A 72,089-nucleotide genomic window follows, 5' to 3' on the forward strand; every position below is an offset into this window, starting at 1 on the left:
TTATTAATGGTCGTGACAAAACGGCCAGCAAGGAAGAAGGAGATCGCGTCGCTCTTTTCCTTCTTCCTTTTGGATGATTCCTTTTACTAATTTTAAATGTTTTTTTTGGCTAATAAACAAAATTTTGCTTCCGACAGTATAATATAAATAATCAAATTACTGTAATATTTAAATTAAAATAAATTTTTTCTATATTTTTTTGTAATATTTAATTATATCTATTATTTTATGTAGACATCATTTGTTTATTAAGATCTAAAAAATAATACTTATATTAAGTAGTATTAAGAAATATTAAAATTTTAATATTATGAAAAAAAACAAGAAAGAATTATATAAAAATTAATTTAAATAATTTTTAAAATTTTAAAAATAAAAATAACTTACGTGTATATTTTTAGAGATTAATTTGAGTCTAAATAAATTTATGACATGTTAGATGATGTCACGTGTTTTTTTTTTTTGGTTTCTCACGGTATCCCCCAATCCGGCAGGTCAAGGACTAATCCGTCGCGGTACTGAGCTCTATTTAAGGGTTTACCGCTGGCCAATGGGTTGCTGCATGCACAAGGCGGGATTCGAACCCCCGACACTTGCTTAAGCGGATTAGTGAGCTAACCACTAGACCAACCCAACTTGGTTAGATGATGTCACGTGTTATTGACGTGACATATTAACCAATTTTTTGGGACACGTGACATTAACTTATTAAATTATTATCTATGACCAATTTAATTTATGTTTTATCTTTTAAAAATTAATACGACTAATTTAATTTTTTAAAGGCTAATTTAAAAAATAAATGATTTTTCAAGAAGAAATTGGAGTATTAACCATTAAACGAATGGGCAACAGCTAATTTTTTGTTTCATTGTTAGATTTCGTTTTGGTCCTAAAAACTTAGATTCTGAATGTACATTATGTTAGTTTGGAAAAGCACAAATAAAGAAGCCTAATTATACAAAAAATCGAACCCAAGGCCCAAACACACAGAGTGTGACGAATGCTCTTAGTATTGCACTAAACAAAGCAGGGGGTGAGAAAGGAATAAGGATAAGCAACTGAAGACTACATTCATATCCCTAATTGCTTCTCCAAACTTGAAGCGATGGATTTGGTGGCACCACACGAACAGTTCTTCTCTTTTCACAACTTGCACAGAGAACTCACAAACTTCAAAGGTAGGGTTTTGGACAATAATACCCTTTCTCGCCCTTCTATTAATTTTGCAAAACTCAACTGCATCATTAAGCTTAGAAGAAGAAACCGTTATAGTAATAACCGCATTCTCGCGGTTTCGAACGGTAAACTGCACCATTTTGGTGGTGGAAGATCAGTGGCGCCGCCGAACGGTGAATCGAACGGAACGGTGGAAGCTTGTAGAACATTGGAGGAGTTTGAGAACAACCAGTACCTGAGGAAGCTTGTGAGGAACGGGGAATTAGATGAAGGACTTAGGTTTCTTGAGCGCATGGCTTACCAGGGTGATATCCCTGATGTAATTGCCTGCACCACTTTGATTCGAGGGTTCTGCCGAGCTCGGAGGACCAAGAAGGCGACGAGGATCCTCGAGATACTCGAGGATTCCGGCGCCGTCCCTGATGTTATAACTTACAATGTGTTGATTAGTGGTTACTGTAAGTCAGGGGAGATAGATAAGGCACTCCAGGTGCTCGAGAGAATGAGCGTGGCGCCGGATGTGGTTACTTATAACACCATTTTGCGTAGTTTGTGTGATGGTGGGAAATTGAAGCAGGCAATGGAAGTTCTAGATAGGCAGTTGCAGAGGGAGTGTTATCCGGATGTGATAACTTACACGATTTTGATCGAAGCGACTTGTAAAGAATGTGGCGTTGGCCAGGCGATGAAATTGTTGGATGAGATGAGGAGCAGAGGATGCAAACCGGATGTTGTCACGTTTAATGTTCTTATCAATGGGATTTGTAAGGAAGGCAGGTTGGACGAGGCGATTAAGTTCTTGAATAACATGCCATCATATGGTTGCCAACCGAATGTGATTACTCATAACATTATTTTGCGGAGCATGTGTAGCACCGGCCGATGGATGGATGCGGAGAGGCTGTTATCCGACATGCTTCGCAAGGGTTGCGCCCCTAGTGTTGTTACTTTTAATATTTTGATCAACTTCTTGTGCCGGAAAGGATTGTTGGGTAGGGCGATCGATATCTTGGAGAAGATGCCAAAGCATGGTTGTATTCCGAATTCCTTGAGTTACAATCCATTGCTTCATGGGTTTTGTAAAGAAAAGAAGATGGATAGAGCAATTCAGTACTTGGAACTAATGGTCTCTAGGGGTTGTTATCCTGATATAGTGACATATAATACTTTACTCACAGCATTATGCAAAGATGGGAAGGTGGATGTTGCTGTCGAGATACTGAATCAACTTAGTCACAAAGGGTGCTCTCCTGTTTTGATTACTTACAATACGGTTATTGATGGCCTTTCGAAGGCCGGGAAAACGGAGTTGGCTGTGGAACTCTTGGAAGAGATGTGCAGAAAAGGTCTTAAACCCGATATAATTACTTACTCTTCACTGCTCGGAGGTCTCAGCCGTGAAGGGAAGGTAGAAGAGGCTATCAAAATTTTCCGGGACTTGGAGAGATTAGGTATTAGGCCGAATGCTATTACTTACAATTCGGTCATGTTGGGGCTATGCAAGGTTCAACAAACTAGTCGCGCTATCGATTTTCTGGCTTATATGGTAGAGAGAGGATGCAAACCTACTGAAACTACATATACAATTCTTATAGAGGGCATTGCTTATGAAGGATTAGCTGACGAAGCTTTGGAGTTGTTGAATGAGTTGTGTTCCAGAGGATTGGTTAAGAAAAGTTCGGTTGAAAAGGTAGCAGTTAAGATGTAGCGATTAAATTGCATTTTACCTGTTGTAGTTATATACTTCTAGATAACAACTATTAATGTTTATGCACTTAGATTTTGTTAGCCCCTTCATGTTAGCAAGCTACTTTTGGATCAAGATTTTGAGGAGGGACTGGTTGAGGGCGTAGTGAAATGCATCTCAATTTTGTGTAGAGGTAATTTTAATTATGTAATTCAACCCAAACATAGCTATGTCAGATTATATTTTTATATTTGCTCAGGCATCTTTTTGAATTTCATTATGCATATTTTCCTTTTTTGGATGATTAAATCCAAAGAACATGTTCATACTCGTCTATGCTTTTGTAAGATTTGTTTAGTTAGGGATTTAGTGTTAATGTGAAGTGGTCCATATTGGGTCATTCTGACAAAAGGTTCAAAAAAATAAAAGTAAAAATAAAAATAAAATCACTTGTTTCAAATCAATTCTAGAGACCATAATTGATCTTGCATGGGGGTAACTAAACATTAATTTTGTTGCTGCTTGAAAATGTTTATTTAACTTTAAAATATCTGGGGCAGTCTTGATCTTCTTGCAATTTTTGTTGTCTGCAATTGAAGCATTGCATATTTGGTCATCTGTGAAAATAGCTTTATCCATCTTGTTTTCCGTTTTTCTTTTCTTCCCTCTCTCTGTATCTTCATTTAACTAGGCCATCCGATTTTAATATTGTACTAGTTTATTTGTCAAATGTTATTATATTATGTTATTGTTACTCACTTATTGATGTGCAATTTTTTCCCTTAATCATAAGGAATACTATTGGTTTGTAGTAGACTACTAGGACGTATAGGTTGTACTATAACTATAGGTTGTATGAGATGAATGAAGAACAAGTTAGATGGCTTGGAAAATCAAACTGGAATTTGTATTTCAAGGGTATATATGAGTGAGTATATGTAAAGGTTTAAGATATGGAGGTATAAAATATCTAGGAATTATAGTATACACACAAAAAAAGGTCAGTTTGGTTGGCAATTGGCAATTGATAAGACTTAATGAGAAATAGTAAGACTTGATACCTCAATTTGGGGTTGTAGATACAAGATTCTCTTATATTTTTATTCTTTTGGGAATTGTGGGAAGATGAATGTTGGATAGCCGTGATTGTAATCCTAGACAAGTGTAAGCATCCATGTAAGAAAAAAAAAATTCGATATCATCATTTTATGCCCTCTTTTTTTCCTTTTGGTATTATCATCCTTTTTGTTGTAGTAGGTGAGCACTTGCCATCCAAATCCAAATTATCACAACGTCACATTTTTTGAAATGGTAGGCCGGGTTAGGTTTCGGCTACTACCCATGGCCTAAAACACCACAAGTCCGTAGGACTACGGTTTGAGGGGCCGCCGTTGCTTATCTTTTTTGCCGGCGGCTCCTCTCCCCCATTTTTCTGTTCATCGACATCTCTCAACATCTTTTTTTTTTCCCCCGAGTCATCATATCTAGAGAGCCGAAACACTGCCACCAGCCTGATGCAGTCTAGCTTTATCCTGTGGATCCTTCCATGTCGTCAACTCCTTCCAACTTTATGCACCGGCTTCCTGTTGACGGCAAAGGCAGCTTCAAACTGTCAGAGAGTTACACAGGAGTGGTGATAGGGTAGAAATGTATTTAGTGTGTTCTTTTGGGGTTTTGTTGAAAAACAAAATAAGGGCCAAAGTGATTTATTCAAGTTTGAGAGATGTGTAATTTGTAGTTCACTTGGTAATATGAAAACTTAAAGATACGTGTCATGTAGAATTCTCAAACTTGAAAGACTTCTGTATAGAAACAGATTTGGTGCGGTGAAGCAAGGTTTAGGTTTGTTGTTGCTTGAATCAACTTGGGTTGCCGTTGGTCTAGTGATTAACTTACTAGTCCGCTTAAGCAAGTGTCGAGAGTTCGAATTACGCATTGTACATGCAGTAATTCATTGGCCAGCAGCAAATTCTTAAATGGAGTTTCGATCCATAATAGATTAATTTTGACTTGTCAGGATAAGGGATTAATTTTGACCTGTCAGGATAAGGGATAATGTGAAAAAAAAAAAGTTTGTTTTTGCTCTAATTATCACCTAATACTTTTATAAATATATTTTTTTTTCCTGCCTCAAACATTTAACTCACATTTTCAGATAGGTGAGTAACATGACGGGTTCCACGTAGATGTAGATATCTCACTGTATTTAAAGGGAGAAATGTGTGCATTAATTAATTCTGTATATAAAATAAAAATCAAAGTACAGTCACAATTTCGTAAGCTAAATGAGCTTGGGCACAATTTTTGTCTGCTAGGAATATTCTTTTCTAAAACATCAGAATCATTGCCCCACCCGCCATGATGAAACAAGCAAGTCTCTTTCTTATTTCTTGTGCAAGCGAGACTAGTTTCAACTTCAACCACCATTATCAATTATATTCAATGTTGAAGCATTCACTATCTAAAATCCAGTGACACCAATGGTTAATTTCCACGTAAGAATGTGCCTATAAATTGCAAATAGTAATCAAGTTGGGTTGGTGTACTGATTAACTCACTAATCTGCTTAAATAAGTATTTAAAATTTAAATCTCACTTTATATATGCAATAATCCATTAGTTAGCGACAATCTTCTTTATTTTCATTATTATGAATTCACGATTAGTATATTAATAGGCATTAATATATTTATTATAGGCAATATAAAAAGCAATATTATTATTATTGTTATTATTAGATATTAACGTGTCTATTAATCCATCTTTTATAAGTTAAATGTAGATAATAACAAGGGTAAAATATATTTTTTGTATTTGAAGTTTGTTAAAAATTTTAAAAATATTCATAAATTTTATTTTGCTTCAATTTTGTCTCTGAAGTTTTCAATTTGCATCGAATATATCTCGAACAGCTAAATTTTTAAAAAGTTTAGGGTCAATTTAGTAATAATGCATGACAATTATGTCTGATTTACTTGTGTTGAAGGATGCTCTTATGAAATTGTTGCTAATTTTTTTTAAAAAAATAACCGTCAGCACTATATTTGATGCAAATAAAAAATTTTTAGAACAAAATTGAAATAAAATAAAATTTAAGAATATTTTAAAATTTTTTAACAAACTTCAAAGATAAAAAATATATTTTATCCTAATAACAATAAATTTGATACAAGTCAAGATATTAAGTATGTTTATATAATATAGATTTTGCTATGAAATATGAATCATAAAATCAAAGTTGTTTACTATCTCAATCAACCTAACCATTGGGGGTTGTATTTACTATAATCAAACTAAAGTGATATTATGCATCTATGATGAATTATTTTCTTACTTTCAACTTTTTCTTATTGATCAAGAACAAATGTATATCCTCCGCACGTTTTACCGAAAGCATAAAAATCATACTGTACCCATTTACACTAAGATTCTCTTCATATTACAATATGGACCAATCCATCACGACAAAGTTATATTGTTTGATATATATTCCTTTGCATTATCAATTATTATTTATTAATTTTATTAATAATAAATAAACACGCGGAATGCTATGAGATTTTCTGCTTAAATAATACTTTTTCTACCACACACTAAAGTCCATAGCATAAAATAGAAGTGTTGGAAGCTTGGAACAAGACAAGAGCCAAAAAATAAACTCATTCATGAAGGTAGCAATTATCTCAAGCCATGGAGAGAAATAGTTCATCATCTTCATCTCCAAGAAGCAAAGTAGAAGGAGGGTTGCTTTCATGTTTCGGGCGTCTCAAGTTTAAGCTTCCATGGAGGAAGAGATCGGCTGGCGGCGCTAACAAATCCGTCGGTGGTTTTAGGTATGACCCTTTAGGCTATGCTCAAAACTTCGACGAGGGTTGCGTGGAGGACGACGAAGAATCTTTGCGCCATGGATTTTCTGCTAGATATGCTGCTTCTTCAAATAAGTTTCAATTGTTAAGTCGCTCGAGCAATGATAAATAAGGTTTATTAAGGTTAGGTGACAATATATTTGTTTATATATGTGTAACTTCTTGTTAGAGCGTTTAAATAGTTATATTACTTATTAATCATGTTTCAAGTTTTTCTATATTCAAGTTCAAATAGGAAAGTATGAAAATCTACTTATAGTTAGTTGTAGTTGATTTTCAAGCAGCATTCCCTATTTCCCTTTATTAAGAGTAAGCATTTCAAAAACTATCACACTTCAAAAACATTAATATAATGAGTTAGAAAATTTTAATATATAGAATTTATGGTGAAAAATCTAAATTCTTATTATAAGATTTTTTTTTGAGATATCAATTCTTCCATGTAAAAACTCTTTGATAAAATAGGAATATATATAATCTACACCCAAAAATTCGCGATGGCTGCTAGAATATAATTAGGATCAATTAGAATTATTTAGTACATCTAAATATTTATTATAGAATATTACGTTTTTATTATTATGATTCTCTTAGCCTCTAAAATACCTTTTTATATGGTATCATTCAAGACAATTTGAATAGACAACTTGAATACAATTAATAATACACAAATTTTTGCTCCAATTTAGTCTCTTGTTTCTAATATGGTATCAGAGCCATGGTATTCTCCTTGAAGAGGATAGGTTGTTTTTCTTGCGATGAAATCGTCGTAGTTTTTGCATTTTTTTTTCTGTCATTTTTCTTTCCTTTTGTCACTTCTTTGATGCTTTTTCACTTCACTGACTAGTCTATTTATTCTGTCTTGTTTTTTTCGAGTCTTATGACTTATTCTCATGAAAAAATCATATAGTTTTCGCACTCTTTCGATAGTTCTTTTTGTGTTCTCTCGTTTGTGTAGTTCCGTCTGCGTTTTTTCTGGCAGTTCGGTCTGCACTTCCTTCAGATAGTGGCAGTTCCGTCTGCGCTTCTTTTAGACAAGCGACAGTTCTTTAGACAAGCGGCAGTTCGCTTTCTTCCGCCAGTTTCGTCTGCACCCGTTTTATCAATTTATGCCCTTTTTTTCTCTTTATTTCGTTGTTTGAGGGGGATGTTAAAATATAATTAGGATCAATTAGGATCAATTAGAATTATTTAGTATATCTCAATATTTATTATAAAATATTACGTCTTTATTATTACAATTCTCTTAGTCTTAGCCCCTATAAATACTCTTTTATATTGTATCATTTCAGATAACTTGAGTAGACAACTTGAATACACTCAATAATACACAAATCCTTTCTCCAGTTTAATCTCTTGTTTCTAACAAACAAATAAAAGAAAAATTAATTATATACATTTTTCTTCATTCAAACAAATAAATTTTGACTTTTTTTTTCTTTTTTATTTCTTTTTCACTTACTTTCTTTAACTTTTCTTTTTTATTTCTTTTTCATTTACTTTCTTTAACTTAATTTCTTCCCTCCAAACAAAGTCTTAGTGTTGAGACTGTTTACCGTGGAAGAAACAACCATTCCTGTTTTATGTTGGGTAAATGTTTGGTTCTATAGGGACGTTTCTCTGTTCCAATAAAATACGCAAAGGAGTGTAGAGAAGGACAAAATTGGTTGCTTGACCAAATAATATACACTTTCTGTTAGGGTGTTACTGTTAAATGTAGAACTGTTTAATTAGAGAAGCAGAAATCGAATCGAATCGTTCAATTCGTGAGAGGATAGAAATCGAACCGAGAGATTTCTGTTAAAAAAATTTTTGAGGTACAAAAATTAGACCTTTCGATTTGTATATTTTCCAAGTTTTAAAAAACACCAAAAATTATAATATTAGGTATATCACTATTTTTACTTCCATACAGGCTATATAAGTCTTATACCCTTCCATTATCAAGCTCACAGCCTGACAGTCACAACCTAAAAATTTCTCAATTGACACAATTTTGGCAGAGAGTTTCGCCCTTAGATAAATGCCATACATACTCATAAATCTCCCTTAGCTTATTCAATGTTCCTATATTTCAATTTCTAAAGCATATCCCACTAGCAACAAGGTCTAAACTAGAGAAATGACATTTTGATGTAACGATTGCTACAGAGATGGATGGACATGAACCCAATGTTTGGTCGTTAGCAAGACGTGTGGAATTTGAGTGGTCCAAATAACAGCAATGGCCAAGTCTTTTCTTTGCTATTTTTTTTGGGGGTCTTTTTTTTCTTTGCTAGTTGCTAATACGAGCTTACTATGTTTAAAATTCGGTTTGAACAACTTTTATTTAGCCTTCCACAGATAAAATAGTTGATGAGTAAATATTAAATATTTGAATTATTTTTTACTTATAGTAAATGTATTTAGTAAAATCAACCATATAACTACTTGTAGTACAAGTTTAGCAAATTAGTCCATGCATACAACTTAAAATAAAATAAGTAAGATTTATTTGTTTTAATTACCAGTTTATCATCAAACTGCGATATATTAAAATTTATGTTCATGCAAATATAAGAGGTTGGAAAACCAACGGTGAAGATAGACTTCACTTAACTAACTAAAAATAATGCAAAATACATATATCAAAGTTTAAGTTACACATCTTTTATATGTTTAGTAGTGAAGTTGAAATGAATTGTTCACGAAACATCTCTGGTTATCAATTCCTAAACCGTGGGACACAAGTACGGCTTTTACATCTTAAGTTGCAACCATTTCTCTAACACAATATATATTTGAAGATTACAACAACAGTAATTTAAGACTTGATGTTTACCGTGGAAGCCGAAGCCAAAGCCGGCAGCCAGCGGCATACTGGCCATCCATCCAAGAAGCACAAGAAGAACCCAAATCACAGATGCACCAGAGCCCCTATAATCAGATAGTAATAGATACATTACCCATGTGATTATTTAATTTAGTAGTCGAAAATAAAAGTTTTGGTTTTATAATAGAATAAAAGTCTGCAGTAGGATGTAAAAGTAATCTGATATATGTTGAAATAAAGTATCATGTTCAAATGATCAAAAGGCTTCTCTTTTTCTTTTCTTTCATTCATATTTCAACACAACATGACCGTTTGCTTTCTAGTATCCAACTTACTACTACTACTACTACTACTAAGAAGCTGACGCCAAATTCATTCAAAATGTTTCAGTACTTTTCGGTTCCAAACAAAATCTCAGGTCAATTTAAGCTTGGTAAATGGAGGAAATTAAGTGCCAAGAGAGATCTATCTATAATGTATCAAACCAAACTAATGGCCACAAACATTGCATACACTCTTCTGGGAGATGGGGGTAAAAAAAAAGCTTCCATTCTCGAATTTCTCAAGAGGAAGAATTTTAGAGGTAGGACTAAAAAACCAAACAATAAAGATTTACTAAAAACCAGCGATTCAAGATCGAATGATCGATAAAAAAACATAAAGAATAATTTCTATGCACTGACACACTGTCAACTAATAGAAATTATTCTCTACAAACATATAAACATATAATCTATAACACTATAACTCTCAATTGTGAGAGAAGTTGATGTTCTATAACTATGAATACCCCCCCCCCCCCTTCTCTTCCTTTGTTTACAATCAAAGAGGAAGGTATTACAACCGATGAAACTATCGCCTTTTGCTTTTAGTCTTAGAGATCCTTGATTTGCTTGCTTCATGAGGTGGTTTCCAGATTATATCGTCAAGATTGCCGCAAAAACTCTTGTAAAACTGCAAGACAGAAGAGTGTGAAACTTCCTGTCATGAATTAAATTGAATTAAAGCAATCAACATAATGAGGTTTCGGAAAACTGACATTGAGATATTCGCCAGCATCTCCAGCTGCTTTCTGAATGTCCACCATATAAAATGTGGGAGCCACCTCAAAAACCTTTAACCAAGACAAATGTATTATTATTTTGCTGGTTGAAATGTTTACATTACATTCAAAATTCTGTTAGATGCATCGATACGTACCTCCAGAATAACCGAGAAAAAAGATGTTTTATTTGCTGAGACACCCTCTATTCTCATCTGAAATTTCATAACAATATCACTTCAGTAGCAGAATAACCTCAGTGACGTCTAATTCAAGTTAAAATGACACCAGATGCTAAAAGTTTACAATTGCATTCATACATGATTGAGCAAAATGATGCAAACAAAACCAGAGCAACAAAAGAAGTGGAAACAAGAGGGAGATATAGTTGTTATCCGTTATGCAGATCACAGGTTACCAACCTTAAAGTTGCGAATATGCGTCTTAAATCCCATTGATTGGGCCACAACTTCCATACTTGATAAAACCACCTTTGCTGGCTTTTGAGATATAAAACGTGTGTGATGCTTAAGAGCGCCCTGTGACAATATCAGTCCAACAAAATAAAATAATTGTTCTACCACTACGTATGAAGGGAAAAAAATAAGTGAGTCTTAGATCTTTAAATGATAGAATATCCAAAGTGAGAGAATGTATTTTTCGTCCTAGCATGTCTTAATAAGGTAACGGTTACATCTATTATTATGCAAACTACCCTTGGGAGGGCAATATTATATGGGCTGTTATTTGAGCATGTCGTGATATGATGATTGAGCCTCATAGCACACAGAAAGACATTATTAAGTACCTGTCCCTTGTCAAACATTGATGCAAGGTTTAAGCCTTGAGATAGAATGATCAAGTCAAATGCATTAAGCAATAAGGGACCCATGTCCTCATTATGGCTTTGACGAATATCTCTCTCTTCCTTCAATGACAAAATAAACAGCATGTCAGCAAAGCTGGGAAGATAATCACCATATGAACTCAACTGGGAAAAAATAAGCTAGAAAATAAGCTAGTGTCTGTAACTAAAGAGTAGGGACACAATGTGAAAAACGGCAATACTTGTACTAATACTTGTATTGCATGCAATTTGGATGCCCTAAGCTTTCCTTAACTTAATATTCCTTTCTTCTGACTTATATATTCATGTCGTCTGCAGTAGAGTTTTCATGATTTCATATTGACATGTAATAGAATGGTTTTCCAGGAATAACATAATTCAGTTTTATTTTATTATTATTTGTTAATTGTTAATGTTTTGGGTTCTTTGATATGCCTCTTAGGATTCATACATGATTCTTCACACACAAAATAAGCTGAATGAATGGGTTGGAAATGAAGACAGAATAATTTAAATAAATGAATAAAAATCCTATAAGACAAACTGAAGATAAAGCATAAAGGAATGATAGACCTCGGCATCATCAAAAGCAGCATTTATGTCATCCAGATTTACATCTTCATGCTCCTGAAGGCTGACTGGAACGTAGCCCCTCTGAAACCATTCATCGTTTCTTATTTGTTCTATGGTTATACGCTGCAAACGAGAGAGGTAAACAGAATTATCAGAAACAACCAGGATCTTGAAACAGAGGTGAGACTTAAGCCCATCAGAAAGATGGTATTAGTTGGCTAAGCATTACATGTATAACCCAAGAAGTTTCTGAACTTCAAGAACGAATGAAGCATGTAGCTCCACATATGAGGTGTCAGTACTTGAGAAAAGGATCTTGAAATAAAGGCGAAACATAGCTTCGGAATTATTATATTTGCATTTACTATAAACATCATTCTGTCCATCAGTACTAGTGAAAAATACTAAAATCATCTCATTTTAATATCCAAATGGAGAGAAATAATAAGGTCATAACATGTCATGTCACGCCTACAACTGAAGAATCAATTGCAGGCTATTAGATGCTTTCAAGTTTCAATAAAATTCCGAACTTTTCCACAATTGGATTTACTATTAAAGGAAAAAAGTCCTATAAATCACAATCACACATAGGATTGTGAACTACACATCATCACAATTTGTTCAGATGCTTAGCATCAAAATATCAACCACATCAAAGACTCAATTATTTCTGCTCTGTGGTCATACAACATTCATTTTGTAATAGACAGTCACAACTAATCTTTGCAACCAATACTCACCGTTTCAGGATTTGTGTCCAAAATTCTACATATCAATGATTTTGCCCCTACAGGAAACCAAGAAGGGCATGAAAAGTCTGCTTTATTAATCTGCAAGAGTTAACAAGAAAACCAAGGAAAGTTCATTAGCATTACTAACAATCCGACATCTTATTTGATGAAAAACACTCTTGCTTCTGCTTGAGAAGAGAAGAGGTAGCTACAAAAACTTGTAGCCTGACACTACTGCAGTTAGCACCTATCAAATGATGGAGGAAAGACTACTATAGATGAAAAATATTTGTTTCCAGGCCCCACTAATTGCTGCTCTAGCACTCCTACAATACAAAGTGAATAAACAGATCGACCCAAATTTACATCCAAACAAAATACAAACATGATATTTGCTATGAAGTTCATCCAAATAAAATCAGGCATTACTATGTATTATCATCCGAAATTTCTAGATAATACTAACTGATGAATGCCACTACGAGCAAAATAAATATTTAAGAAAAATATTTTGACTACAGTTCAATCTAGTCAAAATTGAAAAATATATATTTAACAAGTTTGAATTTATACCTTACTGTATAAGGTGGTTAGATCAAGCTCATCAAAGGGAAGGTATCCAGCCAATAGGACATAGAGGATAACCCCACAGGACCAAACATCTGCCACAGCACCATTGTAACCCTTGTGACTGAGTACCTAAGCTCACAAATTCAAAAAACAGAACCCAACATAAGAATAGTTGGTATCTGCACATGACTGAAACTGAAATTTAACCAAACATCAAGCACTGCTGTGTTTTACCTCGGGGGCTACATAGTTTGGAGTGCCACAAGTTGTCCGAAGGAGACTCACACCCTAAGAAGAAATTCACCAAGGTCATTGGTATCAATTCATCTACATGTACGGAAGTCATACATGAAAACTACTAGATAACAATCTCACCTGTTCTGGTAATGCGCTTAAACCAAAATCTGAAATTTTTATATTGCCTTGTGAATCAAGTAAAAGATTCTCTGGCTGCACAAAGTGAAAACAAAAATTTTAGAAGGAATCATGATTAGGATCAGCAAAAAATTTCCTGATCCAACTCAACACCACCAACCTTCAAATCTCTGTGATAGACTCCCTTGCTGTGGCAATAATCTACGCCATCAATAAGCTGTTGGAAATATCTTCTAGCTTCAGTCTCGCTAAGACGTCCATGATGTATCTGCAAAATTATTTATATTCATCATCACCAATATCATATATGGTAATTAAGCAAATATATGGCAAAGAGGGACCCTCTTGCGCTACTCACAATTTTATCGAACAATTCACCACCTGTAATGAACTCCAATATGATATAAATCTTCGTTCTGCTTGCTAGAACCTGAAAAAAAAAATATTTTACAACAGAATGAAGAACATAAGGGTCATGACTCATGACAGATAACAAGAGAAACACCACAATGCCTTATCAAATCACAATATGTTTCCATTTCATTCCTCTCTCCAAAGTCCAAGCAATCAAATAACATATATTAAAAAACAACTGAAAAAACCAAGTTGAATTGGTCTAGTAATTAGCTCACTAGTCCGCTTAAGCAACTGTCGGGGGTTCGAATCCCGCCTTGTGCATGCAGCAACCCATTGGCCAGCAGCAAACCCTTCAATGGAGCTCAGCGACGGATTAGTTCTTGGACCGTCGGGCCGAGGCCCGAGGGATACCGCGGGAAACCAAAAGAAAAAAAAAAACTGAAAAAAAAAACTATAAATGCCTTAAGATACTTCTAAACTGTTATCTATGATAATTAATCATGATACGGAGCATAACTTATATAATTAGATAGAAATCAGATAGAAAGTTGCAGAAATCGTCACATGCCTCATGCAAGCGAACAACATAGGGATGCCTCACTAGCTTCATAATAGAAATCTCCCTCTTGATCTGCACAATTACGGAATGATAACAATAATAATAATAATAATAATAAGTTTCAAAACAAATCTTAATAACAAGGTGAAAAATAGAGTGGATCAGAAGAAAAAAGAGTATACCTGGTCCACCATGCTGTGCTTGATGATTGTGGCGCGGTCAAGAACTTTCATGGCGACGCTCTCACCGGTCTCAGTGTTCTGAGCGAACTTCACCTTCGCGAAGGTTCCTTCCCCAATCGTCCTCCCTATCTCGTACTTCCCTACTTTCCTAACCACCATCGCTCTTCTTCTTCTTCTTCTTCTTCTTTAATTTCTCACTTTTTCACCATTGCTTCGCGCTTCTTTAAGTTCGAACTGATGCGTGGAATAGCGAGATTCTTTTTTTTTTTTGAATAAATAAAACTGATTGATGGGAGAAGAATCAGATGACGGCAAGTAGGTTCGGTAGTAAGTAGGTCATGAAATTGAAACCAAAGGAATATGATATAAACACTTTTTTTAATATTTTTTTAAGAGGAAGTTTAGAGGTTGAAGAAGAGAAAAGCAACAGAAAGAAGAAACAATGAAGTTGGTTTTTGTTTTTTGTTTTTTGTTTTTCTTTATAAGAATAAAAAGTGTGAAAGCTAAGCTGGCAAGTGGAGTGGGAAGTGGGAACATTACATTAATGTTAGAAAATTAATTTGAAGTTTGTTTCTCTTTTTATTTTGTGGGTAAAAGCAAAGGAGAAGCATGATGTTGGTGATGATGATAAGTGATAAGTAGTGTGTGTCTGTGTGAGTGAAGGGTGAATCAGTTGAGAATAGCAAGCTGTGGCTGAACACTGTGTATTGGAGACACATCACATCAGCACATTGATTCAAAACCAGGTTGAGATTTTGGAATTTTAATTGGCACCATTTTTTTTCAAAATGAAATCTTGGGGATTGGAGCTCCTAATTTTAGTTCACTTCTTTTGAGTTTTGAGTGCTTTATATCTAGTATTGGATAATAATTATTTTGCTTTGTATTTTTCTAATGATATTGGTTAAGAATAAAATTAGTTTTTTAATTAATAAACATAAATTTTTAACTTTGGAATAGAATGTAGTAAAAGAATTTGAATAGAAGAGCTAAAGAATTTTAATTTTATATTTTTAAAAAAATATATTTACTATATAAAAAGATAAGAAAATGTCTCTAAAATATTAAAAAAATACTAAAAAGTTAGTAAAATTTATTATTTTTTATCTAGTTAATCAATAATATTTAGAAGTGTACATTAAAAATATATTGTTAAATTGTTAGACTAAATGAATTTAACTGATAATAAACTATTGACAAAAAACAATAAATTTTACTAGTTTTTAAATTTTTTTCAGAAAATACTTATTTATTTACTCTATGTTATATAAATCAATTTATTTTGTTTAACAAGAACCTAATAAAAACGTTCGTTGCTCCCGTTGAAAAAAAAAAACCATTTATTTCTCTTTCATTTTGAAAGAAATTTATTTATCTAATATAGTAATATTTTTAACGTAATTATCTTAAAATAAAATTTATAAAAATTATTTCATTCAACATATTGAAAATTTTATTAAAAACGATAAAAGATTAATGTGAATGTTTATTCTTAATTTTGTTGAAAATTTTAAACTAGAGGTAAAATATTTATAATATTGGTTTATGTTGTTAGTCATATTTTTGTAGAGACTGATCAAAAGAGGTAATAATTATTTATAAAATTCCTGTTAAGATTTATTTCTCTATCTCTCATAATAATTTTTCCCTATTATTACTTATTACTTATTAGCACTGTTTCGAAAGTTACCTAAAATGTTGATTTGGGTCTAGACGTGAGTTTTAGATTCTTTAGTAATTAGTATGGTAGCTCTGACCTCTTTGATGCCGAGGTGTCGTTTGTCCGAATTCCTCGTGAGGGGATGGGAGGTGATACCTATAACGGACTCTGATACTTAAATTAGCAAGAATTTTAGACAAATTTTTAATAGATTAGAACGTAAATTATACCTAGGATGCTAATATATTTATAGTAAAATTGATAATCACTTTTATTAGAATAATTCTATCTTTTTTATCTTTCTAATGGATAACTGTTTCTTATATCTTAAAAATTTATTAGAATCTATCCTTTAGAGAAAATAGAGATAATAAAAGAAATTTTTAAAAATAATTATCTGCCTTGAATAAATAAAACTTAGTCTCTTTATACTATTGTCTGATCACTTTAAAAAGAGTTAAATTTATCATAAAAACTATCTTTTTTTTATAAGCCTTTTATTCTATTGGAGTATTGGACATAACTTTTATTTGTCCAAGGCAAAATATAAATAGATAATATATTATTTTTAAACAATTTTAATAACTTTTTTAACTACTTAAGTATTATTTTTGTCTCCATCATTCTTTATAACAAGTAGCAATATGCGAGGACCTTAAGTATAGTAAATTAGCGAATCTCGTCCAATCATATAGCACCAATGTGTGGGATTTCAAGGTTTCGTATACGAAGCAAAAGTTCATCTGACTTTCAGCGTTATATTATCGAATTCTAACCACAATTTTCTCTCTTTTGTCAAACCTGCGTACTTGTCATTGGCCGCTTTAGAGGCTTAGAGTGCCAGTACATCTTAGTCAGTTAGTTGTGAAATAATCCATTATCAGCCACCACACAATACACATGGTCTTTTTCTCTCCGTTAAATATTAGAATTTATTATTTTTAGTTATTAATTTAATTTTTTTAATTTAATAAAATAATAACATATTTTATCTCATACTTTTAAATATTAATAATTAACTGATAACTAAAAATAATAAATTCTAATAATTTTTTAAACATTCTAAGAAATAAACATAAACACATTTCAATAACAAGCTTGGTTTCTACATCTCAAGGGGGAAAATATAAATGATGAAATCCTTCAACAGATTTGAAAGAAATAAAAGTAAATAGAAATGTCCTTTTAGAGGTTAAACTAGAAGGGCAACTGAAAGTGAATATATACTTGCAAGTTTTTCGGTAATTTATGTAATTTTTTAGTCTTGAATTCATGTTATTCATATTCAAATTTCTTCTTTTCTTTTTTGGTTCCAGCCATTATTAGACTTTCTATTTAGAAATTTCTTTGTATGACGCAATACCAGAGGTCAAGCAATGAGGAGTCAATGCAAAAGAAAACGATAGACGTTTTGTATACAGAAATTTGTGACAAAATGGAGAAATTGTTGCTTAGACAATCTTTTTATCCTAAAATTTTGCACCCAGCTCCGTTTGGTATGTTTTGGGGGGTAAAAATATTAATGCAGAATGAATCTTTACCTATAAATGGCTAAAAAGCCATTCAAGGAAAAAATAATCATATAACCCAAGAATGTATCATCATCATCTAACAGATATTGCTAGAAACCATGCAGAGAAACTGTTAATTCGCTTCCCCATTCCCTGAAAGTTTCTCATCAGCAATGTCACTAGGAAGGTCAAGACCAGCAGGAATTTTGCCAGGATAGTTGGTAGTTGGGTTATCTGAGCCAATCATGCTGCAAAGATAAGACTCATCAGTTTCTGACTTTCTGTTAATCTTGAATGCAATATGTCTTCCAAGAAAAACAAAATGCTCACCCTCTATCAATGATAACAACAGAACGTAGTTCGCAATTTGCATAGCTGTAGAGAGAGAAGGACTGAATATTAGTGATTTGCTATATCACTATATGATGATTCTAAACCATGAAAGGCTGACAAATAAATTGATACATTTTAAAAGTAGGAGTGGTAAATTCAGGGATGGATATGCTAAACATTTTCATATTTCCCATTTAACATTACTTTTTACAAAGCAAGGTTAAGATTATAAAAGTCCATATATATTTGAAATTCAACTAAACTAATAAATGCTGAAGAAAGTGACATATGTGGATGTAAGTTCACGTAAAAATGAAAATATTTGACCGGAATTACATAAAAAAAAAGCCAGGTTTTCTTTTCTTAAACAAGTCACAATGTTTTTCCAGTGTTCATTAAAAAAAAAAAAGAAAAGACAGGGGAGGGGGGGGTGTCTTATTATTATTTATTCTCTCCATCATATATTTGAAAGCCTGAATGTGTTGTTCATAAAAAGACTTGCCATCCTCCCAGATAATACTTACTGTGTGCAGATTTCACTCTTTATAGTTGGATGGCAATCATTTCCAAAAGAACTTAGGGCATGAAACAGAAAACCGCTGTGAGAAACAACAGCTATCTCTTTCTCTTTACGCTTCCACAACCTACACCAAATACAGGGCAAAAATGTCATATATTTAGTTCTAGTCTACCTATAGCTAAAGATCTACTTTTTTTGGTCTAAACTACTAGTATACAGTGCTCACTATAATCAGGATCAAACCAGGTCGACCTACTATGGAAGTAAACCTTCCCAGTGCTAATTTTTCTCTTCCATGTTCCATCTATATACTCAAACTCAATATTTTGCTTAAGGGAACAAGTGCTAGACCACTAGATACAGCCAAGCATTCTAAAGACACAATCTGAATTCTAACTGTCTATATTTTATACAAATGATATCTGAATATAAACGAAAGGTAAATTATGCTCTAAATCTTTTACATAACTATATCAGCTCCTCAAAATCTGAACCCACCAAAACATTATTACCAAATAGGAGGGCCTGTGCGTGAAGCTTCCACCAAATGAGATCTAAGGAGGGTAGAGAATAGAGATATATACAGTCTTATCCCTATAATCAAAAGAGTCTATTGGAATTTGAACCTATAACTTCCAAGTCTATCGAATTGAGGTTCACCCACCACTAAAACATAATTATACGGAAAATAATAGTGCAAAACATGAGCTTCACATGGCATGCAATTTGCAAAAGATCACCAGAATATAAAACTAAAATCGGGCAACAACGTGCATCATCTGAGAGTATTGGCAATTATTACAGTAAGTGCAAAATGGTGAACATATGGTGATCCAACCAATTATAAAACGTTCAGCTTAATCCACAAACATAGTAATATGAAGCTTCTAATATAGTTTTGCGTTCCCTAATTTTGTATATAGAGATTCTTCTTTTGGTCATATATGTTGACATGGAACATTGATTACATAATAGCACTCACCATTCAAAAAACTTCAGTCCCCTGGCAACAACTTCTTCATTCGTCTCTCTAATGTCAGGTTTCCACAAAATGTCCTCATCACTTTCTATCTAAATTACCAAACATGAATTTCAGTCAACTAATCAAATTTCAACCAACTTATTGCAAGAAGTGTCTCCTAACAAAATTTAGTACACGCTAGTCCATAACATCAGACAAACAAAATAAATCACCTACCAGTGAAAAATCAATAGCTGGAAACATATTCCGATACTCAGTGATGCTTCTTCTCTTATCGCAAGGATGAACTCCCTGAGTTACAAGAATGAAGCACAGAAGCGTTACACAAAAACTACATGAAATTAAAGAAGGGGAGGTAAAAGTATATTGCAGGTTCAATGTGTAATAAATGTCCTCTCATTACATACCAAATGCTCTCGGCACTGCTCTACTGCTATAAATGGTGGGCAATTCAAACTAGAAATTGCAGGACGACCACTATCTCCAACATTATCATTCATCAGAGGAGGCGCAGTAATCCCATCAGTGTATGCTTCACCACCAAAAACCCCAACTGCTGTTTGCATGGTCCTGCAAATATCACTTTGTACTTGAGATATACCCTCACTAAGGAAAGAAAGAGAAAAAGACTTTGGTTTGTTTACTAATATGCAAAGCATTTTTCCTGTGGAACAATCAGAACAACTCTAAGAAAATACTTGTCTACAATATATACTGCATGCTAAAAGGACATAATCCAAATTAAAGAACATTACTTAGTATCAATATATAGGTAGGAATTACCTGTTCACAAAATACCATTTGATGGTTTTCTAATGATTCTCCCATTTTCAAACTTATTTATAGAACATTTTCAAATTTTAACAAAAACTTGACAGTTGCAACATTTTTTTTACAGTAGCTAAAATTGTAGATTTGAAAAAAGATCCAGTTGCTGTTTAGTAGTGGACTTTCCATATACTCATATCAAATCACATCTTTGCTCAACTAATATTGGCAGCAGTCAAATTATCTTGTATTGTTCAGTAAATATTTAAGACCTCGGTCACGCATAACATAAAATTTTAATGGGATGAGGTAACAGATCTTGACACAATGAGATTAGTTCAAGCCTGAAGTGAATTCTAAATTAAATGGAAGATATACCTTAACAAGGGGGAAACAATGACTAGTTCGATTCCTTTAGAAACATCGCTTGTCTTAACATGCTTTCGCAGATTGTCAACCTGTCACATAACCAAAAATATTCTGCCATGATATTTAAAGAACAACCAGTTAAACTGGGTAAAGAACTAGCCACTAGCCAGAGAGAGATCTATGCTAATTTACATAGTCAGTGTCACTTTACTTCAATACCACGGTAGAAAACAAAGACTAGTCTCTTATCTCTAGTCAAAGTCCACTCTGATAGATAACTCTAAAAACACAATTACCTGGCTCCAGCCAAGAGGGGTTAGGTTTGCATCAAAAAGATCATAAGACAAGTATGCATCAGGATTCTTGTCTCCTTCTACATTGTGAAAGCCTTGCGCATGTCTAACCTGTATCCAAGATTAGATAAGAACTGAGATCTCCAAAATAATAATATTGAAAATAAGGAAATGATTTTATCAAGAACCAAAACACAATATACTCCAATCGGCAGGCTATGAACCCCTGGCCTGTACTAATCTAATGATCCATTTTACCCTTAAGCATAAAGTTCACGAAATGCAGTTCACATCGCTATTTTCATGCATTTACTCACAGTTCAGTTTAAAATTTAATCGTGCAATTTCAGTCAGACCAAAATAAGTAGATAACAATAGTCAATATAGTAAATCACAAATTCACAGGTGACTAAACTTTGGGATTTGATGTCACATAGGAAAAACAAGTTCTTGCCCCATTACACAAGACAAATATGAATTTTCCTACTACTAAAACATTGCTTCAAGTATAAACCAGCCACAAACCAGGTGAAGAGTTTTACAACGGTGCAATGGATAAAGACCTTGACTTGCAGCAGCATCCATATCTACAGTGACGTGAAAGAAAAGCCAAGAAGAAAGTTTTAAAAGTCAATGGTAAAAGACAGTAAAAGCTCCACAACCATACACAATTTTGCTAAAAATGATAGGAATGTTGAAAGTGAGTTAGTTATACGAGGAAATATGAGTACATGTAAAGCAACTCTAAAAATTATTTGCACCTATACTATACCATAGATGTATAGAACCAACAGATGCAACAACAACGAAGATCTCATTGATTCCTTAAAGGCAAAGACGAGGATATATAGCGATAGGAGAAGGTTCTAAGCATAAGCTTCCAACAAAACATAGATAACAACAACAAATTGAATGGGCCTAACTGTGCCCATAACCTACCTAAATGAGAATCACTCATTCTATTCCAAAGCTTATCTTGATCATCAACTACAAAGCCAATGTGATATTTAACGAAAACCTCATGCAACATAGTTGTTTCTGAACAGAATCACTTCAGGATTTCAAATATATACATTTAAGAGTTTAATTCCTATTATTCTGTTAATAAAAATAAAAAAATAATACAAATTCCTATTATTTTGTATATAGTATCACAGTAGACGAGTTTCACACGTACGTATAGAAATTAAACTTCATATATTATAGTATAGGATTTAATCTGAATGCTCGTCAATAATTACAATAGAACGATAAACGAAACGAAGATTTTACTACGTTCATGTCATTCCAAACAAGCCGGATCAACATTGTGAAAAAAATTCACTAGCGAAAATCACCAATTCCTGAGTAACTGGATATAAACGAAAATTTCCTCGCGAAATCAGTAAGCAAAAATATCAAGTCACTGAATAATCGTAAAACTAAAAAAAAAAAACGAATCCGAAATCAGAGAACTAACCAATCAAACTAGCTCAGAGCTTAGCATAACGCGTCGAGAAAAGCTTCGGTAGAAAACGAACAGAGAGAGAACAAGAAGAAGAAGAAAAAGAAGAACCTGAGCGAGGAGAGAAGCGAAGAATGCGAGGAGGAGAACGTTGCGATGGTGGAAAAATTGCAGGGCGATGCTGTGAAATGGGAGTGGGGACAAAAGCGGAATTCAACAAAATAGGATCATGCGTAATAACAACGGGCATGGCGAATAAGAGAGTAGATTTGATAATAGAATTAAAGGAAAAAGAAATAAAAAAAAAGAAAAAATAATAAAAATAATAATTAATTGAATTGTTAAAGACGTTAAAAAACTGTTAGGGGTGGGTTGGTCTGAATCTGCAAGCAAGTGCAACCACTGAAACATGGAAGTGCTGCATTATACTATTGCTTATTATCCTTTCGCATATGGCTTATGACTCATCACTCATCACTCATCACTCATCACACACATTTTTTAATAAATATAATATAATATAATATAATAATCCTTATTTAGGAAAACCAAATAAAGAGAGAGAGAGTACGGAGGTGATGAAACATAGAAGAAGAAAGAGATAGTAAACATAGAGGAGAGATGGTAAAAATGAAAAACGATAAAAGTTAATTAGTAATTTCACAAAAAATAATGTAAATTATATAAATTAATTATTAATATTTTTGGTGAATCTTTGGTTTATTTTTGCCAAAAAAAAACATATTTTTAGGGTAATTCACGTAAATAAATAGTTTGGAGTTTAAACTTACGCAAATATTTTAAATTAATTTTTGTTACACACCTGTCTTAAACATTTTATGTAAATCGAATCAAGCTATTTAGATATAAATCGAATCAATATTGGAGAAACGTGTAATATATAAATCAAATCAACTTTATTCGATTTATTACTATATATCACATACATAGTAAATCGAATTAGCTTAATTCGATTTACTACTAATACAAATTATTGGCATTTTATTAACTTTATAAAACATAAATCTTAATAAGAGAATAGCTTCTATTTGGATTCAAATAAAATATCAAACAAATTAAAACGAATAAGAATAGGAATTGAAAATTTGTGTTTCAGTTCAAATTTTAGAAAATTTAAATTTTTATAAACTTTTAAATTTAAAACGGAATAATAAACTATTTTTAAAAATTCATTCAAAATTATTCTTTAATTTATTAACATCTAAAGAATTATTACCAGAACTTTTGATGTTAAAAAATTTATTATAAAGTATAGTCCTATAAAATGGCATAAAAATTTATATTTAAATTTTTTTTAGAATCAGAAATAACAGATAATTATATAATATAAAATGATCAATTATATTATACAATATATAATTTAATAAATAATTAAAATATTAAATTGGTTAAATTATCATTTTACAATACAATATGTGACAATACCATAGAAGATTATTAAACTAATTTAATTGATAATTTATATAACATAGTATAAATATTTATAAAATAATAATTTAATTGATATAATATTTTAATTATTTTTAAATTATATATTATATAAATATAATTAGTTTTTTATATTATATAATTATTTATTATTTTTAATTCTGAAAAAATTTAAGTTTTAACTCCTATATGGAGGGCTATATTTTATAATAACTTTTTTAACATAAGAAGTCGTAAATGAAATTTTAGAACTCATTTATTATTCTATTTTAAATTTATAAATTTGTAAAATGTAGATTTTCTAGAATTTAAAATAAAACACAAAATTTAAATTTTTATTTTTATTCATTTTGATTTTTTTGATATTTTATTTGAATTTAAATAAAAAATCTTTTCTTATTAATATTTTTTTAAAGTCAATGAAATGTCAATAATTTGTATTAGCAGTAAATCGAATTAAACTGATTCGATTTACTACTAATACAGCATATACATAGGGATAGATATATTTATTGAATTGATATATCAATACGCACTTTAGAGATCGACATGGATTACTTGTAATCCCTTCATTCATTATTGCCAAATCAATTGAAAAATGAGCAAGAATTTCCAGGAACATTTAGAACTTCTCAGTTCTGAGCAGAATAGCCGTTTTCAAGTAGTGTTCGATCGATTACGTATTAATCAATATTCGCACAACGACGCAATTATCAGGGGCGCGCTCTACCACTGAGCTAATAGCCCGTCGTGTGGGCCTCCCGCTGAGGCCCGCTATGCCAAAAGCGAGAAAAACCCAGACTCCCATGGACTGACTTGTATTTGTTTTTGATAATTCATGACATAGATTCTCCTATTTTATTTCTCCAATTCAATTAGATGCCAAATCCGGGGATGTCAACAGGACAGGGCGGGGGGTAGGGGATGCCTCCTTGCTCCCCATCCCCGCCTCCGTTTCCATTCTCCACAGGTTCCATTTTTCACAGGACCCCATTTTCCATCTCTTTGATAATTCTGACTAATTATTAATTTTCATAGGAATAAAGTTGAAAGTATTCATCATATACAAAACAGTAAAATTTTATACAAAAAGTTTAAAATGACAAAATGATGACTTCTTTCAAAATGATGCAGTAGAGGATGTCATTGTGAGTCAGAGCGCAAAGCAGTGGATGGGTAGAAAGGATAATGGACACGATGACAGAGTTGTGAAAAGGAACGCCACGAATATAGAGAACGACGCGATGAGGGTGATAAAACGGTGAAAGGTGACAATGCGGTGAGACGGAAGAGTGGTGAGGGGGTGGCTGCAGAGAAGATTAGATGAAGTATGGACAACGCTAGACGACGCTAGAGATTTATGAATTAAAGAACGGTTATGCAAATAAAGATTAGGAATTTTGAGTATATATATATATATATATATATATATATATATATATATATATATATATATAGAGAGAGAGAGAGAAATAAACTATTAAGAATAGTTAAGTAAATTTATGATTTCGGAGATTAGTGGGAACGGGGCGGAAATCCCACTTGGGTCCCCGCACTTACTTTGGGAGAATTTTGCTCCCGTCTCTATCCTCGCGGTGAGAGTGATAAAACGGTGAAGGGTGACAATGCGGTGAGACGGAAGAGTGGTGAAGGGGTGGCTGCAGAGAAGATTAGATGCAGTATGGACAATGCTAGACGACGCTAGAGATTTATGAATTGAAGAAGGGTTATACAAATAAAAATTAGGAATTTCGGATATATATATATATATAAAGAAATAAACTATTAAGAATAGTTAAGTAAATTTATGATTTCGGAGATTAGTGGGAATGGGGCGGAAATCTCACTTGGGTCCCCGCATTTGCTTTGGGAGAATTTTGCTTCTGTCTCCATCTTCGCGGAAAAAATGTTTTACAGTCGAATCTTCATTCGGAACAGTCCCCACAAGGATCATCGCATCTTGGGAAGTTTTGTCATCCCTACATATACGTAATAAATCGAATCAAAATATAATTGAATTTATTTGATTTGATTTATATAAAGAGGGAACTAGGGGTGAGCACGGGTAGCGGGTACCCGATTACCCGTCCAAATCCGAACCGAACCAATTAAATTGGTTCTGGAATCAACGGGTAATCGGGTCTAACTCGAACCAAATCGATGGTCTTTGTTAGTGATTGGTTCGGATATTAGTTATAGGGGTGCGGAACCCGAACCAACCCGCGAACCCAATCATATATTAATTAAATAAAAAATATAAATAATATATATATGACTTTTCGATTAGACAAAGATTATTTACTATTAATATGTTTAGATTTTAATGAGTTTAGTTTTTAATGTATTTGATATTTAACATGTTTGGATTATTTCTATTGATGTTACATGTTTATTGTACTTGTTAAATTTTTAAGATAAAAATTTAGTTTTTTTATGAATTTCAAAGTCATCGGGTGCCCAATTACCCAAACCGAACCAATCCGTTCTTAATCGATTTGGTTTGGTTCGAATACATGTACAAAAAAACACAAATCCAAACCAAACCAAACTAATTAAATTTTGATCGATTCGGTTATAATTTTACCATGAATCCAAACCAAACCGACCTGTGCTCACCCTAAGTCTAACTAGACATGAATGTAACCAAATTCAATTTAGGATATGTATGTAACTTTTTATTTAATTATCTATGTAAATTATCCTATTTTTTAAGATCATTTTATTGTTTGTATGTTTTGAAATTTGTTTTATTAAAATTATAATCTTTAAGGTCAAAATGACTATTTTGATTTATTTTATCAAAATTTATAATTAAAATGTTGAACTTTAATCCATATTGTGATTAACTATTGCTGTAAAGATATATATATTAAGATTTTAAGGACTTTCTTGAAAGAGGAAACTGGAAACTCGCAATTAGGGGTGGCAAAACGGGTCGAACTCGTCGGGCCGATCCGCTAAACCCGCTAAAAAGGCAGGTCGGGCTAGGATTTGGAACCCGCAAAATTAAAAAAAATCGTCAAACCCGCACTGCCAAATTGGCGGATTGTGGCTGGGTGGGTCGGGCCGGTCCGTCGGGTCGAAAATTTTTATTTTTCATTTTTTATTAAATAAAAGAGTGATTACTATTATAAAATTAATAATTATAGAATTTTTAAACACTTTTTTTCATTTTTTGTTTTTATTATTCTTTTAGTTATTAACTTTATTTATTTTATTTTACAATTTCGTATATATGCTCAAATTATGCGACTTATTTTTTAAAATAAAGATGATTCTATTGACAAATATTATTTTAAATAATTTTATTGAAGTTAAAAATAAAAAAATAATAAAAAAATTATATTATAATTTGACTATTTTTTATTTGTAATTGATTTTTTTATTATTATTTTTGGTTAATTTTATTGAATTTTAATTTTTTTTTAAAATAGTCAAACGGACTAGTTCGCCGACCCGCCAATCCGTCATAAAACGGGACGGGCTAACATTTTGAACCCATTTTAGTTGGTGGGACAGGTTGATCCGTCCCGTTTATGGGACAGACCTAGGCGGGGCGGGGCGGGACGAATTGGGGCGGACCGGACCGCTTTGCCACCCTTACCCGCAACCCTTTCATTCACTAGGGTTTTATTTCACTCAATCTAGGGTTTCATTCATTCTTCACAATCTCACACGCGCCACCCTTATCCTTCGTTCACGAAATCCATCGCTTCAATAATCTCCTCTCATTGCCGTTTCTGCCTTCACTTTTCGCGCCGGCGGAAACCACGGTGGCTGAATTCCCCTAGACCAAGCATCAAATTAGGTGCTCTCTCTCTCTCTCTCTCTCTCTCTCTCTCTCTAGCTGCCAATAGTGAGTTCCAATATTCTATTATTCGTTTTATTTTTGGTCTGTTATTGGATTCTGTACTCGTCTCTAGTGATTATCTTGTTCTGCTTTTGTGTCCTAATTCTCGTTCCATCTAATTTTTTGACACTTTTTGAGGGATGCATTGAACAATCCAACAGTCTCTCTGAAAAAATAAAATGAATCAGTGTCAGGAAAAAAAAGGATATCACCATTGTTGCTGTTAGGGTGAATCTCGTGGATAATGTTGTTCTTGTTCTTGTTCGGGTTATTAAGTAGGAAGTGGGATGTTTAAAACCGATTCGAACCGAACTAAATCGACAGATCGAACCGAAATAATCGAAAATCGAACAAATAAAAACCGAAAAAAATTTGTTTTGTTGTTTTTTTTTTACGGTTCGGTTTTCGGTTTTGACCATAAAAATCCTAACCCAACCGGTTTGGCAAAAAACCCTAAAATTTACTAACCCCATCCCCCCGGAACACCCCCCCCCCCACCGAATGAAACGAGTGCTGCGCGAGTGTGCGACCAGCTCAGTAGCTCTCTCTTCTCCAAATATCTCCTTCTGCGCGACCCACGTCCTTGAGTCTCCACACCTGCGAGGCTGCGACACCCACGTTCCTCCCAAGTCTCACCACCGTGAAGCCTTCCTTCGAATCCCAACGCCGAAGCCTTCCTCTTCAGGCCAGCACGCCACCCTCTGACCCAGCAGGCCAGCAACACGCCACCACCCACTGACTCAACAGGGCAGAGCACCACGCCAGTGAGACGCCACGAACTGGCAGCGTTTTTGGGTTCTGAGTTAGGGTTTGATTTTGTTAATTATAATCTGAGTTGCTGGATTTGTTTAGGGTTTTGTTAGTTTCTTGTTAATAACTTTGATTCTGTGCTTCTGAGTTGCTGGGTTCAAATTTGCTTGTTTTGCTTAGTTCAAATTCTATGATTCTCTGATTCTCTGATTCTGTGATTCTGAATTGATTTTTGGTTTTCTGCACTTATTTTGCTTGTTTTGAAATTCTGTTAATAATACTGATGAGTTACTATGTAATTTCACTAATTTTTGTTCAATAATCATTGATTCATTGTTGCTGTTTGTTGGTATTGTTTACTTTATTGTTGGTATTCTTGTTTGTTGATTCATTGTTGCTCTTGCTAAGCACTATTTCGGTTTTTTCTTCTTCCTTCCTTGAGTATGTTTCACTTCTATTTCTATTCTGCTGTCTGATTTTGTTGTGCCTCTGCTTTTACTTGGACTTTCCAACACCATTTCTTGTTGCTTTCCATTTGATTCAAATTCGTGGCTTTCTTGTTACTTAGGGTTCACTGCTGCTATTATTCATTATTGATGAGGTAATTCTGAATTGAATAGATGTCTTTATTAATCAAATCAGAAAATTTTGTAGATGTCTTTATTCTTTATCATGTTGAGTGTTTACTCTTAAAATTTATTTTAATCAGATGGTTCTAGATGATGGATTAAGTATGTATGTATTTATGTATCAATGGGTTGATTAGATGGTTGCTGGATTGATGGATCTAATTGCAGTCTTGCTCTTATTGTTGCTTAGAAGGTTCTGATAACTGATATGATTCAAGATTCACCTTTTTAGTTAGCATAAATTATATGCTCTTAAACTTTGAGTTGATTCATTGATTCAGGCACATGTATCATGGTATGAATTGTTCTCTTTGTTATTAGAATGTATAACTTGGCTATCTTTTAATATAAATTTATTTTTATTTTCAGTTGTGTTAACTATTGAACTTTTAAACTTCTTTAATTGTTGTATTTGAATTCCTTTTGTCGTTAAATTTCATTTGACCAATACTTTGTTAGCTATTGTGTATTTGTGTTTGTTGATTTCAATGTTATGATTTTGTGAAATAGTATGGTAGTATCTTTTTTGAATTTGATGTAAATTAAATTTTATTTCTTTAAGGTTTGAGTTTATATCATTTTGTTGTAGTAATTATTCAACAGATGAAGTTAGTAAAGAGCAAATTAGAGATTGTTATGCTTAATTTGTCATTTTAGATTTATATGCATTTGTTTGTGCACTGTACATCAGAGCCAAAACGCTCTATTCCATGCTTTTAGAATTCGAATGACATGAAACAAACTTGGCAGTTGGTGTTATTGAATTCCGAAGCACAATTGATTGAGGTTGTTAGGGAACTCGCATTATTAGCACTTTAGGCAGTGCACTTACCATAGTCCCCCTCCCTTCTCATGTCCGAAAAGCTAATTTTATTGTATGTTGTATGTTTCTTAATTTTCACACTAATCTTATGATTTCATAATCCTATAAGCGCTGACATTGTTATTTGATGATGTATGTGTATTAAGTTGTTTGATTTCAATTCTGTCATTTAGAGTTGTGGTTTGTTGCTCATTATTTTTTGCCATCTTGGAACCTTCATGATCCTTGCATGAAATCGGATGTTTCTTGTGTTATATATCTCTTTGTAACATCTATGAAATTGATTGCATCAACAGTTTTACCTCATTTATGTTGCAGAGTTGCTTGTGAGATATGAGTCTGATATCTCAAAATGCTCGCACTAAAGCTAAGAAGACCCAAAGGGAGGAGGACATCAAAGAACCTCCCAATCATGAAGAGGTTGAGGATGGGAAAGATTCTGATGATGAAGCTCTGAAGGCAAAGAAGAGGAAGCGAGAACAGTCAGAAATGCAACAAGTGAGAGAAATGAAAAAGCTGGAAAGCTTTTTGTTTGGCTCTCTGTATTCCCCTGTTGAATTTGGAAAGGAGGATAATGAAGTAGAAATTGGGGATAAAAAGAGCTCGGATTTGTTTTTTACTGACCGTTCTGCAAATAATGTGCTTTCTGTTTATAAGGAAGATGCTGACATTTCAGAGGAAAGTGATGATGACAGGGCTGCCGTGCAGAGAAAACCTGTGTGGGTGGATGATGAAGAAGAAAAGGCCACTATTAACATAGCAAATGTTAACAGGTTAAGGAAGTTGAGGAAGGAAGAGGATGAGGATTTGATTTCTGGGTCAGAGTATGTGTCAAGATTGAGGGCTCAGCATGTAAAGCTGAACCCAGGAACTGATTGGGCACAGATTGATTCGAGGTCCAAAATAGATAGATCTTCTGATGATGAGTCAGATGAAGAAAATGAAGCTGCATTGAACCAAGGTAACAAGGATATGGATGATATTCTGAGAACAAATGAAGACCTGGTTGTGAAGAGTAGCTCGAAACTACTGCCCGGACATGTTGAATACTCAAAGCTAGTTGATGCTAATATACAGGATCCATCTAATGGCCCAATAAATTCTGTTCAGTTCCATAGAAATGCTCAGCTCCTTCTTGCTACAGGATTGGACAGAAAGCTTAGATTTTTTCAAATTGATGGCAAACGTAACACCAAGATTCAAAGCATCTTCCTTGAAGATTGCCCCATTCGGAAAGCTTCTTTCTTGCCAGATGGGTCTCAGGTTATCTTATCGGGAAGACGAAAGTTTTTCTATAGTTTTGATTTGGTTAAGGCTAAGGTTGATAAAGTAGGTCCTTTAGTTGGTAGGGAAGAGAAAAGTTTGGAAAATTTTGAGGTATCGCCTGATTCTAAATTAGTAGCTTTTGTGGGTAATGAGGGTTACATTTTATTAGTTTCGACAAAAACAAAGCAATTGGTTAGTACCTTAAAGATGAATGGAACAGTCCGATCCTTAGCTTTTGCAGAAGATGGACAGCAGTTGTTGAGCGGTGGCGGTGATGGCCAGGTTTACCACTGGGATCTGAGAACAATGACTTGCATGCATAAAGGCGTAGATGAAGGCTGCATAAACAGCACAGCTCTTAGTACTTCTCCAGGTGGAAAACTTTTCGCAGCTGGTTCAGACAGCGGAATTGTGAATATTTACAATAGAGAAGAATTCCTCGGGGGCAAGAGGAAGCCTATCAAGACCATTGAGAATTTGACCACTAAAGTAGATTTTATGAAATTCAATCACGACTCTCAAATATTAGCAATCTGTTCAGGCATGAAAAAGAGCAGTTTGAAATTGATACATATCCCGTCATATACTGTGTTTTCCAACTGGCCGCCGCCGAATGCAAGCCTGAGTTACCCCCGTTGTCATGATTTTAGTCCAGGTGGTGGTTTCATGGCTGTAGGAAACTCTGCAGGAAAGGTGTTATTGTACAAGTTGCACCATTACCAGCATGCATAAAATCAAATTTGGAAGCTCTCTCAAGGTTTGAGAGTAAATTTTTGTATTGTTATTTGTTGTCCAGGCAGGTTTCTGAACTCAGGTTATTATTGCATTTTTGTCATAAACTAATGAAGCATCATATGTGTTTGTATGCAAGCTATAGAAGGAGAAAACTAGCTTCAAGTCTTTTATTGATTGTTTGACATTAGCTATATTAACTACATTGCTTTATCAATGTTATAGATACCTAGATGAGCTGTTATGTTATATCTGTACACAGTTTGGGTTAAATTGATATTACTAAATGCCACTTCTTGGCACTTCGGGTACTGAAAGCAAGGTAATAGCCAATAACTAATAAATAAAAAGGTGAGTGCTACCAAGGCAGATAGATGAAATATTTTGATTATTTTCATATAGACGTTGTTGCCACTGCTCCTTTATCTTTTCTTTTCTTTTTTTCTTCTTTTTTTTGGGGGGGATCTAGGGTGATGCCACTGCTCTCTTGGAAAATTTTGTAGTGCGTCTCTACAAGTTTTTTGATTTTTGGTACTCATTGTTTTATTTCTTATGAGGAACCAAAATTTGAAATATGGGAACTTTTTCATTTGGAGATGTATTGGACTGGACTATATCTGTGATCTTAGACTGAATTGGACTATGTACTAATTAATTATCCATTGGGCTTGCTAGTTTCAAGATATGCTTCTACTATTAGTAGTGTCCCCATGTAGTGTGTGTGAGTGTGTTATGTGAGTATGTCACATGGGTGTAATGCCTAGGATTGGGGGTTGTCCAATCCACTTGACCAAAAAAAAAAAATTACACTTTTGATCTGAATAAAAAAATGAACATTTTTAACTAAGTTGGATTAGTTTAATGGTTAACTCACTGGTCTATTTAAACAAGTGTCGGAAGTTTGAATTCTTAGTCATTGGCTTGTCGGGTTGGGGGATATCGTGGGAAAAAAAAAACAATTCTAATCAAGTTGGGTTGGTTTAGTGGCTAGTTCACTAGTCTACTTAAGTAAGTGTCGGAGATTCGAATATCGTTTTGTACATACAATAATTCATTGGCCAACGACAAATCCTTAAATGGAATTTCGTTCTAAATAGTCATTGGCCTGTCGAGTTGTTTCTACGATAGAGATGTTTTGTACGAAGAAAATGAAGAATGATGTGCATAATTTATTTTAAAAAATTAATAAAAATAAAATAACATATTCTCTTAAAAATGTCTCGTACTATTTATAAAAGTGAATATTTATCTCTTCATCATTTTTATTCTTCGAAAAAAATAACACTACACTTTTGATGCTCCTAAATCCTAATATCAAACGGCATCAATAATAACAATTTTCAATGATCACATTAAATTACTGAAATGTCCCCAGCCTATTGGAAAACACCTCCACCGTGCTTGTTCCCATAATCCCATCCTCCCATGTAGTGATTGTACTTTTGCAGTACTCGACCACGGATCCAAAATGGCAAATAATTGTTCAAGACTTTGCTAGGGTTTGAGTCTTCAACAATAATTAATTTTCATATTTACATAAATATAATTTCCGATTCCACAAAATCTAAATTTCTAATGGAAAGGTTGGTATATATGTGACATGTAATAATTTTCAATGTATATTCTATATTTCATATTCGTAATTCATATGAGTGATTGGTTTTTAATATATATATGTAGTATGGTTAACTTTATATATATATATATATATATATATATATATATATATATATATATATATATATATATATATATATATATATATATATATATATGTATATATATAATATTTTTTTAAGTCAAATTCTAATTATGTCTTTCAAAAAGTATTTTTTTTAATAGCAGGTATATGAACATAGTTAAAACTTTCCATTTTTTCCTTTTGATTGTAGTCTAATATAATAACGTGAACCATTTATTCCTTTTAATAAAAAAATTAACATTAATAAAAAGTGTTAACTCTTAATATTTGTTTTAACAGAATTCAATAATAAATAAACTCTTGTTTGTTTATGTTACAAATACAAAATAGCCAAGGATTAACAATATTTTTGCTCAGCATTCTAGAATTTCACAAGCAACATAATGAATGATGGATTAGCACAGCTATATATACATAATGTTATTTACTACTATATATTATATCTAGTCTTTCATTCTTACTATATATACAGTCACCAACTTAATTATTTAAAGATGTATTTTTATATAGGTTTAATTATTATTATTCTGTTGGTCTCTATAATTTTGTGAAATTTTTAATTAGATTCCTATATTTTTTTTAATTAAGTTTTTGCACCAAAATTTTCTTTTTTCAATTGAGTTCTTACACTTTTTTTTCTTTTATTTAAGTCCTTATACTAATTCTTTTTTTTTTTAATTAGGTCCCTATAAAATTAAACCAATTACTACTAAAAAGGACTTAATTAAAAAAAATTTAGTGCAAAGACTCAATTAAAAAAAAGTATAAAGACCTAATTAAAAATTTTATAAAATTATAAAAACCATCAAAATACTTAAACCTTTTATATATATGTAAGAAAATCTCACTGATCATTTCCTTTAGAAAATGGATAACGAATTAACAACTCTCACCTTCCACAAACAATGTAAGATTTTAATTATATATTCTAGAGAACAAATCCAAACAAATTCAATATAATGGATTTACAAATAGATTCTGAAGATTTGATTTGCTAGCATCATAATTTAGCTTTGATTTGGTTTTGTCTTTAGTGTTCAAAATTTGAAAAAAAAAATCAGAGCTGGACAACTATATAATACTAATTACTTTAATTTTATAGCAAAAATGAGTTGTACACTTAATTAGTCAACCTAATACTTTTATAGCATCTTTTATTATGGTAGCTTTAATTTAATTTTTTCCATAATGAACAATATATTTCTGAACTTTAAGTCAATAATAATAATAATAATAATAATAATAATAATAATAATAATAATAATAATAATAATATTGCAATAATATAAAACTCTATGTATAACTACATGACAATGCTAAAGTTAACTCGGACAACTAGTTTATAATTACGGTAATTTGATGACAACTGTAACTAATTTAAATCTATTAGCTATAGGGAATAATTTGTCTATAATTTTTAAATATTATATTTGATATAATTATTTATTATTGCCTATAATTAATATTATTATCCACACGCGTTATTAGTTTACGGCCATAGATTTAGTCTACGAAACACACAAGTTGGATTACATAATATATATATATATATATATATATATATATATATATATATATATATATTATGATTTATAATTCATCACGAACCTATAAAATTGGATCCTTTATTTATCTACATAATCTTGTCTGATTTTTCTTAAGTTTGTCTTTTCCCAAGTTCCTCCTCCACATAAATTTGACTTAGAAATATTAGTTAGTTCAAATAATGATGTAGCCCAAAAGGACAAAATTAATGAAAACCTGGATCTAGTACGAAATAATAATAATAATAATAATAATAATAATAATAATAATAATAATAATAATAATAATAATAATAATAATAAAACAGTTTTTTTAACTATAACATTTGTTACAATAGATATAACTATTCATGAGCTTTTTTTTTATCATATTAAAATTAAAAAAATAATTTTATAATATAATATTAAAATTTATACTATTGAAAACTCTAAAGTTTGATTTTTGTTAAACTCAAAAAAAAAAAAAATTTAACGTAAGACAAAAGAAAAGAAAAAAAATTCAAAAAAAGTTTTTCTAAGAACATTTTTAGAAGCATAATAATTTATGTATTTTTTTAATCAATTTAACCTTTTCAATAGAGTGGTTTCATAATAGCATTAGATAAGATATATGAGGTCATTGTTTATTTCTTCATCACCATTATACAATAAGTTTAATTCAAATCTTGTTGTTAGGGTTTCATTAATGCTATGATATGATTCTATTTGAGCAGAAACATAATTCAATTTCAAAATTCAAATTGAGTGGATACGTGTGTTGATCGATCACTAGATTTTGTTTTCTTATATAAGGCTTCAATAATTAGTGTATACCAATTTTAGTTAATTAGTATCTTTGATCATCATTAAGGTTGTAGAATACGAATATGTACAATTGACCAGATTATAATTTATATAAAGACAACCTCATAATCAAGTGTCATGAAAAATCAATTGCTTTCTCCATCTTATAAAAGACAAAAGGCTAGATTACATTGTTATGCAAACCACCGAACATATTAGCTGCTGAATTTGCATGGAGTTAAAAACATGAATATCCCAACTCATCATCATGAGTCACAAGCACTTTTGGTTATGGATGACTTTATTCAAGTGGTAAATGGGATATTAAATTTTTTTTGTTGAAACATTGATAGTGTAATGAAATATATATATATATATATATATATATATATATATGGATGATCATTCAACTAGTAGGAGTGAAATATAATTTAGCAATGCGGAATTGATTAGATTGGTAAGCGAAATTGGTATCATTTAAACAAGTTTCTGTATTTGAGATTTTGTAATAATAATATTTGAGAGATAATAAAAAATTAGTCTAAACAATTTAAAATTATTTTATTTAATATTTATTAAAATAATTGTAAAATTTTAAATATAATAAATATATAATTATAGATATTATGTATATAAAATTATAAATATTTATATTATATAAGATATCTTTTGATATTGTCTGTTTAGTATTACTAATTTTATAAATATTTTTTTTCCTTCTAATATAGCAGCAACACATAATTAAAGGTTTGTATCTAAATATATATATATATATATATATATATATATATATATATATATATATATATATATATATATATTACGGTATCTCCTAACTCAATAAATTAAAGATTAATTTGTCATAAATTTGAGCACTATTTAAGGGCTAAATTTATCATTGATTAATAGATTATTGCTGCATACACAAAGTCAAATTTAAATTTCCAATACTTATTTAAATTGACTAAAAAGCTAACTATTAGACAAATCTAATTTAGTTATATCTATAAAATATTTAATGTTAGTAACATTTATATAAAAAAAAATAAATGGGCATAACTAAATTCCAAAAATTAGTCTAAAAGGTAAATGTTATTTCATATTTATAAAGGTCACAATTTTAAAATTTAACTTAAAGTATGAGAATTGTCTCAAACTTATAAAGATCATCAAATTATCAATTTTAAATAATGTAAAATTTAATACATATATCTCGCATTTAAAAACTTAAAAAGTAATATGAGATGGTCCAATAATAATGTTTCACTTTATTCTGATATCATCATATAAGAAATTAAAAGTAATTAAACATTTGAGTAATACTATATAAAGTATATACCCATTTTGGTCCTCAAAGAATTTTAAACTGGATACTTTAGTCCCCAACTAAAATTAATTACTCGATTGGTCCCTAACAATTAATTCCGTCAGTCACTTAGATCCTTTATTCCGTTAACTCTAACGGAGGATAAAATAGTCCTTGACAACTCTAACAAGAGACAAAATGATCCCTGACCCCTTTATTTAAAAACGACACTATTCTTTCCCAATTTTTATCATATCTCGCATAATCCTAACATTCATACTCTCCTTCTTCACCTTCACAATCTTCTTTTCCATCTTTTCCTTCCTCCTCTTTAGCTCCAAGATTAAGCCATGGTGTAATTGTCGCACGTGTCGCACCTATCTCAACATGTCATGGACCACACACTTCCTAAATCTTTGTGACTGATACATCCACCTCCTCTGCACTTCACCCACCAAAAGCATCCACTTCCACGTCTTCGATAACATCACCTCCAACCCCGACACGTCCATGACATCCTCAAGACCAAATTCCACAACTACTTCAAGGGCACACCTTTCTCCACTCTCCGGCAAGCAATATAGATTATTGGACATTAGGATATCATGAGAAGATTCTCCTTCGAAATCATATGCAAATTCTCATTTGAAATAGACACCGAGTGCTTCATTCCTTCTTTTTCAGAGTCCAAGTTGGCAGACAGCTTCGACCTCGCATTTAAGCTATCAGTACAACGAGCAATGTCGCCGTTGCCGCTCATATGGAAACTGAAGTGATTACTGAACATTGGTTCAGAGAAGAAGCTGAAGGAAGCGATCAGAGTGGTGGACAATGTGGTCATGAAGATGATAGGGCAAAGGAGGAGGGAGATGGCAACGACGACGACGGGTCTTAACAAATCAGACTTGTTGTCTAGATTCATGGGATCCATCGAAGACGATAACTAGTTGAGAGACATAGGCATTAGTTTCTTGAGTATGAATTGGTTGAGAACAAGTCGAGAATTTTTTTTCTTGTGAACATTAAATTTATAGAGTGTGCATTGTATATTTTGAAGCTACAGTGTTATACTGCTAGTGTTATGCGAGATATGATGGAAATTAGGAGAGAACAATGTCGTTTCCGAATAGAGGAGATCAGGGACTATTTTGTCCCCTATTAGAGTTGTCAGGGACTATTTTGTCCTCTGTTAAAATTAACGGAGTAAAGGACCTAAGTGACTGACGAAATTAATTGTTACGGACTAATCGAGTAATTAATTTTACTTGGGGACTAAAGTGTCGAGTCTGAAATTCTTTGAGGACCAAAATGGGTATATAGTCTACTATATAATTAACAAAATTTATTATGTTTAGTCAATATTTAATCAACACTTTAAATATTAACTACTAAATTTTTAATTTTAATAATATAAAAATAAAATATTAATTAATTATTGACTAATATTAATAAAAAGTGTATGTTAACCCTAATATTTCTGAAGCTAATTATTATTATCAAACTTTCAATAAAATACGTGAAACTTAGGTAAGAGAAGAACTAGTCATTGATCTCATAGAAGAGCATATATGATCGGTCTTTAAGAGAATCTGGACTCAACAATGTTCCAAAGATATGTGAGCCATAAAATACTAACAATTTGGTAGGAAGCCACTTCAATAATATTCCTCGTCCATCAAATTAAATTACAACAACAAACACTTGATGATGAGTTCCAATATAGGTGGATCTATATATATATATATGATTGATGACCAAAGTTGTTGTGCACTGTTCAAGTTTGACACATAATAAAAGATCCATAGTAATATATATAGTGGTTTTTTAATGGATTAATTTTATAGATAACAACATAATTAATCAGCAATTTGATGTGTAACATATATTTTTCTTCTTTTTCTCGGTGTAATTAAGCATTATTCACGCATGCCATGATGCCATCAACGAACAATCTTCAAGGATACTCATCATGTGGCTGCTGAAATATTGAAGCTGGAATATATATGTTGCAAACATTAACTAAAACATACAATAAGGGTGTCACAATTTTTTTTTAACTAAAAATAGAGACACTCAAATTCGTGACCTTTAAAGTAGCGTTTAGTAAAGAAATAGAGATGAAAAGACTAAGACTAAAAGACAAAGATTGAAATAAATCTTAGTATTTTGTTTAGTGTAAAGTGGGAGACAGAAATTGAAATAAGAATAAAACTTTAATTAATTTGTACAAAGAATAAAATTGAAATTAATTAATTGAAATGAGGATATTTTAGGTATAAAATGTTATTAAAGTTTCAGTTTTCATCTCTAAAAATTTTAGTCCTCTATGTCCCTACTTTTTGAAAGTACTGAAATACTGAAATACTGAACCAACAAATATGATATTGAGTCTCAATCTCTCAATTTCTGTCTTAGTACCTCAAAACAAACACTATTAAAGCTGCATTTGTTTATTATCTTTTAAATACATGGACACAGACACAAATACACAAAGAGACATATACACAAAGATACACAAATTTTTTATTGTGTTTGGTGATACTGAACAAGACACACAGTATAAATTAAATATCAAGTTTACCTTATATCATCACCAATAAAATAAGGACAAGAGTAAATTACTAAGGATAAAAGAATAAATATTTGTATTTCATCAATGTGTCTTCGTGTTTCATCTTTTTTGAAAAATACCAGATATATGTATTTTATGTATATTTATATGTCACAGTGTCTTTTAAAAATCCGTATTTCAGCAAACAAACGATAAACGTGTACCACTATATCTATGTATTAATATCTATGTATTAATGTCTATGTCTCATCAAACAAATGCAGTATAATAAATATAAAAAGATTGTACCATTTGACAAGAGTGTCGCAATTTATTATTTCTTATTTTTATAGAGATATTAAATGAAAGTTGTCTGCAATAATTAAAGAGCGCATTTCATTTGCTGGTATGCGTATAAGAGTTTGATTACAGTGCGGTAAAAAGAATTTATTATTTTATTACGATCAATTTAATTATTTTAGTAATTAATTATTTTATTATATTAAAAAATACATAAAATAATATATATTGTTATATATATATATATATATATATATATATATATATATATATAAAATTGATTTAATGACTAATTTTTTATATTTACGTAACATTATTTTGATGAAAAGAGTAAAAGCAAATATTAAAATTAAAAAAAAAAAGATCACCGTACAGGAACACATATTTAGTATTCATAAAAATGTTGAGTTAATCACCCAAAAAAAATTGAGTTAACTATTTTGTTATGAAATGTTTGATTATCTTATTAGTAGTTGATTGTTTCGTTAGAAGAATGTGTGAAAATTTCGGATTATCATATTAGTATATATATATATATATATATATATATATATGAAAATTTCGGATTATCTTATTATCATAAAAAGAATGTTTGATTATCTTATTAATATATATGAATATATACAAATACATGTTTTGGATTATTTTTAATATTTTTGAAGCATTTTTGTTAAAATATATTGACAAAGCTCAAAATTTAGGGTTTCTCTTGGAATTTATTTTCATTTTTTGTTTTTATTTTTGGTTTTTTTTATCTATTTTAAGAATTTTGATGAAGAAAAAAAAAACAGTTTATTTTACTATTTGAAGTTTTTTTTAACCATAAAACTTTAATTACAGAAAATAATAGTAAATGAAAAAAGAAATCATGTCCTTCTTATAATTTTCTTCACTTATGTAACAATAGTATTCTACATGATATATGCACCAGTCACTTGATTTTGTTTTGCAACTTGTTTAACTCATTCAAATTTTTTAGACAAGACAATACTTGAGATCATCATTCAAAGATCTTAAACACCTACTTAATTTTTTAATTTATGGGTTAGTTTACGTGACATTGTTTTTATTAGATAAATAAAAATCTTCTTTTAATAAAAAAGGAATTATTTTTTTTATGAGTTTTGTTATGATAATTTTTTTAGTAAAATGACCCTCAAAATTCAAAATCCTAAACTTTGAATATATAATTATAAAAAAACAGTGGTGTATTGTTTTACAATATAATAAGGATGATGAAAATGTTTTATGATTTTTCATTTTACTTTTTTGTGTTGAATCTTTTTGAATTTACACTTTTCTTTATGAAAAAATTATTTGAATCTAATAAATTAGTAGTAGGTTTTTTTATGCATTCAACATTGTTGAAAATCTAATATTTTGACAAAAATATTTTATTTTTTTAATTCTTAATATGCACATTAATTCTTCGTTAGCACTTATGTTGTTATCCTAGTGGCTAATATCTTTTAAAAAATATTCATTTTTTAAATTTGTTTTTGAAAAATTTTATCAATTAAATTTGATTTTTTAAAGATTATAAATTAATCATTTTTATCCTTCTTCAGTCACTTAATTAATAGTTTTCGTCAAATGATTAATAACATGAAACACTAACTCACATCATATATGATATCTGGCAAATTTAGTAAGACACTAAATAAATATATTTATAAAAATCTATCAATTTAGTGTTCTTAAGTTATATTAGAATTAAGGTTTATATAATTAAAAAAATATACTAAATTGATAGATTTTTATAAACATATTTGTTCAACATCCAATTGAACATGTGAAGTGTCATATGTATGTTATTAGTTAACATTATATATCATCAATTGTTGATGGAAATTATTAATCGTGTGACAGAAGAATAAAAATGATTAATTAATTTTTTTTGAGGACTAGTTTGATTGATAAAATATTTTAGAGACGAATTTGTAAACTGAGTTATTTTTTAAGGACTAATTTAACAATTAACCCTGTGTATACATGTATAATCATTTCACTAAATACATCGGTTCAAGCAAATAGCTACAATTTTAGAATCAGATGGCGGTAATTTCTAACCGCCACAAAACAAATAGCGGCGGTTGGTCAACCGCTCCAATATTAGGCGATGCTAATTAGTCAATATTAACTAATTTTAAAATTTAGGTTTATAATTTAAAATTTGAGGTTAACAGTTTATGATTTAGATTTTTAGAATTTAAGATAAATAAAATAATTTTAAAAATATATAATATTTTTTGAAAAAAAAATAGCTTCTTAGCATTATTTAAAAAATAATGATAATAATGTTGGGAACTAATATTTTTTTATCAATTTTAAACAATACTTTAAATTAACACTTCATTTTAACATTATTATAATTTAAGATTTTGAATTTAAAATTTAGAATTTAATTTTTAATGTTTAAAGTGAACTAAATATTTGTAAAAAAAAATAAATTTTGCTGGTTATCATGTATGTAGTATTTCTTATAAATAAATAAATAATAAATAAAGAAAAGCCAAAAAAAAAAAAAAAAAGACAAAGCTTCTTGGCAAAAGAAGATTTAGAACTACATTCACTTAATTAAACTTCACATGGTTAGAAAGTACGAATACAAACCCATAATTGTATAGCTAATTAAATCCAAAATCTATAACAACCCAATTAGCTACTATATCTATATCTACAAAATAGTAATTATAGTTGCAAGAAACGATGACCTAGCTAAGCTACCCATTCAACAGAAGAAGCAAGCTAAGGTAAGGTTGTTTTTCTTTCATTATTAATATATTAATACTGCATACTGTGTGTAATGCAATGGATTTTATAGCTTTTTTAGACACTTAAAACAAAGTTTAATTATTCGGTTAGTTTTTATAGTTTTATAAAATTTTTAATTAAGTTTTTATATATTTTTTTAATTGATTCTTTGTATCAAATTTTTTTAATTAGGTTTTTATATTTTTGTTCTCTTTATTTGGATTCTTACACTATTTTTTTTAATTGAATTTCTATATAATTAAATCAATTACTATTATAAGAAACCTAATTAAAAAAAATTAACGCAGAAACTCAATTAAAAAAAATATAGAAATCTAATTAAAAATTTTGTAAAATTATATAAAAACCAACAAAATAATTAAACCTTAAAAACAATCTACGGTTTTATTATTATTATTATTATTATTATTATTATTATTATTATTATTGGTGCCTAGCTAGTAACCAAAACAAATGGATACTAGAAGACAAAAAAGTGGGAGATTAGTGGTTTTGGTGATATATATAGAAAATGAAAATCAAAGAAACTAACATAAGATATTGTGGGCTGTGATGAAAACCTGAATTAAAAAACTGGCTTTTGAGAAAACCATGCATATATGATATTATTAGTGGTGTTAGGGTGGTAGGAACAAAATGCCGCGGTTTTCTCACACAACCATTATCAACCATATCAATTCACAGCCACACATATATAATTTTTATTTTTTTATTTTTATTTTTTTTCCCCTACTGTGCCCCTCGTGTGTGTGTTTCCTTCACCCTCCTTATTAATTTGTCACTTTCTCTTCCAAGTTTCATACTCATTTCATAATAAAAAATTGGTAGGTGTACTCTATGTATCTGAAAGTAGTGTAACGTGAACAAAAGAAAAACATTATATTATAAATTTTCACTAAACTTTAAATTTTAAATTTTAAATCAATTTAACTAAAAAGTAATTTTTTAACTAATATAAATCAACTTTTTTTAATCATTTTTATTCTCAATTGTAAATTTTTAATTTTTAATTTTAAATCATAAATTTTAAATTCTTTAAAAAATTAAAATTAAAAAATTAATTTTATAATAAAAAATTAATTAATATTAACTAATAAAAAAATTAACTTCTTATATTTATTTATTCTAAATTCTAAATTCTAAATCCAACTGATAAAAGATTAAAAATTCACAAATATAATCAAATTGAATAAAATCTCAACTCAAAATCTCAAATTGATGAAATTAAAAGGATGTGAGGATTTGATCCAATATGTAAGTAAGTTTAACCGGAATTGACCTGGTCAAACCATAATATGTGGATATGATTAATGAGTTTTTGGGTTTGGATTAAAATTTTCACACCTTTTTAATTTGTTAAACAAAAATGGATTATTCCACTCATGTTCATATCTCTTCTAATAATTAAGTGAAATATAAATTAGTATATAGTATCACAAATTACATTCTATATAAATAATTTTACATTTAAGTTAATTTTTAATTTGTATCCAAATAATAACACATATTGTGGATTAGACATACTGGTATTATTAATATATGAGTTTAATTTTCATATACTGACAGCATAAAATATCTTATACAATCGTGTAATTATAATTAATTTTTTTAATGATTATTTATATAATTAATATAAAAAGTAGTTATTTTTATTAATGTGACACACATAACGTATATAAAACGGTTTAATGCAGTACACCAAAATTAAATTTTTAATATATTTAATCATAGTCTCTCTCTTCATCTTAGAGAAGAATCATATATACAAATACTAGTAAAACTGAGTGAAATATTTAACAAATGGTTTACATTTTGAATAACAAGTTATTAAAAGAATGAAGAAAAAAGAAAAAGAAAATTTGTATTCAAATAAAAGGTTTTAGGTTTCTATGATGAGCTGACAGGATATTATATATTTCTACGTATAAGGTACAAATATGACAATAATTTTATTAATTAATAAGTCATCACAACAGCTAATGCTAATAAATCTAAAACCTTCCTTTTGCAAAGGGCCACAACGTTTACATATACATAAATATATAATTCAATAAAATTAGAAAACCAAATACTTATTAATTAATAATTAGTAAGTGGCTGAGTGAGGGGTCAGTTATTGTCGGGTGGTTTATGAGAAATCCGCCATTTGTTTTGGTGTTTGGCTGATTAAAATTCCAATTAATGTGATATCATGGACATTAATCATACTTTATAATTTTATTTATTTATTTATTTTGCAGCTACTATTCGTGAGGAAACTGATTAAAATAAGACACGTGTGCTCAGGATCTTATATATAGGAGCTTTAATATTGTACCTTTGACTAGTTAATAAATTTCACATAGGTTTTTTTTCTTGATTAAATATTTAAGAGTTTAATTTTAATGTATTGATAGTATTATATAATTGCATTCATTTTTTTAGATGATAATTTATGCAGTAATATAAAATGTAATTATTTTTATTAATGTGACGTTATATAATTAGGTATATGTATAAAATTATTTTATACTAACTACAGTACATTAAAATTAAATTTAATTTTTAATATTAGTATATTTCTTAAAACTCAATAAATATATGGGAATCTGCCTTTTTTTTAAAAAATTAACAAAATACCAATATAATATATTAATGAAACTAAAATTTACCTTATGCAAATTAATTAAATTTTTTTTTACTAAAAATAAAAAAACTTGAATCTACGATTTTTTAGATAAATATAAGAAACTGCTATATCATTTGAACTATAACTCATTGACACAAATTAATTAAACTTTAAAGTACATTAGTTAAACTATAAATCAATAATGTGTTTCTAATATTAATAAAGGCTTATTTATTATTTTCATTGCAATTTAGTAATAGTTACTGATTAATAAAACGAAATGATTTTGCTTTTCCCTAGCTAGATCAATCGAAAAATAGAGAGAATCCCACAACAATATAGCAGTTCCTAAAGAAGGAGGAAAAATAATAGTAAAATGGACATCATAATCACAAGAATATCAATATCAACAAACTTTCAATATCTAATATATATTTTAGCCACGTAATCGGGTTCCCATGTTCGTGAAGGAATATGGGATTTCAACAAATCTAAATGGGGACGCTTTCATTAATAGAAATTAGAATTTTCAAAGACAATAGAGGAATTGTTTAATAATAATTAAGTACTTAAGTATGTTAAAAATCTGTTATTATCTATAAAGAAAGAGGAATGCTAGATATGTCATTAGAATTTATTGTTTTTTATCAGCAATTAATTAATTATCAGTGATTAAAAATATACAATAAAATATAATGTTGAGTTATTAGATTAAAAAATTCTATTAAAAGAATTAAAATAATAATTAAGTAATCACTAAAAATAATAAATTTTGATAGTCTTTTAACATTATTTTTTATAAAAAAAGTTCAGTTAATTGAGTTAGTTATGATAAAAAGTATAAGAGAATAATATTTTTTTGAACCACGTAAATAATATAGATTAAAAAAAAGAAAGTTAGTTTAATTTTAAAAATTAAATTTTAAATTAATTAGATTTAATCATAATTTTAATTTTTTTATTTTTGTCATAACCATTCTCTTGTAATTTTGTGTTGCTGCCGCCGATGTATCACAATTCCAGTGTTTTTTGTTGTTGTTATCTTATTACTTGTTTTTTATTAACTAAATCAGATGTTGATTTTATTGAATAATTGAATATATAGTTCTTTTCATTCTAAAGTGGATATTTATTTGAATATACTATTGATATTTTACTTGATTTACTTGATTTTGCATATACCGACAGGATATTTATTTTACTATATATGCGCACAGATCATTTTTTTACTAAGATATTAAAAATAATTTTTTAAAAATTAGCTAATATTAATTAATAGATAAATAATTTCTTAATTGTATTCTTAAAGAAATTGCACTAGAAATAAGCTTGACTCATCATTGTGCTAAACTTTAATTTCACAAGTTCGGTGAAGGGTAGGTAATGGTTGATATATATTCCATGCATGCATGGTTGATCATATTTGATTCAAACCATGATTGCTGTGAAAAATTCTAAAAGGAAACATCGTATCTATCTGAATTTCAAACTTGATTGTGGAAAAACTTTAGCAATAGTAAAAGCAAGGCAGTTTCTTCTTTAATTTATTAATTCTTTTTAGGGTTTCTCTGTTCATAGCAAAATCTTTTTGTCGATCATGAAAATCATTGAAAAGAAATGACACGAAAAAACAAATAACTTGCAAAATTATAAAAACAATATTATATAAATTAAATCTAATAACACACATCTTAGAAACTGATCGTAATATTTTAATTCAGTTATAGGGTTTATTTGGGCGTGATTTTTGAAAAAAAATTTTAAATAATATTTTTTTAAAATATTTTTTTATAAAAGTAAAAATAATTTTATATTTAAATATTTTGTGTAAAAAAATCTTTTTATTTATCAATTATGTTTGGATAAAATAAAATAAAAATATTTTTTTCATTATTTATTATGTGAAAAACATATTTTTTAAAATTTTTTTTTTAAAAAATATAAATTTTAGTTTCACAAATAAAATATTTTTTTATTTTTTTAGTTTTTACTATTAAAAATTTGGTAAACACACTAAAAAATAAAAAAATATCTTTTTATTAAAAAAATATTCTTTTATCAATATAATAACGTTCAAACAACCACATAATACACGTACAAAAATATCATTAGGTTGTTATTAATGCTAACACGTACATGTGTCTTAATTAGATTCTACACAGTAACAAGATAACTAGAAAGTGACTTATATTTACCTATTGGCATTTCAGGATACAATAATTTTATGCTCTTAAGAAGAAAATGACAATGCTTTTAAAATCAAGAGATCATTAGTATAAACTTTTACCAACGGTTCAGAATCCGTGACTTTATATGGATACACTCAGATACAATAAAGAAAATATTTATTTTTTCTTTAAAACTATAGAACTATTGTAACTAGTATACCACTAATAATTAGTTTTGGTTTGACGTTCTAGCATTTAAATTATTATTTTCTGTCTCTAATGTTTATTGAATATCTTATTATCAGTTATTGATTTATCTATTTTTAGATGTTTAAACAATTTTCATACATGGGGAACATGCCATTAATAAGTCATAAACCAAAAATGAGCCAAAAGGGTATGCTAGAAAATTGTTGTATGTCTATGATGACACAGACGTTACATACTCCTACATTATTATTATTATTATTATTATTATTATTATTATTATTATTATTATTATTATTATTATTATTATTATTATGAAAAAATTTAGGGGCCAGTAATTTTATTGCATTTTAGCCAGCATGTAACCAGCAAGTAGCAAAAAAATGTGAGTCATTAGATGAAATCTCACACCAATCTCACACCATCAAATCATCATTGATGGCTAATTGATAACTATCAATCACAAATATTGCTGTCCCCTAGTATTGCTCTATTATTATTATTATTATTATTATTAATGTAAACCAAATATATATATGCCTAGTATGACTCATTCATAAGATAATTGTATTACAATGTTACTATATTATGTCTAAAATTATAGAGGGTCACACTATCATATCCTACTATTGCCATATGGCTGGGCTGAGAATGAGGGTTCTATACTGCATTTCCTTATTTAAAAAAAAAATATTTTAAAGTTTAGGTTATTTTTAGCGGTTATTTATTTTATTTTTGAAGATAATAAAAATAGACATTAATATATTTGTTAGTAATTAGATATTAATTATCTTATATTTTGTTGTTAAAAGATTTTAGCAATAATTATATAGTTACCAGTAAAAATCTTTTTAATAGCCACAAAAATTACATAATTGTCATTATAACATATACTAATAATGACAAATCTATAGTTATCACAAAACATAAGTTAAATAAGACATATAATAATTTATATTTATCACTAAATATATTTTTTTTTTGCAGTGAATATTAATCTTCTAACTATTATTCTCTTTATGATTAAAACTTGAATTCTTCCTATTGTGGTAGTGGGCTTTAATTTTATTCTAAAACTATGATAAGTATATATTAAATTAGCTATCAAAACTAATTACCAATATAAAATATATGTTAAAATATAAATATATATTAAAAATAAATTAAACTATACATGTATATATTTATACATAAATATATTAATAATTTATTTTAGTGATTAATTTTAGTGTACGAATAACATTTTTGTTATTCTATTACTCTATACGTATATGTAAATTAGATATTAACTGAAAACTCAATTATACTATATAAATACAAAAAATTAGGTACAATAATCAACCATTATATATGAATACATATTTAGTACTCATAAAAAGTTTAATTATTTTGTCATGATGCTAAAAGAATCTAAGTGTAATAATAAAGAGCTTCATTGGCTATATTAGCTTTTGCTATATTTTTGTAATTTTCTTTTGTTTGTCTCTGTTTTTTGTAAACCAGTACTTATACATAAAAATAAATGAATAACTAATATATATGATGCAATATCATATCTTTCAAAAAAATATCTATGTCATTTACCAAAAAATTATGGAGTATATAAAAAAAGAAAAGTTTAGGACTAGCAATTTTATTAAGTTATGATCTAACCAACAAAAAAAAGTAAGTTATTAGATAAAATTTTATACCAATTTCACACCATTAAAATCATTATTAATAGTTACTTGATGACTACAAATCATAAAAATTATTGGCCCTAATACTCTTCATAAATTCAAAATCTTAATACTTATTTAAAAAAAACGAAAAAATTAACTATTCCACCAATTTAATTCGATTGCATGTACGATTTGTATCAAGTACATTGAATGCATGGTATATAGGGTAGTAATTAATTAGTAGTGCTATAGTAGTGTAGGGGAAAGAACAAAACAAAACAAGACCACCAACTCATTTGAATTTTGTGAGGCTAAGCCAAACTTTGGAAGCATTTGGAAAGTGGGACCCAAAGTGAAAAAAGTTTTGAGAAAGAGAGATAGAAGGACAAAATTCACATTGCAATGCTTTCAACATACAAAGAACCTGACATGATAAATTGATAATAACTAATGAGTAGTAGTAGCTCCATCCTTTTTGGTTCCACATAACCCTGTGGGTCAAACTTTCCAGCACAAATGCCCAATTAAATAATATATATTATGTTTCGGATTGTAGAGATTTGGGGCAAAAAGACATAAATACCCCTGTTCCTGCTTCCATGGATCAATATATATAGCAGATTTGAAAATTGAAATAATAATGAAAAAATACACTAATATTAATTAATAATGTTATCTAAACATAATTATTAACTTATTATAGTATTTCATGTGTTAGTGTATTATTGTTACTATTTTATTAATGACATGAATTTTGTGTTACACTTAAATTTGTTTAGTTGTGAATTGATAATGTATTGACTTAAATTACACAAACAACTATGTTAACAAATATTTATCAAAATAATTTCCATTTTCTGTCCTTCCCTGTTATTATTATTATTATTAAGAAACGTTACATAATTAATAAATATTATTATTTTTTATTAATATTTAATTAGTAATAATTTATATCAAAATTTTATACATAAAAATATATAATTTATATTTATATTTATCAGAATTTACACACATAAATCAATATAATTTGTATTTATATTTTTTAGAATTTACACACATAAATTAATGAAATTTATTTATTAAAAATAATTTAATATTTATACTGATCAAATAATAACAAAAAATATTAAAAATTACTGACTCAAATTATTAAAATTATTTGTTATTATTATACTATTAAATTATATTTTTAGGATAAAAAATAATTAAATTATTATTATTATTAAATGACTAATTTTATATAAAAATAATAATTAAATAAACTTATTTAATTAAATTAATTAATATAATAACGCTATTCAATATATTAACTATTATCTTTATATAATACAGATTTGCGTGTGATTATATATGTAGCTTATTAATTGATGCAGAAGACAGCATTTTATACATAGTATATTTCATATAATAATGAACAAGGTTTTGTGTATTGGCCTATAAATTCTGAGTGAGTAGTGATAGTTCCACATACATTATTCTCATTTCTCAAGCCACTTCAATAATGGAGATCTTCTATGACGATCACCATGATTTCTTAGAGGAACTCATGGCTCTAAGAAGAGAAACATTCACGGAAACCAATTACAACAACACCACCACTTTTCATTCTTCTTTTCCCCCAAACTCTTCTTCTTCTTCTTACCAACAAGAAGATCTTATTCTTTCTCATCAAATTTATGACGACAACAACTTCTTCAACCAAATATATGATTCCTTGTTGTTTGACGAACAATCTCCGCCGCCATTGATGATGGATCATTATTCTTCTTCCTCGTACTACAGTAATAACACCAGCAGCAACCTTGATTCTTATTATCCTCCATTGTCGTTCATGGAAGAAGAGGAGCTTCAGAATTTGGAGATTGAAACGGCAACAAGGTGTAAAGTGGAGCCAGTAGTAACTGTAACTTGCTGTGATTCTGAGTCCCCTGCTGCGATTTTCAACGCAGATTCTGTCATGGGAAATAAGGAAATTAGAAAGAACAACAGGTCAACAAAGAAGGTTGTGGGTCAACCCTCCAAGAATCTTATGGCGGAAAGGAGAAGAAGAAAGAGACTTAATGATAGACTCTCAATGCTAAGAGCCATTGTCCCCAAGATTAGTAAGGTATGAATGTACTCTACCGTAATAAGACTCGAACTCGCGAACTCCAGATGAATATAGAAAAATTGAGTACAGGTCGATTTGATTCGGGTTTATGGTAAAATTAGAATCGAACCGATCAAAATATAATTGATTCGGTTTGGTTTGAATTTGTATTTTTTTTGTACATGTACCCGAACCAAACCAAATTGATTAAGAACGAATTAGTTCGCAGATTGGTTCGGATTCCACATCTTCAGAACCAATACCTAAACCAATTATTAATAAAGACTATCGGTTTGGTTCGGGTTGAATCCGATTACCTGTTAGTTCCAAACCAATTTAATTGATTCGATTCGAGTTCAAATAGGTAATCGGATATCCGTGCTCACCTCTATTAGCATCTTAAACTTTTTAATTAGTCAAAAGTAAAATATTATTTTTATTCGTAAAATTTTAAAATATTGATAAATTTATTTATGGATAAATAAAATTAACTCTATATCTATGAAAAACGAAAAAGTTTAAAATATTGAGAAACTTTTACATACTAATAAAATTAATGTTTTGAGTATTTTTATCATGTAAAATTTATTTGATGTGAATACAAAATTTAGTTTCGTTTATTCATGGTTAAAAATGATGGTTTATTCGTAATTTAACTATGTTTATTATTTGATAATACTCATGTCAAAGATGGATAGAACATCAATACTTAGAGACACCATTGATTACATAAAAGAGCTTCTAGAGAAGATCAACAATTTGCAACAAGAAGCTGTAAAAGTTGAAGATTCAAACATGGCAGGTGGCATTTTCAAAGATGTAATTAAACCAAATGAAATCTTGATTAGAAATTCACCCAAGGTAATATATATTATAATAATATAACAATTTTCTTTTTTTTTTCCAATAATACCCTTTTGATTAGTAATAAAATGAAAGGTTTTAAATAACAGTTTGAGGTTGAGAGGGGTGTGGATAATACAAGGGTTGAGATTTGCTGTGCGGGGAAGCCAGGAATGTTGCTTTCAACAGTTAACACCTTGGAAGCATTAGGCCTTGACATTCAACAATGTGTTATAAGCTGTTTCAATGATTTCACAATGCACGTTTCTTGCTCAGAGGTACATATATTAATTACATTTTTTTTTTCTTTTTTTCATCTTCTATACACTATTGTTGTGTAAATCTCTTTTGTATACAATTCATTCTTTATACTAAAAGTGATCAATAAAAAAAATTTAATTATTCTGTTAGTTTTTATAGTTTCACTAAATTTATAATTTAGTTTTTATATTTTTTTAATTAGGTTCCTTCACAATTTTTAATTTTGTAATTAAGTTATTTTCGTATCAAAAATATTAAAATGAAAGGAATATACTTTCCAAAAAATATACGTGGTCAAAGATTTAATTAGATTTTTAATTGTTGGTACCTTTAATTTGTTGAGAAATATTTTGTTAACTCTAATATTTTTTACACTGTTAAAGACTTAATTACAAAATTAAAAGTGGTATACAGACTCAATTGAAAGAAAAAGAAATATAAGAATCTAATAATTATAAATTTAATAAAACTATAAAAATTAACAGAATAATTAAACCTAAAAAAATTTAAAAAAATTACTATAAATAAATGTAAAAAAAAAGTGTATAAAAAGTGATGTAAATATTTTTTTTTTCTTTTTGTGTAATTTTTTATAATACGAAAGACAATTTTTTTATCTCACCTTATCTTTTTTATCAGTAATTTTTATTATCAAAAGTAGAAGGCGTATAAAAGAAAAGAAATGTAGGGTGCAAAATATCATTTTCATTTCTTGTGACTTATAGTATTTTTATTAATTTGTTATGTTTTTGTTGAAGAACAGGAACCAGAGCAAAGGGCAATGCTGAGTTCTGAAGATATAAAGCAAGCGTTATTTAGAAGTGCTGGATACGGAGGAAGATGCTTGTGAGAATGAATAAAAGTTATGAAAAAAATTCACAAATTAAATGTATTCAAATAGTTAATTTATTTATTAATTAGCTACAGTTTCATACATTGCTTCAGAGGAGATTCCGTTAGTGCCAATCGGTTTTGTTGTTCTCTTGTGCCTAAAACAAGAGATATTTTTCTTCCTTTCTTTATTCCCCCTTTTTTATTTGAGAATTTCGCAAAAATATTTTCTTGATGAGGTTAATTGCAATTTACAAGTTAATTTGCATATCGTTCAAGAACTGTATATGTTTTTGCAGATGTAATAATAATGTGATACAATTTATTAACGAGAAAGAGTATAGTTATGATCTATGAAGTATGGATATTTTTTTGAGTTGTTGTATGTTCGCGTGTCGGACACATTTTAGATACAATATTTGTTCGATATGCGTGTCTTCTATATTTAACCGTATTTTAATAAAAATAAAAAAATTTTCGAACACGTTTAGACACACTTAAATACCATTATGTATCAGTCTGTTTAATCTTATTTTTAAGATATATTTTTAAAATGAATTTAAAAATAATATATATTATTAATTATTAAAATAAAAAATATTTTATATATTTTATATAGTTAAAAAAACTATTAAAAAATTAAAAAATTAATTTATATTTTAATATTAATAAAATATTAAAATATTATTACAATCTATTTAAAAAATATTTTATATTTTATATATATTATATTTTCGTATTTTCTAAAAATTTTAAATTTGTGTGCGTATATTCTATATTCCTATAAATATCTGTGCATTATACGATGGTTACGTGAATTCACACTATGCTACCAAGTAAAATGTTAAAGCATAACAATAAGTCACTTTTAATAGAAAAAAAAAAATATAAATAAACAGAGTAAAGTTGGAGTACCTTTTTTAGTTCTATGAATGACAGATTACAAACTTATAATCCTATCTCCAAATAATCCAAACCATAATCATTGAGTTCCCAATCTTTAAGCTTTTTTAAAAGAAAAGAAATTAGCTATATTATATTTTAAAGGTACATGTTAACAGTTTAATAGTTTATTTTTAAATAATTTTTAACAAAATATTTTTTATGATTATCTTAATATATATTCTTAAGATATATGATAGTAAGATACAAAAATTATATTTAAAAAAATATATGATATTATCTCTATAATAAAACGTTAAAAATCTTTCTTTTTTATGTTTTCTATATATAAACACTTATATAGGTTAATTTTTTTATATATTGAAAAAATTTGGGTGTAATACTTAATCATTAGATTTTATGGTGTTTTTCGAAATTGTGGGAACAGTACAATACGTCCCCCTTGTATTGACAATACGCCCCCTTGTATATACAATACAAGGGGGCGTATTGTCAATACAAGGGGGACGTATTGTACTGTTCCCACAATTTCGAAAAACACCATAAAATCCAATGATTAAATATTACACCAAAATTATACCAATATGTAAGAAAAAAAATCACTTATATATTCTGTTCGTTTTATGAATGAAATTATTTAATTTTAAAAAAATATAAAAAAACTAATTTTTTAAAAAATTAACCAATTAAAAAAGTTGGGAATTCCAATGAGACAAGAGAGAACAAAGTTGGGTTAGGTATTAAAGAAGAACAAAGTTAGACGGGGTCATATAATTTTATCTATTAGGCAAAATAAAAAAGATGGTAGTATAATTTTATAATAAAATAGTAGTAAAATTTTAGTATTAGGCAAACACTTTTTTGGATGTTCTTTAAAAAAAAAATAATAATCGTTAAATAAATCATAGATCACTAAAGAGCTCAAAATATGAACATTATAGAAATTAGAAGTCGACATTTGCATAAATAGATAAAATATAAAATCAAGATTAAAATTAAAAAAAAATTAATGAGATATTTTTTTAGTATTATTTTTAATTTTTATAGTAATTAAATTTATTTAAAATTAAAATTTGTATTAAATATAATTTTTAAAATGATACTAGTATTAATAAAATATCTCATATTAAATATCAAATTAATTTTTATAATATATAATTTTATAAATATTTATGTGATATTTCATAAGATTCAAAATAAAATTAACTAATTAAAACAACATTAGAGATTATTATTATTAAGAAATGTTTCATTACTACTCATATAATGCAAATATATAATTATTATGAAAAGTAAAAGTGAAATTATTATTGTTGGTTACAAACTTCAAAGTTGTCTTTTCTGTGAAAGGGCGTGGCATGCATGTGATGTGCATGCAGTATTGCCGTTCCTGAACAAAACAATGAAACGTGAAACATTACATCTTACAAAACTATAGCTACCAATTCTTAGCTTGTTAGAACAATAATAGAATATTTAGTGACTTAAAGTAATACTTAAATAATTCTAAGGATATTATATCATATTCTAGCAATATATAATGATAATTATATATAACATCAGGGTCTTATCCTACCATTCTTTTCATTCTCTCTTTTCCCCCTGAATTTGACTGCCATTACCCTATGCTGATGTCAATTTTCTTCTTTCAAAAAATAAAAAATAAAAATTCACGAGAATCTTTTCGTTTTAGAACGAGAAAAAATCTTAAAGAGTTTCTGAAAATTATTTTGAAACAATAAAATTTTTAACAAAAAAAGTATTTAATTTAGTCTTTAATAGGGACAGAGTTAGATAAAATATTAGAGGGAATAAAAAATATTTACATAATAAAATAAAACTAAAATAAAAATTTAAGGAAAATTAAACTGAAATTTATATATAATTTACATGTAAAAAATTAAAATTAAAGAGAATCATCGCCTCTTTTTTATGTATGTAGCTCCGCCCTTGATCTTTAAATTTTATTTTTATGAGACTAATTAATTTATATGTAAAAAAATTAATATTATTTTTTTAGTACAAAGACTAATTAATTTTAAAAAAAATAGAGGTTAAATTAAATATTTTTTAATAAAAAATCTCATAATTTTTTTAAAATAATTATAAAAAACCGGATAAAATATTCACTCTTTCAAATATGAGTATATGGCCAAAGAATTGGCCTCAACAATTCATTTTAGAAAAAGCTTACTGTGCGTGAAACTCAGTTCTGTTTTGTGTACATCATCTGAAGTCCAAATTAAAGTTACTAGGCTCAAGCTAAGCCGATTTGGGTCCAGTATTCAAGCTCGGTTCACCACAAACTTATAAATTAATTCGAATTTTATAATTTGTTTAAAAAATATAAATATATTTTTTTGTGTGTGGTGCGTACGTTTATATACCTAAAACGTTAAATTTTTTTGTTTAAACAAAATATTTGATTTCATTATTTTTGTATAAAAATATTATTTTTATACTGAGATTAATTATTATATATTTTTTAATATATATTTTATATTTAAATATATATTTTATATTTATAATTAATTTTAATAATTGATATTAATATATACTTAACATGGTTAATTTTTAAAGTTATACTAATACATAGAAAATACAAATAGTGAATACGAGACAAAAACTGGGATTTGCAAGACTAGGTGAATGTTTTCTGTTCAATGAGAATAGTTTATGACAGGAACGAGGAGTATATTTTATAGGAAAAATCACAGTTCTGATGCCTATTCTTCCTATTGTGGCATGTGATTATGTGAATATCATTTAACAAAAGGGTTTTCTAACTTTAATTGCATTGATTAATAAGTTGTTGCGTAATTAGTGTTTCTGGAATGGTGTGGAAAAGCCATCAAAGATGATGGTCATCTCATATGTGAAGTATTTTTATAGATTTTTGACAAAGAAGACAATTTTGAATAGTAATTTTCTCAATTTTTTTTAAATACCATTGTAACTTAGTTTGGGTGTACAGTGTTACTTGACCTCCAAAGCCTTTTCTTTTAACCTGTTTTGTGAATACTAATCATGCCTTATATGCTAAATATAAGTTAAGTTTTATCCCTTTTCTAATCATTTCTCAAATATCTTATACCAAAAAAAATTCTTGAAAAACGAATGGGCTAAAGCCCATTTAGAAATACATACAGAAAAACAATAGTCTGCTAGTGAAACCTGATATTGAACATATAATAAAGGGTTAAATATGATTTTAGCTCTTATAATTTTAGTTAAAAATAAAAAAACATCTCTAATAGTTTTTTTTGTTTAAAAATATTCTTAACATTAAATTTTGTTACAAAATCGTCTTTTCAAAAAAAATATCCTTATTTTTGTTATTCTTTCTCTTTATCACATTCTTTTGTTCTTCATCCTTACAAAAAGCTTTTTTCCCTCACAGCAAGAACATACAAATTGAAAAATTATATCTAATATTAAACTGAAAAATTAACAAATTAATTAAGCAAATTAACAAATCAATACAACAGAATAAGAACCATTTGTTATTGGCAGATTTTTTCTACAGTGTTGTTGGCGCCAAAATATATTGCTTCCCACACTATTACAGTTGAATTATTCCTTCGATAAATTCGACAATAAATATCAATTTTTAAAAAATATGAAATAAATGGTCAATTTTAATTTTTTTATTTAAATTTATTTTTGGTACAATTAATTATCAATTCTAAGAAAATCTATTATTTAAAATAAATAATACAATATTCAAATAAATTAAAAGTCAAGTCTATTAAATAAATACAATCAAATAATAAAATGAAAGACTAATAAATACAGATCTAGGTAGTCCTCCTCGTCGTCGTCGTCGTCGGTCCCATGGACTTGAGGAGGCGGTGTAGAAGGTGGTGATGTCTGTGCAGGACCACTGCCACCAGCAGGGATGATGCCAGCATCGCGTATCTGAGACTGTTACACCTCCATCTAAGCCTCCATCCGCTGAAGCCGCTCTAGCTGCTCTCTCCACTCCAGCCCGAGGTCATCTATATTCGTCACACGTGTGAGGATCCCCTGATACCTCTCCTGATAATCGTTCAGTTACTGCGCCTGCTGGTAAAGGCTGCGTTGGAGCTTCTACACTTGCAGTTTCAAATTCACACATTTCTCGGGCTCGACAGCACGACTGGTGGCAGAGCCTGACGAAGACCTCAACATGGAGGTGCTGAGGCTGCTGGCGAAGAATGACCCTAGGCCGTATACGCAATTCTTGTACGGCGCTGAGGCAGTCTCACGCCAAACCGTATTGGGATTGACGACTGAAGCAGCAAAGCCATCGGCGGTATTCTCCCTAATTTGCTGAGATTGCTGAGTCGCAGCATCTAGTCTCTGCGTGTAGGACTCCTATGTAACACATGTTATTGTGATTAGTAAGACAACTATACGGTTAATCTCTAATAATTTTGTACCAGTCAATAATCAGATGTATGTTTACTCACATAATAGTCCTGATATCACTTATCAACAAATCTCTCTTTATTTTCCTTCAGCGTGTGGGTGTACTTAAACGTCTCCGTCAATGTCGCCTCGCGATCCAACTACTTTGACTACACATATTTCATTGAAACAATATGATTATGATGCCTAATAATGATATGTAAAAGAATATAATTAAGTTATTAACAAAATTAAAAATACTACATATTAGCCTGACCTTAGTCTTCATGAAGATCGCTGAGCTGTCAGTATATTTGGACAACCTGGCCAATGCCCTGTTAACTCTGTTGGTGAGATGCTGATGCCTGAATCCCTCATCGGTCTCCCAATGAACTAACAGAGCTTTCTTTATTTTTGATTGAAGCCAGCTCGTCAGGTGGTCCCGCACCTGAAAAACATCATCCAGGATCTGCTAGAGTCGCCGATCCATTCTATGGTCGAATATCTTCTTGATGGTAAGATTGTGCTCAGCGTCCCATATAAAGTGCAGCTGCACAAGAGAAACTTTAAAATTAGTTACTCAAAACATAGAATATAAACTAGCCAAAAAGGTTTGAAACTTAAAAAAATTAATTACTGTCCATTCTCAAACCATCACTGTCTGGTCTCAGCGGGAATCTTCTTGTTCCTAGGCCAGGGGTGGTTGTACATTATCTTGATAATGTTGGTCATCTCCTAAGTATATGTGTTGTTGTTCGACGCGAACCTATCAACAATCCACAGACAAACCATAATATATAGAGATTTTTATAGAAATTTCAATAGAGTTTTATCCATAACTGGAATGCGCCACAATCAATGAAATAGGAAACACATTCAGGCAATGAAACCTAAATCCACTAAACAAGAATCAATAAATAGGAACTAAACCTTCAGCAATTCCAGAATCAACGAAATAGAAAACACATTCATGCAACAAAACCTAAATCTACTAAATAAGAATCAATAACTAGGAACTAAACTTTTAGCAATTCCACAATCAACGAAATAAAAAACACATTCAGGCAATGAAACCAAAATCCACTAAACAAAAATCAATAACCAGGAATTGAACTTTCAACAATTCCATAATCAGAAAATAGGAAATACTTTCAGGCAATCAAACTTAAATTTACTAAACAAGAATCAATAACCAGGAGTTGAACTTTCAACAATAACAATAATCAAGAAATATATAAGACTCAAAGTGATACTTACCCTATGTTGCCATCAAACCAAATGGTCAACCGTATGATGGGAGGTAGTGGAGAGGCATCACTGGCCTCACTTCCGTGAGAGGAGTCTAAAACCGCAGCTTCCGTCACTGGAGGTGGCATCGTCGTGGCAGCGAGCTGCTGAGCGGTAGGAGGCGGTGTCGTTACCGTAGATGAAGGGCACATAGTTGGGGTTAGGGACCATGATGAACGGCTGGTCCACTAAATCCGCAACCTGTGATGTCACCGGCGTGGTCGGAGTAGAGGGAGATGATCCAGAAGTCCCGAGAGTACTGGAAGAATTCCTCCCTCTACCTTGACCACGGTACGACCACAACCAGCAGCCTGATCCGGCAGACCTCTACCCATTGTCATGTCTAAAAATAGCATACCAATTAACAGAAATTCAGTAAAATAAATCAATGCTATTCAACAATAAGTTCAACATTAAGTCAATGCTATTCAAACAAATTTAACACAAATTCAGCATATTCAACACAAAATCAGCAGCATTATCCATCAATTCATTCAATTTTCAACACTTCCAGCTAGGGTGAATGTGGATCGGATCGTATTGGATCGGATTGGATATGGTCAAAATCTCGATCCGATTCGCACTAAAATCATCGAATCGGATTGAATACCCGCGATTTTTAAGCTTTGGATCTGATCCGATCCGCACATTTGTAGATCGGATCGCATCGGATCTCGGATATATTTGTAAAACATATAAATATTTAAAAAATTTATTTTTATTAAAAAATATCAATAAAATACTATTTTTCTACTCTTTTAAACATGTTTATTCTTAAAATATTATTAAACACACTTTTCTTAAATAATAAAAATAAAGTAATACAACATATATGATAATTATTAGTTGAAATAAAACTAAAAAGAATATTTACTTATTTATTTATTTATTTTTGTAGATCCGCAGATATGCAGATACCTACATGAAATCCACAATCCAATCCTATTAGTGTGTGGATCAGATTGAATCAGATCCGATAGCATTACTGATCGGATCAATATCCACAATTTTTGTATCGAATTCGGATCAATACTACGGATATGCAGATCAGATCCAATCTATGAACACCCTTACTTTCAGCAATATAACACAAACTAATAATCCTAAAACTCACTTATCTTAACCACCTAAAATTAATTTACTTGGCAAAAATTCTGCTGTATAAATTACAAAAATATTAGCAAACAGCTGTGAAAGACAAACTACTAAAATCCTATTGCATGATCAGCCAAAGGCATAAGCACATGCTTATCAAAGCATCATTATCCTCATCACAAAAACTATACACCCATCTTAAATTTTTAATTCAATGATAAATTCAACATACTTGGCAAAAGAACAAATGATTTACAACAACAAATTATAAGATTTAGCTAAGTAAAGTTTTAAGTAACACAGTAACAAATTAAACCAAATTTCAGCAATTGTTCAACAAAACAAATAGCCTTTTAACATCTATTCACACAAATTCAGCATATTCAACACAAAATCAGCAGTATTATCCATTAATTCAGTTAATTTCTAACACTTTCAGCAAGATAACACAAACTAATATTTCTAAAACTAACCTATCTTAACCACCTAAAATTCACTAAAATAAAAAAAATTAACTCTATCTAAATTAACTAACTAAAATTAGAATAATAAAACAACCTAACTAAAACATAATTTGAAGAAAAAAGAAAAAAAGTTTAAAGAAACATAGAATGCATAACTGGGAGAGGACTGAGAAGTGGTGAAGATGCAACGGCATTATGATGTTGCTGGAGCTAGAGGAACGAAAGGGTGGTCGCCGAAGGCTGGTGGGCAGTGGCGGCACGATGATGGGGGAGGGGAGGCGACGGTGGTTTAATGGCGTGAGGAGAAAGGAGAAGAGGGGAAGAAGGAGAAGAAGGGAGGTGTCGGCGATGGGTTGACAGCGAGGAGAGGAAGCTGTGACAGTGGTTGCCTCGGCGGTGGTGGTGAGTGAGAGAGTGGGCGAATCTGAAATGAGGAGGAAGAGGGTTCGTGATTTGAATTTACGTTCTATTACCGCCAGATTTAATATCAAAAAAATCTGACGGTAAAGGACGTAGGAATTTATTTTTTTTCTTTTAAATATTAATGGTGGATTTACCATCAGAAACTAAAATCTGCTGGTAATTACTTAACCTTACGAATTTGACGTTGTTACCGACGATAAATCCGCCATACTCTGCGACGCTAAATCCAATGGTACTTAGAGTTTTTCTTATAGTGAGTAAAACAACATGACGAGATCGGAGAGAAATAGCGCAACACTTCTTCCACACCCCACCACCGTCCTCGCACTTTCTCTCTTCATTTTCCAGAAGCATGACTTTGATCACAACGTCCTCACTCGGTGATGAACACAACAAAGGGAGTGGGAATGCCAGCGGTGCGGGGCAATGCCTTTCTCTCATTTTTCTCATTCTCTTCTTCTCCCGTGCTTCTCTCTCTTTTACCAATGAAAGCTTCTCTCGCTCTTTCTCTATTTTTTATTTTATAATTTTTTAAGAATAATTTGTTTAAGAATTTTAAGATTTAGGTAAAAAAGATAATTTTAAAATTAAATTGAATGTTATGGATGAATTTGAACACAAACAATCTTTAAAATAATTTTAATGTTCAGTCTAAACCAAAAAAACAAAAATTGTACTTAACTCCAAATAAAATTTTATATATATGATTGAATTAATAAATGAGCTTTATATAAATTTAAATTTATCTCATTTAATACATGATCTTAAATCAAAGTTTAAGGCTATTCATTAATTTATAAGTTTAGTTTATCAAATTATTAACTAATCGAATTTAAATAGGTTTAAAAGATGACTTCACTCGCTTTCAATCCTATGCAAAATCTAGCTTAAATGATGATGATAGGAGGAAGAAGGGAGTTAACTCGGTGGATGACCAAAGAATTATGATAAGGAATGAATATTGTATTTCAATGCTATAAAAGCTATCAACAAGGGAAAGAAGTAAAATGGATGTTTATACAAAATCCTTTTTATTATGAGTAAAGCTAGGGAACCAAAACCACATCAGCCAAAAACCAGCCAAATGTGCATGGGCAGGGTAACAAAAGCCCAAACCACATCCAGCAACAACCAAAAAATGTGAGGGTAAACCATATTCACCCTAACCAAAAACCTACCTCCTTTTCACCGTTTTACCATAGAGAATTCAAAAAGCTTCCATAACCCCGCCACGCCACCAAAACTATCGCGCGATCCTCCTACATCTCTTTTCCGGACATCGCGACGCCGCTCACAGTGGCTGTGGCCATCGAGACTCCACCGAAGCTACCTGCACGCAACCTTCTTCCCTCACTTCACCAGCCGCTTTGATGCCGTGCCGAGCCTCTCCAACCATCGCGGCTCCATTATCACAACAAGAGCGATGCCACACTGCCGTTGCATGTGGGTTTTTCCGGCGTCGCCTAAACTTCCTGGTGCACCTGGGTCGTCCGTTGATGTTAACCTAGACTTCTCCATTCTGGAATTCCCCGGTTTAGCTCACTGATTGGTAAGTATGGTAGATGTTTCCTTTGACTTCATATGCATGTCTTGAAAAGGGAATTAGACAGTGTTTTGTTGTAGTAGTTTATGTGAGGTCTTAATCGATGGATGTTCTTTTCCATCTTTGAACAAATCAGTTAACAAAATATTGGGGCATCACTGGTCCTTGGCAAAATATTGCAGCTGCATGTGTTGCATGTTTTTGTAGTGTTGCAAAATCAATAAACAAGCAAGTATGTGTATTGATTGCTAATTGAATTTGGATAGATTCTAATTAGATATGTGATGTTGTTGATGTTTTGCTCGGATGTTGCTTATTGGTAGAGTTTGTATGATAATTTTATCTGGGATGGATGTTGTAATCGTAGTTATTAGAGGCTAGATGTTTCTGTTCTGCTATATGGTTTATAAAAAAAGAATGGTGTTCATATGAGATGTTATTTGAAATTGCTAAATTAGGGGACGTTTCTGTAAGAAAATTGAAACTTGAAGGTACTAACAAGTGTAAAGGCTCTCAGGTGCTGTTCTTGTTCAATCAGAACCTTCCTTTCCTCTTTTTTCTGAAAAGAACAGTTTGCTTCCCAGAGGCTGAAGGAACTTAATTGGTGGGGGTTGAGCTATCTATTGTGAGGAGCAAATTACTGAAAGAACAGACCGGATATCATTTTAATTTGGTCTGGGGAGTGTGAGAGGTGGCAATGTTGGTCTCTAACTTGAATGTTGTTGTTGTTTACTCTTGTTTTTTTTAATTGTTTTATGTTTTATATTTGGGGTAGATGTGAGGAAACAGGGTTGGACTTTGTCAGTTATTTCAGAGCATTTAGTTGTGGTGCATTCATTGGTTAATGGTTACCTCGAATCGAATATAATGAAAAAAAGAAATCCTTTTTGTTTTTTAATTCTGGGTTATAATAGTTTTAGGAGTTTTATATTATCAACTTATCAGATTATTATATACCCCAGATTTTTTTATTAATAAGTTGTTTTAACTTTATCAAATACTTTGTTTGATGTCTTACGTGTCTAGAAAGCACATAATAGGGAACGTGTCCTATAGGAGACTCAGGATAGCTCAAGCTTATAATTGATGTTTGCATTTGTAGTTCCTCTTAACACATGCCTCCATAATTACACTTGTCCAGATTAATTAAAGCCAAGTTAAATAATTTATGGGCACAAATTTAGTTTGAAATTAAATGTGGGGTTGGCTGTCGAAACAGAAAAAAATGAACTTAATTATGATTTTACATTAGAGATAATTATTGAAATGAGATCAATTTTATTATAAATAGGGTGTTGTTTCTATGTTTCAGATTTTTCACAAGTGCTTGAAAGTATGGTTTTTTTTATCATGTTTTCTTCTAATTTGTTATAAGATGGCGGTGTTATGTTACATCATGTTTCAATTATGAAGGGGATGGAAAAAGAGTTTCTCTATCTCCATCTCTGTATATTTATGAAAATCATTTATTATATGAAATGACTGTAAATTGGTTGTTGAAATTGTTGCTGTATTCCTATATGCAGTTTTGAGGAGCTGTTTCTTGTGGACCTCAACAGGATTAATTTGAAGTAAAATCCAAGAGAGATGGAAAAAAAGGTAAAATGATTTTACACATTCACTTTTTACCATTCGGGTATTATCTTATGTTTGACTAACATCTAGTGTAACAATTAGCAGAAATTGTTAGAGTCCGTTGCTCGCCTAGCTACATACATGACATGATGAGCACACTCTCAAAAAACAATTCCGTTGAGAAGCTTGCCGAGATTGATCTTATTGGTTTTAGATTTCTGAGGCTTGTACCAAATTGGTCGGTAAAGCAAGCCATGATGGTTCACCTAGCTGAGTCATACCAAGTTAAGCCGAGAACTTTCATACTCGACATTGGCAACATTCGCCTGAATGCCGAGTTAATCAGAAAGGTTTTCAGCATTCCGTCACGAGGTACCTTATGCTATCTTGTTTACCTAGTCCTACGTAGGCGTGCTGCTGTAAACATGTATATTTATGCATACATATTATCATGGAATAACACATAAACATGTTGTAGGGGATCCATTTCCAGCACTGGATGAGAGTAATTCATCCCACGTCGCCATCAAAAATGGGTTCCATAGACGCAGCACAACCGAGCTCCGGGATTTAGTCTACAGTTGTCCAATGACGACTGAGTCAGATAGGATGAAGTTTAGGAGATATTTCATACTGGTGGTGATGAAGATGTTCCTGTGCCCCACCACTCAACAGGTACTTTCTCCGTTGCACATCTACCCCGTGTTAGATGTTTCTGATCCACGGAGATTCAATTGGCCGTTGGAGATTCTGAAGTGGTTCGACACGGCAGTCGAGAAGTATAAGCTGAAAGGAAAAAAACGTGTGAAGGCTGCATATTCGTCATAATGGTAGGACACAATGACCATTAATAAATTCTATTTGCCTTTCTTTTTATGAATATCATAAATTGTATAAAATTAATTTCCTATAGATTAGCTTGGAGAGCTCAGGCTCTAGTACTGCTATTTGTATGTGATAGACTGATATGTTGCTGAATTACTTGAATCTTTGTTCACTAATTTTAGATGGTTCCGTGTATAATTTCATCTGAGTGTTTCATGGATAACTTAAATTTGTCCCATCCTCTGTGTAGATACTCTATTTTCAGCATCTGCAGTACGGTGTGCTTGACAATTGTCTTGAGCATGAGCCATGACTCAAAGCGTGAACCTCGGAGAGTCTTGAAAAGAAGGCGCAGTATATTATATCTGAGGTACTCGTTTCTATCTCATAATCGGTTAATTTATGACATTAGGAAGTCGGAGCTCAATAGACAAACATTAATGAATTCCATTTTTCAATTTCACAACTAAATCATTAGTTTTTATGACATATACACGGGGGATTTGGGGGTTTCTCAAAAATCATTGATTATCTTCGTTGCTTAATTCAGGAGCGCCTTTTGACTAGACATGGGGAGGTGACGACATAAAGGGCCGGTCACCACAAGCTGCCAGGAGGAAACCGGGGAAAAAGGAACCATAGAAGCGTCGGCAAAAGCAATCGGTGCTGCCAAGGGTAAGCACGTTTACTGCTTTAGCATGTTAACTAGCTTAGTTCACCATTGTTAATTTGGTTCATGCTCTTGCCACATACAGCGGAGGTCAGTCGGTGGAGAGAGTAAGCAGGTTTCAAATGAAAGACGACCAAGGGGACGTACATAATCTCCACCTCCAACAGCGAGAAGTTCACGGCGCGCCAAACAATCAGAAACTAGCACGAGAGTGATTATACGATTACTATTATCTACGGCTTAATTCATTGACTAGATTTGATTACGTGTACTAGTGTCATTTAAATGTACTTGGATGTTTCTTTACACAACTTATTTGTTGTACGTAAAACAGCCTAACAGGGGAGCTGCGCAAAAAAGGGGAGAGGCTAAAAAGGACCGACCACGTAGGTGCCCCCCAAAAAAATCTGAGGAAAAGGATCTCCCAAGTGGCACTGATGATGATGAGGAGAATGAGCCTCTTGCCAAGCGGATGTGCTGACTCTATAAACAAGGAGTTGACAAAAAAAAAACCAAGTGACGAACCAACAGAAGGCAACCTTAATCAGGACAAGGGAACCCATGAAACACCAGTCTCTGTCCTTCCCGATGCAGGAACACTCTCCGTTGCGCTAGTGCAACATGAAGAATGGGAGTTCGACGGGCAAGTCTCCTAACCAAAACTAACTCATTTTCTGGTCTATTTTGCTTGTTAGTGAGTTAAGGATTGTATCTGTATATAGCTGCCATTTCTCTAACATCGGTTGAGTTACTTGCAGTAATCCCAATTTCCTGTCGAACCGAGACCCCGATAGTGAACGAATATGGTAATACTTTGAGCAACTACAGAATACGAGTCCACTACAGGCCGTGATGCCAGCCAATCCGTCTTGCATGACTCCTAGCCCACCAGGAAAGCAAATCTCACTGGGCAATGCTGGGACGGAACAACAGTATACCCAATGTACTCCTATAAAGGTGCATCCACTTCTAAAAGGGCGAAAGATCGACGAGGATGATGAGGAGCGAGTCCGACGATGGGCGGCCAATGGATCGTTGGAGCAAAGCGGGTTTTGGCGTCCTATGAAGGAAGGCAGCATCTATCTTTGCTCCGATAGGACATCTGCTCACTGCTGCCCCGGCACTGGGTCACCAGCAACGTAAGTATAACATACTAACTCATTGACATAATGAATATGTTTCTTAATATAGATAGTGGATAAAATAGATGACGCTAACGCAATTTAAACTTTTTTATGCAGATCGTTCAGTGGATGTGTTCAACATTCAATGACTCCGAATCACTGCGGTTTAAGGATGACTTTTACTGTATACCTTTCGGAATTTTGGTATGCACGAATTTGTGGATTCTAATCGATAATGATTTGAGATCGGGAACTAAATAGTACTTTTTTAACAGGAAACCGTGTTGCAGAAGAGAAACTTGGCTTCCTTCAGGGAGGATCCCACCGTTAGTTATGTGGGGCTGGGTCCTCACTTTGGTGATGATTCGATATTTTTTGACAAGATAGCAGCTTCCATGCAAAAATGGGTAAATTAATTCGCTACATGAAAAAAACTGTATGGTTCTTGTATTATTTAACGCTTGAAGGTTGATGCTTTTGTTTAAGTACTTACAACCTCGTGTTTATTACTTGGATGCTCCTTGTGATAGGCAATAGGATGTTCCCCTTAATTGTCAAATAGATGGTTCTGAATATAGTTTTTGGTTTTCGTGTCTCAGTCACTTGAATTTGCGTGTGCTTAATTGAGATGTCATTGGCTTTCGTTTCAATAGATGTATTGCAACACGTTAAATGTTTTAGAAATTTTGCATCTATATCTATTTGGTGACTAACTTGATCATGAAAATATATATTTCTGTTTCTATCGTAGTGGTTTGCCCCAGTCTGTATCGATTGTCATTGGTGGCTGTATGCCTTTGAGATTGCTCAAAAAAGGCTGTGGGTGCTGGATAGTATGAATACAGGAGTGCCTAACAATGAAAGAGTAAAATTACATGCTTATGCGGTATGTATACAACAACAAATTAGTTCGACGTTAGACTTGGTAATTGAAACTGTATGATTTCTAACGTGTTGCTGATCTCCAGGCGAGACTCATTGAAGACATGGCGAAAGTCTCCATGCCTGCATATGAGCACACGGAGAACGGCCTACCCGTTTCTATGCTAGCGTCCCACAACAAGATAACAGGTCAGTTAAATATACACTTAACAATATTCTTAATAGCACTTCACTTGATAATGATATCATGGTTGGAAGTAATATTCTGTGTTTGTACATGTAGCTGTGATTGTGGTGTATTCGTAATCAAATTCATGCAGTTTTGGGGTTTGGATAAATCGTTGCAGCATTGGGACCAGGTGAATTTGTCATAAAATTAGGTTGAAACCATTTGTGGTCAATTTCTTTCTCGTCTATAAAATTATCCTTCAACACGTAATTGTCATGCAGGACATTGTACAGGAGTTTAGGAAGGAGATCATTCTAGACATAGTGATGGGTCCTCATAATTCAGAAATTGGCAAGGTGCTGCAGGCATTGGAAAGCAATCATGTGCGCCGAAACCAGCCTAGAAAAAAGTCTAAGGCTGTGAAATCACCTTTCACAGCACCGAGCACGAAGAGCATGCTGCAGCGTGCGGGGTTACCCACAAGAAAGCCGAGAAAGGGGGGAAGACAACGGAAGTAGAAATTTTTATTAGGTAGGAAAACTTCACTATAGACACCTATGTTACTACATCTATGTTTTGCTTGTGGTAGAGTTATGTAGCTTAATATGGCATTTTCCGTCTTAAATTAGTTTCTTGTGAACCTGATAATTCCTGTTTCGCCGCAGGTTTATCATTTCATGGTGGTGATTTTCTTAAGTTGCTGGTGACAATGAATCGTAAACCTCTGGGTGGATGGTGCTTGAGCTAGGAATTAGGATGTTTCTTTTACTTTATAAATTGGATGGTTCTGGATTTGTTTTATGTTTTGTCATGTTTAAAGCATTTGAAATTGTTAGTACTTCGTTGATGAGTGAGTTGTTCATGTTTAGTTAGAAACTAGTAAGCAAGTTTCATATATTAGTTATTTCAGGATTCACAGGCAATGTTTTTCCAAGTCCATTGCACTGTTGTAAAAACCGGATCAAACCGGCCAGTTCAACCGAAAAACCAGTGAACCGGATCCTATACCGATCTGGTCCGATAGTTAGACCGTGGAAGGAAGAGAATCGGTACAAACCGGTCAGACCCGCCATAAATCGTTGAAAACCGGTCAAAACGGGTCCAGCCGAATCAATGGAAAATACAAATTTATTCAAAATGTTGGAGGGAGGGTTCGAACCCCTGACCTCATAGAACTAAAACACTCTCACAGCTGCTAGGCTGTTACGCTTCTTATACATTTATACACAAATATAATATATATATAAATATCTTTTATCAAATAATTTTATTTTATTTTATTTATTTTTTTAATTTTAGTTATAAATTTAATCTTTTTAATTATATTTTTATTTAACAATAATTATAAATTCACTTATTCTTTCTTTTCATAATTATATAATATATATTAATATTATTTTTTTAATAAATACTTGTAATATATAATAGTATAATAGATATAAACTAATTAATAAATTATTGAAATTTAAAAATAATAGTTATTTTAATACAAAAACAAAATAAAAATATTTATGATAGAATAAAAATAACAAAATACTTATTATTCATGTTCCATATTATTTTAAAATAGTTTAATATTCTTAAAATGTTAGTGAAAATATATATTTTAAATTTTTAGTTATTTTTTATTTATATAGGACCGGGTTAAATGGTTCAACCAGTGACTCACCGGTTGAACTAGTAACCCAGTGACCCAGTAACCTGACCGGTTCGATCACTGGTTCGGTTTTGACAACTATGGTCCATTGACTCTCATGGTGTTCTTTATTTTTTTTTATCATTTTTTATCTAATGCTGGAATTCTGAAGTTGCTGGAAATTAACGCATTGCACGGCCTTCGGTCGTGATCAGGCCACAGTAGGTGCGATTTTAGGTGGATGGTGTCTTTGGTAGGGACTCAGATTTTTCTTCTCATTGTAGATTGGATGGTTCTGGATTCGTTTTATGTTTTGTCATGTTTAAAGAATTTGAACTTGTTAGTATTTCGTTGATGGGTGAGTGGCTCATGTTTTGTTAGATCCTCGTCAGCAGGTTTCATATATCAGTTATTTCAGGATTCTCAAGCAATGTTTTTCCAAGTTAGTGATGTCGTTAGTTCATTAAGCAAGTCATTGCACATTGATAATATTGAGTGAACTCTGATCGGTGTATATAACCCTTTTAGTCATGTCTATTGTGAAGTTGCTGGTAATTAACACATTGCACGGACTTCGATCATGATCAGGCTACATTAGGTAGGATTTTAGGTGGATGGTGTTTTTGGTAGGGACTCGGATGTTTCTTTTGTTAACTAAATTGGATGATTTTGTATATAATTTCTTTGTTACGTGTGTTACGCATTAGCGACGGCGTGCACTGCATTGAGATATCAATGCGTTTTGTGCTTCTTTTTTCTTGTTTAAGATTCCCTTGGTCCATTTTCACGGCAGATTTAAACCATTTATCAATTGTGATTTTTATTGTCTTCTATTTTGTTTCATTGAAAAGATTACAATAAAACATGATAACCATTAGTGACAAAACAGAAAAGGGAATAGTTTATTAAGTTGTATATGTAGAATGACACCTAACTCGCACCAAGAAACCTATCTATATATGCTAAAAGAGTTCAACAGGTGCATGAATTCGCCACCTTCCAATGAGTTCCACATAGTAAAATCCTCAAATCTTTTACTAAGAGACCCATGATGATTATTATCTGACGGAAGGTCAACCTCATCTTAGAAGATGCACAACACAAACAGAACAACATACATTAATGAAGAACACCATTGCGTGATAAAAATTTAAAATATAAGCCGCTTCTAATATATACCAGGTGTGATTTCCTATTCCTTTTTTGCATTGATTTCTTAATTGACTTGTCCAACTCTGCTCCAAGTCTCTTACCCTTAGGCCGTCCTTTGGTTTTGACTCTTGAAGGTCCCTGAATGTCATGTACAATCGCAC

At 30.8% G+C, this 72,089-nt stretch overlaps 6 protein-coding genes across 21 annotated transcripts in view; 3 read left to right on the forward strand and 3 right to left on the reverse strand.

Moving 5' to 3' along the window:
- The first annotated feature begins 981 nt into the window (after positions 1–981).
- LOC112706278 (uncharacterized) lies at positions 982–3,116 on the forward strand. Its single transcript, XM_025757493.3, has 2 exons — positions 982–2,869; positions 2,959–3,116. The coding sequence occupies exons 1-2, from the start codon at positions 1,109–1,111 to the stop codon at positions 2,980–2,982; spliced, it is 1,785 nt and encodes a 594-aa protein (XP_025613278.1). The 5' UTR covers positions 982–1,108; the 3' UTR covers positions 2,983–3,116.
- Positions 3,117–10,134: 7,018 nt separating this feature from the next.
- On the reverse strand, positions 10,135–15,608 carry LOC112706279 (CBL-interacting serine/threonine-protein kinase 8). 2 transcript variants are annotated; one of them, XM_072200760.1, is made up of 15 exons: positions 14,784–15,579; positions 14,611–14,673; positions 14,318–14,392; positions 14,044–14,115; positions 13,846–13,953; positions 13,686–13,760; positions 13,545–13,598; positions 13,314–13,439; positions 12,750–12,839; positions 12,007–12,129; positions 11,395–11,514; positions 11,009–11,125; positions 10,745–10,801; positions 10,584–10,658; positions 10,135–10,498 (listed from the first exon to the last, which is right to left on the reverse strand). In XM_072200760.1, the coding sequence occupies exons 1-15, from the start codon at positions 14,940–14,942 to the stop codon at positions 10,397–10,399; spliced, it is 1,416 nt and encodes a 471-aa protein (XP_072056861.1). In that variant the 5' UTR covers positions 14,943–15,579; the 3' UTR covers positions 10,135–10,396. The 2 variants fall into 2 exon arrangements, with proteins under 2 accessions (XP_072056861.1, XP_025613280.1); XM_025757495.3 differs by lacking the exon at positions 14,318–14,392 and having other exon boundaries at positions 14,784–15,608.
- Positions 15,609–17,831: 2,223 nt separating this feature from the next.
- Positions 17,832–23,157, reverse strand: LOC112706280 (phosphoglycerate mutase-like protein 1). 9 transcript variants are annotated; one of them, XM_072200754.1, is made up of 11 exons: positions 23,013–23,157; positions 22,775–22,844; positions 21,745–21,806; positions 21,223–21,330; positions 20,936–21,015; positions 20,197–20,359; positions 20,006–20,080; positions 19,790–19,878; positions 18,812–18,931; positions 18,285–18,329; positions 17,832–18,202 (listed from the first exon to the last, which is right to left on the reverse strand). In XM_072200754.1, the coding sequence occupies exons 3-11, from the start codon at positions 21,802–21,804 to the stop codon at positions 18,088–18,090; spliced, it is 855 nt and encodes a 284-aa protein (XP_072056855.1). In that variant the 5' UTR covers positions 21,805–21,806; positions 22,775–22,844; positions 23,013–23,157; the 3' UTR covers positions 17,832–18,087. The 9 variants fall into 9 exon arrangements, with proteins under 9 accessions (XP_072056855.1, XP_072056856.1, XP_025613283.2 ...); XM_072200755.1 differs by having other exon boundaries at positions 22,679–22,844; XM_025757498.3 differs by having other exon boundaries at positions 21,762–21,806; positions 23,013–23,147.
- Positions 23,158–27,744: 4,587 nt separating this feature from the next.
- Positions 27,745–32,411, forward strand: LOC112706281 (U3 small nucleolar RNA-associated protein 18 homolog). 6 transcript variants are annotated; one of them, XM_025757500.3, is made up of 2 exons: positions 27,745–27,920; positions 30,483–32,411. In XM_025757500.3, the coding sequence occupies exon 2, from the start codon at positions 30,498–30,500 to the stop codon at positions 32,160–32,162; it is 1,665 nt and encodes a 554-aa protein (XP_025613285.1). In that variant the 5' UTR covers positions 27,745–27,920; positions 30,483–30,497; the 3' UTR covers positions 32,163–32,411. The 6 variants fall into 6 exon arrangements, with proteins under 6 accessions (XP_025613285.1, XP_072056859.1, XP_025613287.1 ...); XM_072200758.1 differs by having other exon boundaries at positions 27,750–27,920; positions 30,461–32,411; XM_025757502.3 differs by lacking the exon at positions 27,745–27,920 and adding an exon at positions 28,411–28,770.
- Positions 32,412–51,147: 18,736 nt separating this feature from the next.
- LOC112706282 (transcription factor bHLH93) lies at positions 51,148–54,143 on the forward strand. 2 transcript variants are annotated; one of them, XM_025757507.3, is made up of 4 exons: positions 51,148–51,874; positions 52,547–52,717; positions 52,810–52,977; positions 53,724–54,143. In XM_025757507.3, the coding sequence occupies exons 1-4, from the start codon at positions 51,269–51,271 to the stop codon at positions 53,808–53,810; spliced, it is 1,032 nt and encodes a 343-aa protein (XP_025613292.1). In that variant the 5' UTR covers positions 51,148–51,268; the 3' UTR covers positions 53,811–54,143. The 2 variants fall into 2 exon arrangements, 1 of the variants encoding a protein (XP_025613292.1); XR_003155718.3 differs by having other exon boundaries at positions 51,159–51,874; positions 52,796–52,977.
- A 17,605-nt stretch (positions 54,144–71,748) lies between these two features.
- Positions 71,749–72,089, reverse strand: part of LOC112705046 (protein FAR1-RELATED SEQUENCE 9-like) — a 3,707-nt gene continuing 3,366 nt past the window's right edge. Inside the window, exons 9-10 of the mRNA XM_025755904.1 lie at positions 71,956–72,089; positions 71,749–71,859 (exon numbers count right to left, since the gene is read on the reverse strand). The exon at positions 71,956–72,089 is cut by the window's right edge and continues 379 nt beyond it. Of these exons, the coding sequence (XP_025611689.1) occupies positions 71,749–71,859; positions 71,956–72,089 (245 nt within the window). The remainder of the gene's footprint in view (positions 71,860–71,955) is intronic.

Source organism: Arachis hypogaea, chromosome 8 (assembly GCF_003086295.3).
Source record: "Arachis hypogaea cultivar Tifrunner chromosome 8, arahy.Tifrunner.gnm2.J5K5, whole genome shotgun sequence".
NCBI lineage: Eukaryota > Viridiplantae > Streptophyta > Magnoliopsida > Fabales > Fabaceae > Arachis > Arachis hypogaea.

Excerpts from the sequence above, each read along its gene's own strand:
- LOC112706282 (XM_025757507.3), top strand. The coding sequence starts at position 51,269 with ATGGAGATCTTCTATGACGATCACCATGATTTCTTAGAGGAACTCATG. Across the intron at positions 52,718-52,809 it reads TGATTAGAAATTCACCCAAG|TTTGAGGTTGAGAGGGGTGT; the intron begins GTAATATATATT and ends TTTAAATAACAG. Across the intron at positions 52,978-53,723 it reads TGCACGTTTCTTGCTCAGAG|GAACCAGAGCAAAGGGCAAT; the intron begins GTACATATATTA and ends GTTGAAGAACAG.
- LOC112706281 (XM_025757500.3), top strand. The coding sequence starts at position 30,498 with ATGAGTCTGATATCTCAAAATGCTCGCACTAAAGCTAAGAAGACCCAA.
- LOC112706280 (XM_025757496.3), bottom strand. The coding sequence starts at position 22,913 with ATGCCCGTTGTTATTACGCATGATCCTATTTTGTTGAATTCCGCTTTT. Across the intron at positions 21,807-22,774 it reads TCGCTTCTCTCCTCGCTCAG|ATATGGATGCTGCTGCAAGT; the intron begins GTTCTTCTTTTT and ends ACGTCACTGTAG. Across the intron at positions 18,932-19,789 it reads GGACTGAAGTTTTTTGAATG|GTTGTGGAAGCGTAAAGAGA; the intron begins GTGAGTGCTATT and ends TATTTGGTGTAG.
- LOC112706278 (XM_025757493.3), top strand. The coding sequence starts at position 1,109 with ATGGATTTGGTGGCACCACACGAACAGTTCTTCTCTTTTCACAACTTG. Across the intron at positions 2,870-2,958 it reads AGAAAAGTTCGGTTGAAAAG|ATTTTGTTAGCCCCTTCATG; the intron begins GTAGCAGTTAAG and ends TTATGCACTTAG.
- LOC112706279 (XM_072200760.1), bottom strand. The coding sequence starts at position 14,942 with ATGGTGGTTAGGAAAGTAGGGAAGTACGAGATAGGGAGGACGATTGGG. Across the intron at positions 14,393-14,610 it reads ATGTTGTTCGCTTGCATGAG|GGTTTGCTGCTGGCCAATGG; the intron begins GCATGTGACGAT and ends GCTCCATTGAAG. Across the intron at positions 13,761-13,845 it reads TCTATCACAGAGATTTGAAG|CCAGAGAATCTTTTACTTGA; the intron begins GTTGGTGGTGTT and ends CACTTTGTGCAG.